Source organism: Mytilus californianus, unplaced genomic scaffold (assembly GCF_021869535.1).
Source record: "Mytilus californianus isolate M0D057914Y unplaced genomic scaffold, xbMytCali1.0.p SCAF_7, whole genome shotgun sequence".
Taxonomy (NCBI): Eukaryota; Metazoa; Mollusca; class Bivalvia; order Mytilida; family Mytilidae; genus Mytilus; species Mytilus californianus.
Genome location: NW_026262723.1, coordinates 60,835,365 through 60,907,453, shown reverse-complemented (window position 1 = coordinate 60,907,453; position 72,089 = coordinate 60,835,365). Strand labels below are relative to the sequence as shown.

At 32.2% G+C, this 72,089-nt stretch overlaps 3 protein-coding genes across 3 annotated transcripts; 2 read left to right on the top strand and 1 right to left on the bottom strand.

Moving 5' to 3' along the window:
- Positions 1 to 17,657: 17,657 nt before the first annotated feature.
- Positions 17,658 to 29,118, bottom strand: LOC127707575 (eukaryotic translation initiation factor 3 subunit D-like). Its single transcript, XM_052212172.1, has 14 exons — positions 28,951 to 29,118; positions 27,221 to 27,266; positions 26,578 to 26,717; positions 25,641 to 25,729; positions 24,960 to 25,026; positions 24,574 to 24,695; positions 23,499 to 23,631; positions 22,791 to 23,069; positions 22,002 to 22,084; positions 21,253 to 21,382; positions 20,502 to 20,644; positions 19,711 to 19,903; positions 19,260 to 19,391; positions 17,658 to 17,840 (listed from the first exon to the last, which is right to left on the bottom strand). The coding sequence occupies exons 1-13, from the start codon at positions 29,071 to 29,073 to the stop codon at positions 19,263 to 19,265; spliced, it is 1,677 nt and encodes a 558-aa protein (XP_052068132.1). The 5' UTR covers positions 29,074 to 29,118; the 3' UTR covers positions 17,658 to 17,840; positions 19,260 to 19,262.
- Positions 29,119 to 35,445: 6,327 nt separating this feature from the next.
- LOC127709167 (uncharacterized) lies at positions 35,446 to 51,041 on the top strand. The gene is made up of 5 exons (XM_052214523.1): positions 35,446 to 35,582; positions 39,765 to 39,858; positions 41,309 to 41,468; positions 42,593 to 42,745; positions 50,377 to 51,041. The coding sequence occupies exons 1-5, from the start codon at positions 35,452 to 35,454 to the stop codon at positions 50,541 to 50,543; spliced, it is 705 nt and encodes a 234-aa protein (XP_052070483.1). The 5' UTR covers positions 35,446 to 35,451; the 3' UTR covers positions 50,544 to 51,041.
- A 16,329-nt stretch (positions 51,042 to 67,370) lies between these two features.
- Positions 67,371 to 69,282, top strand: LOC127709166 (uncharacterized). Its single transcript, XM_052214522.1, has one exon. The coding sequence runs from the start codon at positions 67,385 to 67,387 to the stop codon at positions 69,065 to 69,067; it is 1,683 nt and encodes a 560-aa protein (XP_052070482.1). The 5' UTR covers positions 67,371 to 67,384; the 3' UTR covers positions 69,068 to 69,282.
- The last annotated feature ends 2,807 nt before the right edge of the window (positions 69,283 to 72,089 follow it).

Genomic DNA, 72,089 nt, shown 5'->3' with positions numbered 1-72,089 from the left:
ACCATCAATCAGTGAAAACGAATTACGAAACATCCGGGAAAACAAAAATCTTCTTAATCATTGACTATGAATGAAATCTTACATTTAGTGTATAAATCACATCACTATAACCATATTAATGTTTTCTTAGTTTTAAAAATAAATATTTGAAATAATATTCATACATGGAAAATAAGAACCGTAAATATCATTTGTATATGTATTAAATATATTTTTCCAAATTTTTTTACCAGATAAGTTACAAGATTAAACATTCGAAAAGTAAATACGACATATCTGATCTAAATAATACCAATAAACATGTTGCTGTGAGAATATGGTCAAGCAGACCATTGTATATATATATATATGTGAAATTCATTGCTTATTTGTAAATACACCTTACCGTTCCTATAGAATGGATAAATGTTTATTTAAAAATTGTATTTTGGCCTTTTATACAAGAGAAAAATATCAGTCGTTGTATTTTTTCTTAATTTGAAATAATTTAATTTTTGAGTTTAAGTGTGTAAATATAAATTATCGATACAGAAGCACACGTTTAGAAGTTACGATAACATGAGGATGGCGATGATGTGGGTTTTTATAAATATGAATGTATAAAACTCTCCTATAATTTTTATGAATTACATATATATCCAATTCATAATGATCGCAAAATAATAGCGGAAACTTCACCTTCGCCTACTATGTCATTATTTACGAAATAGTAAATTATCCCTTGGTATGTGAACAAATGCATTGGAAAAATAAAACAGAAACTAAAATCGTGCCAATTTCCACTAAAATTGTTATCAAAGTAATAATATGCAATACAGTATACTTGAATGGGCTGGCGACAGTCCAAATTGATAGAATGATACTCATCGTTAGGTAGAAAACGCCATTCTCAAAAGTAATAGAAAAGTGAGCTGTAACAGTTACTAACCCACTAAAACTCTAGTTTATTCATGATAAATAAACAATGTGTTCACATATAGCAGTATACTGCGAAACTAGCTTTAACGGTAATAGTATTGTTAAACGGGAATTAGCTGTATCAGAATTACTAATGGGTTCTTTTACAATCTTCACTAAGAACTACGACCAAAAATGTACTGCTAACCTTATACTTAGATTCTCAGGGGGTGGATAAGAAGGATTATCCCCTCGCATGGACTATATTTTAGTCATACTTTTACTAATTTCAAAGTCTTTACTGAAAACTATATATATATGCACGACGTTACCTTTTCTAATGTTTAAAAATAATCAAAACTTTAACATCTCAAAATCTTTCCTTACGTAATAATTCTTTATGTGATAGATATGAATATCACAAGCTCTACGCTTTAGCAATGACCCTTAATAAATTTATAATTTGGGATAATCTGCGTAAATAGGGTTTTGATGAATGAGTAGACATTCAGATGGTTATCAAATACATTCCGTTGATCGTTTTTTTAATTTTGCAAAAAAAAACAAAAAAAAACAATTCAACATAAATCGGTGGTGCTCATAAATGTCTTAATATTTTCAATGAAATACAAAGATACTCTTGTCGTAATTAATGTGAAAGTTGAAAAATGAAATAGCCTACTAGCCAGTGACAGCTATAAATCATAAATATCTTGGTTTTTTATTCGATTTGGTTTTAAGTTACACATTTAACACCAAAAGTTTTGAAATATATATATATATAAAGATATAATAATCTGATAATAAAAATTTGAAATTATGTCAAACTATTTATATAAATAGAAGAAAATGAGTTATATTATAGTTTACAGGGTATAAATTACTGATTGAAGTCCGCTTGTTCTATTCATTTCAAGCAGCTAGTAATTATAGCACGTGATTAATTTGTTCTTTTCTATTTTCAATGCAAGGTTGAGACCAAACATTGGAACCTAAGTCGCCATCAAACGCATACCAATTCAGACGAAAACAAAACGTGCTAATATCTTGATTGGGTGAAAAATGAACATTCAAAATGATTGATCATTCATTTTCTTCAGCTTGAAGTAGGAACATATTTTTCAACTTCTGATTCATTCGGGTTCTATTTTTCTCAATAATATGATGTACCTAGTTTAAATATCAGTATACGATTTCGGGTGGTCCTAAACGTCCATTAAACGTGTTAACGAAATTTTAGGTATGATATAACTAATGTGTCGTTTTAATTATAATTATAGGTTTACTTTAGAAAATATATTTATCATTTCGTAAGTAAATTAGACTTAAGGATATTACTTAGGTGTTCAATTTCATTTTTTCTTAATGTACTGTAGAAGAAAAATGAACCTATCACAACTATGCCATTATTCTGTTTTAAACGTCCTCGCAGCTTAATAGTAGTGAAATTTTATCTTTAACCATAATATAGTCGATATAATAAATGTGAAATCTTAAGATAGACTGAGATTTGTTTAAGTCTTTGATTAACTGCTGTGCATTTAGGCTTTGTTCGGTTTGTGCACGAACTGAACTAAGTCAACTATGAGGGGTGGACAGGGGGTAAGGGGACACATGAATGAGAAGTCGGGAAGCGACAGTCAGGGGGCCAGGCTTGAACGGGGGAGGGGGAAAGTATCTAGGGATATTCTGGGGGGAAAATTGACCGATTTTTGTCTGGGAGTAAGGGAGGTGGTAAGTTGGAGTAGGGGAGGGAATTGGAGTAGAGGGAGGGAAGCGGGAATCAGATTCCCTTCATTTATAGGTACTTTTTTTTCAATTCCTCTTCAAACAAATGCCGTTGGAACCAAACATGAATATTAGTAGGACTATAATTGATAGAGATATATGTGACGAAATTGTGGATGTCCGTAATCAAACTGAATAATTAGCGCATCTGAATGCCACGACTTCTATACAAGTTGGTCAAATTTGCCACAACTAATATACAAGTGCGTGAAATATGCCACCTTTATTCAAAATGGCAATGTCAGAAATGTATTTTTTTTACTATAATAGGGTACTATAAATGAAAATATTAACCTTTTTATTGAATCTATACAACTATTGCTTTTCAAGATATCACCTATTTGATCACTTTAGATTTGTCTATCATTTTAGTTCTATATTGTATGGGTTTTTATTTCCATGACAACTCGAAAACTCTTCTAAAATCTCCATATGCTTAACACGGGGTTAATGCCATTTAATCACACATGATTTATGTCGAGACGAGATCAAAATTTCCGAAATAACAATTGTTTGAATAGCTCATTTTCGCGAAGTAAAACCAATTTGAATATGCTTTATCATGTTGTGGTTTCATCTATGAAAAAAATGAAAATAACACTTTTGGTGCATCCGAAGCGATTTTCTATATAGGGCACCCGGTTGGATGATCAGGATCTAAAACATGTTGAATGTTTTAAAACCTTTGCAATAACTTACTGAGTGATCTGTAGGTGGCCTGTTGCAAGGCAAATTTTCTTCCCTTAGCCAACATGGCCTCATTTTAGGGTGGCTGTCCAAATTTCCCGTCATTTATCCCAGATGGCTTACATTGCAGAACTTATCTTTTGTATAATTGGTTAATTTGTTCTCGTCCTGAATATGCTTGCAATATTTGCCACTGGACATTAAGCAAGTAGTATCAATTAATCAATATTGTTTTGTTGTTTGTTTTGTTGTTTTTTTTATTGGTTTGGGGGGGGGGGTGGATTTCGCGTTTTCTATATAAGTCATATTTGGCTGAATATCAATCGAAAGTACGTCAATCAATCTTTAATCGTTAAAGAGGTGATAACATTCAATGGTTTAATTATCCATGTTATTTTTTTCTTATATAAAGTTTCATGTTCGGCTAAAATGAATGTGTGTGACGTTTTTCCTTTTTCTTACTGCTTTTGGTGTTTGTATCATTGTTCGCCCTTCTTGTGACCAAACGGTAGAAGGCTTTAGTTTTAGACTGAAGATCTCTTAGTTTGTGTCCTTTGTGGACATGTAAATCCGATCTTATGCTTGCATCTTGTTATAGATTTTAGAGCTAATGCTATTAATATTTCTAGCGAGGAGATAATAAATGCCTCTTTCTATATCAGCTTTGAAATAAAGATTTGGAAAAGTTCATGATTAGCTTCCGGAAACATCAAAGAGAAAGAACATGACACAGGGTTGATCACCACCATGAAGTGCTAATGGTAAACGTATTGTTGAACACTGTATATTGACCGTTAGATTTTTTTATTTGATTTTTTTCGGGGGAGGGGGCGTGGGTATTTTGTCGTTGGTTGCTGCTTTTATTGACGTATATCCAATATCTCCTTTTATTCATAATTATAATGTTTTCAGATGTGATATGCTTGTCAATTTAACTGCAATCTTTCAGAAATAATAATTAAGGCTCACAGGATTACAAAAAAGTAATGTGATCCTTAGATTTACCAAGGAAACACAAGTGATTTTTTAATCTATTTTGACAAATTATGATGTTTAAAGATTGACAAGAGACAACCTTACATATACCATGTCTTGTTTGTCACCAAATCAGCTATAGTAAATAACGAATACTGTCGACCATTTTATGTACAGCGAAGCGACAGTCTCCTATTATACAGTATTATTATTAGCATGATTTCGCACCTCTTTATGACAAGTTTTATGAATTATTTTTGATAGGTCAAGAAAGGTCACCATTGCAGTTTATTTAGGTACCAAGCACGACATTATTCTACTCGCCTTGTGTCAACAGTATGTACTGTTAGGTCAGTGGTACCCTCTCGTTAGTCAAATGGTCTTAGGAGCTATAAAGCTGTCAAATTACTATACCTGTTAACCATACGAACAACTATCTTACTACTGTTAACTTGTTTCAGATTTTATGTTAAAGGATTAAAATTAAAATGTTCCATAGTATATCAAATTGTTCACTGGAATTTTCAAAGATTTGGAATGTTGGTATGGTTACTTAAATCGTGATATGGATTTAAATTGTTATTTTCAAATGATGGCTACTAGTATGTGTAAAACTTAGAAAGGAATTAGGTAAATGTTTTAGAGTGAAAATTGAAAATTTAATTTTCATTAAATGGAACAACGATATTTGAATATCAAAGATGAACTGGATAATATCAATAACATAGTTATGGATGTGAAAATTAAAGAAGATAATTATATCTAAAAATGAGGTATCTCATAATGGGAAATTCGTTTATATTAATTTTCAGTCGGCATACTATCTCTATATGTCTGGAGAAATATTCTAGTGAATTGAAAAGCTTATTCATGATTGAATTGGGATTTGTTTGAAAAAATGTCAAACAGAAATCTGATATTTGTAGCTATGAACTTGTGAAACATAAAGACTCTCAACGGGAATAACGATTGTCAATGTTGTTTAATTTGGTTTAAAAAGATGTGAAATTTTGGCACGTAGCGCACTGACCTTACCTTCATACAAAAATTTTCTGAATACAATGAACATAAAAATAATAAAGAGAAAGAAATTATCACCTTGTTATGAGAGTATCTGAACATTTTTAACAGTATCAAATTAATTGCTTTTAATTTGAATTAGAAAAGAATGTTCAAATAAACTTCAAAAAATGTAAACCGTTATAAACAAATTAAGACTTCAAAATTAAATAGACGACCCCAAAAAAATATTAACGAAACCATTAATTAATCCGTCACCTACAAAGAATATACAAACGATTACTCAAGACCGTTTCAATTAGTTGCACTTATTTAACACCAGATTCGTGACTTTGATCTATAGATAACAATTTAATTTTTTCAAAAATTCAAAATTTAGAAAAATTCAAAGTAAAGTTTGTAACATTGAGTTGTGCACTATCATCCTTGAGAAATTATACAGACTCTTAAATGCTGACACCAGACATCCTTTGATCCAGACTTAAAAGATTGTTCTTTTTTCACCGAAGGGGGTGAAAACTGAAGATGTGATAGAAATCTAAATCAATAAGCAGATGTTTAACAGTAGATTAATTTGACATAAATTAGGCACACCTCTTCTGTTAGGCATATCTTAAATGCAAATGGTATTATCAAACGAATTAATTCAATTCGTCATTTAGAAGTGTTGTATACATTGTAGATGAATGGTCATTCAATTATATCACTGTTTATCAATATTTACTGGGACGCGATTGTCAACAACGAGGAGGTCTTTATTTCGTGATTTTTTTTACTTATGTTATGCATAAACTTCAACTATAGAAAAGGGTCCTAGTCTGAGAACACCATGTTTAAACAAATTAATAAAATTAAGCTGTAACAGTTTATCGGTCTCATTTAATGTTGTTCGAATTTTTATCAAAATCTTGTCAACAATCATTATAAAATAATTTGAATCTCAATACATGTATAAATATTAGGTGAATTACATTTTATTTTCTAAAAAAGTGTTGCAAACTTTTATAATTAGAAGGCAAATCTCTATCAAAAAAATTCTCGATTAACCCCCGAAATAACAGATGTAATCTTAAAATACTGAGCTATCAGCCATTTTTGTCCATTTTTCAGTACAATTATTCTCATCATAACATGTCACATCGTTAAAGTATTACATGTATGATTGTTTTCCTGTTAAACCTTTTCTACCAAATTGTAATTTGATAGAAAATAAACGTACAAAAGATTGAGTCCCTCACGATAATTCCATTCTATAAATGTTTAACAAGTGCTACATACGTAATATATAAACAAATCCTTTGTGTGAAAAACTAATACAAACATAGGAAAATAGTGATATAAAAATAAGAAGATGCGGTATAATTGCCACTGAGACAACTTTCGAAGTTAGAACTATATGTCACTGTACGGCCTTCAACAATGAACACAGCCCATACCACATAGAAATCTATATAAATGTACCGACGTGATAAATGTAAAAACAATTCAATCGAGAAACTATCCATTTTTTTTAAATATTAAAATCCCACGAGGTATAAAATACAAAACGACGAATATTGGTAAAGACTTTACCCGTATAACGCCTTTAGGAAGCAATAAACATTATCTTTGTTTAAAAAAACGTTTACTACACTACATTTCTAAAAATGAATTCCCATAATCTGCCATGACTTTTTGATTAGTTGTTATTGAATTTAAACTAGCTTTCTGTGACTGATAGAACTCTCAGATCGGTACTTTGTATCATTAAAATTGAAAATGGAAATGGGTCTTTTTGTTGAATTCATTTTTTTTATTGTGCTTTGTGTCGATATGATGAGTCAAGCCCTTCTCGACTGATTCTCACGAATTGTTATTCTGTTGTACTGGCCGTTATACCACTGTCCAAGGTAAGGGAAGGGTTGGGTGACTGCAATCATGTTTAACCTCCACCTTTCTGTTTGTGGCTAACCTAAGTCAAGCGTCTTTTATTCATTAGATGTCGTTTGTTGTTATATAGCAAACTTGTTTTTTTGTTTATTGTTTTGTACATTGTGGTTTTCTAGTTTTAATTGTTTTACATTTTATCATACCTGGGCCTTTTACAACTTTATATGCGGTATGGGTTTTGCTCATTATTGAAGGCCGTACCGCATTTTGTCTCTAGCTGATAGTGGTTTCATCAATTGCCACTTTTACCTTATCATCATACTAGTATTTGTTTACTATGTTATTTCATTTGTTATGATTGGTTCTGATTACAGAAGTTGATACGCCTTCCTATGGGAACAAACTGTGCTGCTCTCCTCGCCAACTGATTGTTTTAATCGAGTGAAACAGTCTTCGTAGACAGGCTTTTCAAGAAAGAAAAAAGCTAACACTATACCTTACCTTCTCGTCTCGCTATATTGATAATGTCATTTAATCGGATAATTAAAATTTGCCCAGATTATTACAATATTCCAGAGTGTGCGTTTCCTATCATGATGTCCTTGATAGATGATTTCTGCTTACAAGGAAGCTAATAAACCGAGGATTCCACGTGGTAAAGTTGAACTCATACCTTCGAAAATTTTAAGGACGCCATCACGAGTTTATTGACCGTTTTAGAATATCTGTTTCATAGATGTTCCGATTGTAACAACAAACCGGTCCTCTTTTCCTCGAATGTGACTTCACCGAGTGATATTTATCACCGAATTTGTACTTACATGAGCAGAATCAAAGCCGAGAGTTACTGTGGAACTGTCTACTCTAGGGGTGTGTGAATCAGATGTGGATACAAAAAAATCGAAAGATCTGTTACAGTATCTCTTTCATCTTGCAATTGTATAAAACATTTGACTTCTCGACCATTTATACGTGTAACCCATTCTAAACTTCAAAACAGATTAAAGGAACAAGTCTAACTTTGTTTCATCAAAAAGAATGGCCAACGTAGATACAAAGATCTTATTGTAGGTAGGGATAGCTCATACTTTGTAAACATAAACACTCCGACGCAAACACACAATTCTCTGAAACTGGCATCATCAAGATGCTTGATTTTTTTGTTGACATACCGGGGTATTTGTTACGATTGGAGGAGTGTTTCTCAACATAAAATCGGCATTCATGTGCATTAATTGTGCTCCTCTTTTTTATTCATATGAGACAGACTTCATACAGGAGCTTCTCATGAAGAATGAAAAGAAGCTAGCATTATCATTTAACTTCACGTTCCGCTATATAGATAATGCCACTCACTAAATAATCCCAAATTTGGTGACTATGTTGAAAACGTCTATTCCATCGAACTTGAAATAAAGGATATTACAGATACAGTTACGTTGTCTATTATCTTTACTTATATCTAGAAATTGACAGAAGGTCGGTTAAGAACTAAACTTTACGATAAAAAGGATGATTTCAGCTTCCCATTGTGAACTTTCCATTTATATGTAGCAACTTTCAAGCAGAGACTGCAGTTGTAGTATATCTCTTCAAGTTTATCCTTTATTCCAGAGCTTTATTTCCCCCCATCATGATTTCCTTGATAAATAGTTGCTGCTAACAAGGAAGCTATTGAACCAAGGGTTCCAAATGGTGAAGTTGAAGTCATCCATGCGAGGTTTTACAAACGCCATGACAAAGTTGGTTGAAAGTTATTGAATATCCGTCACAGATGACCACGGATATGTTCCACAATCCTATCCTCTTTTCCTCAATTGTGGCATCATCGAAGGAGACCTTTCACTAAATTGGTACTTGCATGAGAGCCAAGACGTGTGCCACTCATGGAACTGTTTACCCTTCCAGAGTTCACACCCGGATTTTGATGGAGTTCATATTGCCCAATCTTTTGTTTTGCATGTAGTGTTTTGTGGACTTGTTCGACTTTTCATTTTTTTGTTGCCATATTGTTGTCGGGTTTCCTTTGTGCTATGAGTTATGAATGTCCCCTCGGTATCTTCCAACTCTTTTCTTCACTTATGATCCAACAGAAAAGTACTTAAAAACTAAATCCTTATACAGTTATGAACTAGGGATATGGTGAATAAATTCACAGAAAGGTCTTATCGCACTCGACAGACCAGAAACGACAGGGACAGCTCTTATATTACTGCATGTCACACATCATTGCTGGTTTATGACGGCCCTTGTACCAATTTAAGAGGAACTATTTGTTAAATGTCAACAATGCTACACCAAGGCATTAAAGAACACACCAGCAGGGTAACATAAACAAATCAAGACTACAACAGACAAATGAGATAATTTTAACACGCGCTAGATCACAAGGAAGTTGAAAGGGAGGTACGTTACCCTACCCATACACATTATTCTGACTTCAGCCCATCAGTCTTTGCTTTTACTTCTAAATGCTTTGTGCTTTGTGGAAAAGCAGTAAATTCTAAATTAGTCTTGTTTGCAGCAATTGTGTAAGGAACCCACACAAAATTTAGACAACCATGTGATATATCAATATATTTGTTAAATTATTTTCAAGTTGTACTAATGGTTTCGGCGATGATTTAAAGAGTTTACATACTACTTATATATAATTAATAACTAGAGGCTCTAAAGAGCAAGTGTCGCTCACCTGCATCTTAAACTATTGCCACTTTTAGTAAAATTCATCATTAAATGGGAACAACTCTATTAAGAGTTAACTGACAATTTCAGTCATGTTGACATATTTGTAGATCTTATCCTGTGGACATTTTTTCCTTTCTAAATTCTATTAGTGTTCAAGATAATAGGCAAAAAATGCAGAAAAATGTAAAAATGTCATGAAAGTGCAATAACTCCAATAACGAGTCAACTGAAGATTTTGACCATGTCTTATTTGTAGATCTTGTCTTGCTGATCATTTGTGCTATTTAAAAAAAAAAATCATCATTAAAGGGCAATAACTCTAATAAAATGCTTCGCTGGGGCGCAGCTTGATACGACCGCAGAGGTCGAACCCTGAACAGTTGGGGCAAGTATGGACACAACATTCAAGCTTGATACAGCTCTGAATTTGGATTGTTATTAAATATTTGACACAGCATAGGTTTCTGACACAGAAAGAATGTGGTCTAAGAACTTGAATTTTTTTAATTTACCTATTATGGTCCAATGTCCAAAATCAAAATACATGGTTAGATTCAGCATATCAAAGAACCCCATATATTCAATTTTTGTTAAAATCAAACAAAGTTTAATTTTGGACCCCAACTTGGACAAACTTGAAAACTGGGCCCATAATCAAAAATCTAAACACATGTTTAGATTCAGCATATCAAAGAACCCCAAGAATTCAATTTTTGCTAAAATCAAACTAAGTTTAATTTTGGACCCTTTGGACCATAATGTAGACCAATTTAAAAAACGGGACTTAAAATTAAAAATCTAAATACACGGTTAGATTTGGAATATCAAAAAAACCCAATAATTCAATTTTTGATGAAATCAAACAAAGTTTAATTTTGGACCCTTTTGACCTCAATATGAACCAATTTGATAGCGGGGCCCACAAATAAAAAATCTAAATTCATGGTTAGATTCAGCATATCAAAGAACCCCATATATTCAATTTTTGTTGAAATCAAAAAAAGTATAATTTTGGACCCCAACTTGGACCAACTTGAAAACCGGGCCCATAATCAAAAATCTAAACACATGTTTAGATTCAGCATATCAAAGAACCCCAAGAATTCAATTTTTGTTAAAATCAAACTAAGTTTAATTTTGGACCCTTTGGACCTCAATGAAGACCAATTTAAAAAACGGGACCCAAATTAAAAATCTAAAAACACGGTTAGATTTGGCATATCAAAGAACCCCAATAATTCAATTTTCGATGAAATCAAACAAAGTTTAATTTTGGACCCTTTTGACCTCAATATGAACCAATTTGATAGCGGGGCCTACAAATAAAAAATCTAAATACATGGTTAGATTCAGCATATCAAAGAACCTCATATATTCAATTTTTGTTGAAATCAAACAAAGTTTAATTTTGGACCCCAATTTGGACCAACTTGAAAACTGGGCCCATAATCAAAAATCTAAATACATGTTTAGATTCAGCAAATCAAAGAACCCCAAGAATTCAATTTTTGTTAAAATCAAACTAAGTTTAATTTGGACCCTTTCGACCTCAATGTTGACCAATTTAAAAAACAGGACCCAAAATTAAAAACCTAAATACACGGTTAGATTTGGAATATCAAAGAACCCCAATAATTCAATTTTAGATGAAATCAAACAAAGTTTAATTTTGGACCCTTTTGACCTCAATATGAACCAATTAGATAACGGGGTCCACAAATAAAAAATCTAAATACATGGTTAGATTCAGCATATCAAAGAACCCCATATATTCAATTTTTGTTGAAATCAAACAAAGTTTAATTTTGGACCCCAATTTGGACCAACTTGAAAACTGGGCCAAAAATCAAAAATCTAAATACATGTTTAGATTCAGCATATCAAAGAACCTCATATATTCAATTTTGCTAAAATCAAACAAAGTTTAATTTTGGACCCTTTGGACATTAATGTAGACCAATTTGAAAACTGGACCCAAAATTAAAAATCTAAATACACTGTTAGATTCGGCATAACAAATAAATAAATGTGATCAAAGATTGTACAAATCTAATGCGCCATACTGTGCAATTAAAGATTACTTCTTGAAATTTTTCAATATTTGAAATTTGAAAAAAAAATAATATTTGAAGAATAATTCTTTTTAATTTCTGAAATCTGAAATGAGAAAAAATTGGCCCCCCACAATTTCTTTTTATCCCCCCCCCCCCCCCTTTTTCCCCCAAAAAAATTCTTTCCCTCAAGATATGGTCATAATCTCAATTCAAATTTCCAATGGAGTTGGCAACCATAATTACCCATTTAAATTTACCATAGTGCTAACTTAATCTATTTTATAATAGAATTAATAAAAATATAGTGTCAAATCTTTCATATGGATTTTTTTGTAAAAAAAAAAGATGAAAACATTTGCAGATATTTTTACTGGTCTTCCTTTATAAATATGCATTTCTTTAAACATAATTTAAAAGCAGTGTAAGGGAAGTAACCAAAACGTTGTATTTGGATTACCTCCCTTACACTGTTTTAGATTATCTTTATTGTTCATTAACCATTACTTTATACATAATTTAAAAGCAGTGTAAGGGAGATAATTTCAATGATGTATTTGATTTATCTCCCTTACACTGCTTTAAATTATGTTTTGTACTAAAGTATTTGTCCATTAACCAGGACAACCTTGTTTTTCCCCCTTTTTTGCCCCTAATTCCTAAACGGTTTGAGCCATAACCCCCTAAAGCAAATCCTAACCATCCCTTTGTGGTATGGAAACTTGTAGTATAATTTCAGAGAGATCCATACACCGTTCCACAGTTATTGTCTGGAAACTAGAAAATGCTCATTTTTGGCCCCTTTTTGGCCCCTAATTCCTTAACTGTTGGTACCATAACCCCCAAAATCAATCCCAACCTTCCTTTTGTGGTATTTAACCTTATGGTCAAATTTCAAAATGATCCATTCACTTAAACTAAAGTTAGAGTGCGAAAACCAATATGTATTCGGACGACGACGCCGGACGACGACGCCGACGCCGGACGACGACGACGACGACGCCAACGTCATACCAATATACGACCTCAAAATTTTTTTGCGGTCGTATAAAAAGTAATTGTCTGTCGATTTTGGTCTTGTTGACAGATTTGTAAATCTTGTTTTGCTGATCATTTTTCCTATATAAAGCTTCTGTCCATCTACTATAATTTTCGAGATAATAGAGAAAAAATTTTAAAATGGTAAAATTCGTCATTTAAGGGCAATAACTCCAATAAGAAGTCGTCTGACAGTTTTGATGTAAATGGACAAAAGTTAGTGCTCATCATTCTGAACATTTTTGCCCTGTCAGAATTTCTCTATTTATAGCAGTTTCCAAAAATTATAGGCAAAATTTGCATTTTATCCCTATGCTCTATTTTTAGCCATGTCAGCCATCTTGATTTCCAGATAATTAGCAACTGCAACCTTGAATCCTTGTCATGACATTGAAGAAATGTACATATTCAAGCATCCATGCTTTAAGTGTTTCTCGTTATTTATATAGATTAGACTGTTGGTTTTCCTGTTTGAATTGTTTTACACTAGTCATTTTGGGGCCCTTTATAGCTTGCTGTTCTGTGTAAGCCAAGGCTCCGTGTTGAAGGCCGTACTTTGACCTATAACTGTTAACTTTTTATACATTGTGACTTGGATGGAGAGTTGTCTCGTTGGCACTCATACCACATCTTCTTATTCATATTTAATGTAAATGGGGGTCTAAATTAAAATCCATAGAAGTATTTTATAATTTGTCAAAATGTAGGTTATATTATGCTTTTTTCAAAAATATAATCAAAAGTATGGATCACAGGGCTTTTTTTCACCCTACAGATTGTGCAAAATTGTCAGATTTTGCATAGATTATGCATGAAAAACCCAATTTTGTGTGATAAAAAGAAAACTACACTATAGAATTTTAAGATAGAATATGAGAAGATAGCAGCTATAATATTATGCTTTTAGATAAGAAAAAGGATAAAATGGGGCAATCTGACTCGTTTTCTTGCTACATTATAAAATAGGTAAATTAAAACACATTCTAATATAAAAGTTACTTTATCTGAGTTATCTCCCCTTATGTGGCGAAGTTGGAAAAAAATGAATCAAACAAAAAAATTGTTTTTTTGTAAAATAGAGCTATAAAATATGATAAAATACATAATTTTCTGTATTAACATGAAAAGTCTTGCACATGAATTACATACTACTCTCGAAATTTGCACATTTCAATAAAGATCCAGACTGATTGTTATCTGCTTTTTCAAAATCCAAGATGGAGGAAGACACCCCAGCTACCTTATGAGCACAAACTTGGAAGTAACTGCAATATGTGGAGAGCAACACTTACAGTCAAGTTACTGTAAACTATTATGTTAACTATGACTTTTAAATCTTCTTTCTCATTAATTTATAATAAAATGCTCCGCAGGGCGCAGCTTGATACGACCGCAGAGGTCGAACCCTGAACAGTTGGGGGAAGTATGGACACAACATTCAAGCTTGATACAGCTTTGGATTTGGATTGTGATTAAATATTTGACACAGCATAGGTTTCTAACACAGATTGAATGTGGTCTAAGAACTTAAAAATTTTAAATTGGACATTCACCTATTATGGTCCAATATCCAAAATCTAAATACATGGTTAGATTCAGCATATCAAAGAACCCCAAGAATTCAATTTTTGATGAAATCAAACAAAGTTTAATTTTGGACCCTTTTGACCTCAATGTGGACAAAGTTGATAACGGGGCCCAAAAATCAAAAATCTAAATACATGGTTAGATTCAGCATATCAAAGAACCCCATATATTCAATTTTTGTTGAAATCAAACAAAGTTTAATTTTGGACCCCGATTTGGACCAACTTGAAAACTGGGCCCATAATCAAAAATCTAAATACATGTTTAGATTCAGCATATCAAAGAACCCTAAGAATTCAATTTTTGTTAAAATCAAACTAAGTTTAATTTTGGACCCTTTGGACCTTAATGTAGACCAATTTGAAAACGGAACCAAAAATTAAGAATCTAAATACACGGTTAGATTCGGCATATCAAAGAACCCCAATAATTCAATTTTTGATGAAATCAAACAAAGTTTAATTTTGGACCCTTTTGACCTCAATGTGGACAAAGTTGATAACGGGGCCCAAAAATCAAAAATCTAAATACATGGTTAGATTCAGCATATCAAAGAACCCCATATATTCAATTTTTGTTGAAATCAAACAAAGTTTAATTTTGGACCCCGATTTGGACCAACTTGAAAACTGGGCCCATAATCAAAAATCTAAATACATGTTTAGATTCAGCATATCAAAGAACCCTAAGAATTCAATTTTTGTTAAAATCAAACTAAGTTTAATTTTGGACCCTTTGGACCTTAATGTAGACCAATTTGAAAACGGAACCAAAATTTAAGAATCTAAATACACAGTTAGATTCGGCATATCAAAGAACCCCAATAATTCAATTTTTGATGAAATCAAACAAAGTTTAATTTTGGACCCTTTGGACCTCAATGTGGACCAATTTAAAAACGGGGCCCAAAATCCAAAAACTAAATACACGGTTAGATTCAGCATATTAAAGAACCCCATGAAATCAAGAATAAAACCCCATTGAAATTGGTCAAGAAATAAGCAATTTATAGGAAGTATCTTCTTTTGCACAATCCTGTGCTATTAAATATTTCTTGCTATTGCGCAATACTGTACAATTGACAATTTCTTGCTATTGCGCAATATTGTGCTATTGGATATTTCTTGCTATTGCGCAATACTGTGCAATTGAAGATTTCTTGCTATTGCGCAATACTGTGCAATTGAAGATTTCTTGCTATTGTGCAATACTGTGCAATTGAAAATTTCTTGCTATTGCACAATACTTATTATATAATAATTTACACATCCTGTTTGGTGTGTATCTCCTACCATATCATTATTATTTGATTTTAAATATAAATCAGAAATAACCAACTTAAAATGGAAAATTTTAAAAGAAACAAAAAAGGAAAAAAAGAAAAAAAAGGAAAAAAAAATAAATCCCCCCCCCAAAATTTTTTGAACCCCCATTATGATTCATCACCCCCAAACTCAATCCCAGCCTTCCCTTTGTGGTATGGTACCTTGCAGTACAATTTCAGAGAGATCCATACACTTGAACACAAGTTATTGTCTAGAAACTAGAAAAAAATGTGTTTTTTGGCCCCTTTTTGGCCCCAAATTCCTAAAAGTTTAGGGCAATTACCCCCAAACTCAAACCCAGCTTTCCCTTTGTGATATGGAACCTTGTAGTACAATTTCAGAAAGATCCATACACTTACACACAAGTTATTGTCATGAAACTAGAAAAATGCTTGTTTTTTGCCCCTTTTTTGGCCCCTAATTCCTAAAATTTGGAGGCAATTACCCCCAAAATCAATCCCAGCATTCCTTTAGTGATATGGAACCTTGTGGTACAATGTCAGAGAGATCCATACACTAACACACAAGTTATGTCTGGAAGTTACAAAAATGCTTATTTTTGGCCCCTAATTCCTTTACTGTTATTACCATAACCCCCAAAATCAATCTCAACCTTCCTTTTGTGGTATTGAACCTTGTGGTAAAATTTCATAAAGATCCATTCACTTAAACTAAAGTTAGAGTGCGAAAACCAATGTGTCTTCGGACGACGCCGGACGACGACGCCAACGTCATACCAATATACGACCACAAAAATTTTTTTGCGGTCGTATAAAAATAACCCTGGTAGTTTAATCAAATATCCCTTTGATTTAAGACTACCATTTCCACAACTTTTTTGTCTTTCAAAGGAAGCTTTGGAAACTTTAACCAAGTTCCTGCTCTATGTAAATTAATCTCATTCATATAGAAAGTAAACATTCTCTATTAAGCTCACCTATGAAAAGTGAACATCTATCCCAATCTTCCAAATAAACTCATCATAGATGTACGACAGTTAGTTATGAATAGTTTGGTTTGACAAGTTTCATTATATTTTTTCATATAATTCTTTTGAAATTTATTTCTGTACGTTTAAGCTGATATTCAAATTTCTATGATTTTAGATTGAAAGAATATGTTTTCCTTAAACTTATTTCATAGCTTTACTACTTTTTTAATTAATTTCAAAAAATATTTCAATTAATCTAGAAGTATTATTTTTAAACAAGATGTGTGGTAGAAGTAAATATGATACTAACCTAACAACACAAAAATTGAAGAAATCTAGTCTCTTTTTCTGATTTCTTGTGTACAGGATTGAATAAATTATAATTCTTATGTGCTTTTTTAGATGATTGTCAAGTAATTTTAACATTACTTTTGGTACTTAGCACCTGTATCTCGTGAGTTTTTCGTAACTTCTTACAACTTTCCAGTATGCACTTGATATGTTCTGTTTTTTTTTAATGTCAAAATTGCTGGTAACCAAACATTACCAGTTTAACTCTCATGGAAACAAGTACTGTAAATTCAGAAATTATTGTGTGCATTTATTATTGCAATGGTTAAACAGTCGACATAAATGCTAGTTTAATTATTGCGATTTCAGGAAATGCAGCATATAAATAATGTCATCAAAATTTATAATGCAAGGTTTTATTTTTTTACAGCTATCTCTTAGAAATGTTTGCAATAATAAAAGCATTGCAGACATTTCTGAATTTACAGTAACTAAAGCTTATAATTCTGATTCTTTCAAGTGATCTTTATTTATCTAAAAAGATCTATAAATGGTCTTCATTTCATCTCAATGTACATAAAATATAATTCTTGAACAAATTATTTCATAAATCATTAATAATTTAGCACTTCAGTCAATCTGTCCACCTTCATCTCCATTTTCAGTAATTTAAAATCTATGTTTTCTTGTGACCTGAAAAATAGAATAAATAAAAATGTCTAGTACTAAAAAAACATTTAAAAACAAAATTCTAATACCATTCAAGATTTATGTTCCTCCTCCAGTCTCCCCATAACATCAAATTGATATATTGTAATGAAGGTAAATAATGACTATGATGTAGATTCTTCAGATAGTAAAGCTATGGCATAGTATTGGCAGCACAAGCATATTAAGAGGATTATGTTGCCATAATTTCAATGAGACTCACTTTTTAAGAAATACACGGTGATGTATGGAGTAACAACATTAAATAAAACAACACATAAAAAATATTTGGAGAAGGATTACTGAAATTGAAAATGAATCTAACTAATGAAACATAATCTTGTTTGTTATCTACTACTGGTTAATCAAATTTCATTACATAGTCCTAAGAAAGGTTTTTGTTGACAGGTCAGTTTTCTAGTTTGATATTCAAATGAGTACTCATAGTGTACAACAAGGAAACATTTAACATTTTTTATATGTTCAAACATTTATGTTTACATACTAAGAGGTAAGTCCAATTTCCCCTAAATTTATTTCGCACATGGACCATTTTTTCTAAAAGTCATTCAATCTTTACTAAAAGTTACTGAATCATAGATTCATATATTTACTATTAGGATTTAACAACATTTTTGCATATTTCTAACATGTGACCAAATTATAAATGCCTAAAGATGATTCAAAACAGCAATTATTAAAGAATTTGGGAAAATTCGAGTAATCTTCCAAAAAATGTATAAGGACATTCTTAACCATAAACTGTTGACACAGAGATATATCTCGCCTGTCTGCATAAAATTCAGAAAAAGACAATCTGATGGAAAGCAACATTGCTAATAAATTCAAAGCTGCTGGAACATGCACTAGTGGGCAGGCCTTGAAATGGTTGACAAACTTAGATGTACAGACAGTAATGTACCTTAATAGAAAATATAGTTGTCTATTGTAAGTAGTTCCTATCAAACTAACTTAAGCAGAAAACATTAAAAATTGGTAATTACTTGAGTCACTGGACCATGACCTAAGGGTGCCCAGTGCAGGGTCATGAAATAGTCATCAAACTGATAGTAATGCAACTTTATAGAAAATATCATTGATCTATCACAAGTAGTTCCTATCAAACTAACTTAAGCAAAAAAAATTAACAATTATTGCTGCTGACAATGTTGAAGGAAAAGCAACTTCTATGTCTCGCAGACGAGACAAAAACCAAAATTACAATGGAAGTTTTTCTGTATATTGTTGTTCAGATTCAAATTGATTCATATTGGTTTACAATGTCTTTCCATGCAAAATTTTACAAAAACGTGAAAATTTGCAAAATTGTCAATAAAAAATGATAATGTGCAAATACTGTTTTCTTTCTTTTAAAATGTCATTCAATAATACATAGGTGCCTACATTTTATTTATCTTTGTCATCACCACTATCATCATCATCACTATCATCGTCATCATCATCGTCGTCGTCATCATCGTTATCTTCATCTGATTCAAATGTATCATCAGGAATATCATAAATTCTAATGACAGGCTACAAAATGCAATAAAACATTACATTAATATAAAGATTATTACAGTCAACATTTTAACCATCATAGAAGTTTTTAAATAAACTATAAAAAGAAACATATACATTTTTATCAAATAACTTTGTTATGTGACATTATAAAATGTGTTTGTATAATTTAATTCAAGAATTAGGTTGTAGAAAGTTTATGGAAGTTAGACATTGAACATTCTGCCTTCAAATTCATGATTTTCAGTTATTATTGTACACAATTGACAAGCCTAATATTATGCATATATGGTACTATGAAGGCAAATAAACCTCTACATATGCTACTTCTTACCTTGTTGGGATCTTTCATAATGAGATATTTGCCTTGTTTCAGTTTCATACATGTGTCTATGATGCATCTTAAAATACCCCAGGCATTGTCCATATTCAGATTTATCTGGTTAGCAAATTCTGTAGGTTTAAATTGTTGGGTTCCTAAGATTATATGTTTTGATGTATCTCTGATGCTCAACCGAGAAACATATCTGAAAATGAAAACATTTAATAATCATCAAATAATAATTCAGCAAAAATAGACCATAACAAAAACAGAATATAATTGAGCATTTTAACTGCAGTCTTGTATTAAAATAAATAAACAAGTCTCCATGAATTTAACATGACTTTTTCAGAGAGACTGAACTTTGAATCGGAGAAGGTTTGCTCTGGATAATAGACTTTCTTTTCCTTGGATACAAATGCTGGTAGCAAAATTGAATAGGGATGTATAGAATTGAACTGAAAAAGTACCTACCATTTTCTTGGCCATGTAACATTAACTTTTTGGATCTAATCCTCCTTCCACACAAATATTGGGTGGAAGAAGGATTTTATTTTTGCATCATTAATTTATATCCACAACTGTGGATTCATTATTATTTGTGGGAAAATAATTTAATCCACAGTATATAGAATGAGATAGGTCAGGATTGTATTTTTCATTATTTTTTGTTTGTTTTTTTTCATTAATACTAACATAGGCATATATTTAAAAATGTTAGATAAAATATAAATTTATAGAAAAATGAGAAGCCTTTGATGAAAATTACAAAAAAATGTTTAATGAATAAATGTGAAACAAACCCAAATTTAATTTGGTCAGATCCAGCTAACATTGAACACACTGTCCACTTTGCTAATTTACAGCTGTTATTTTTCAGCTCAGTAGCCAATACAGCACCACGTTGTGTGTCCAGTTTACTTCTCCAATCTACACCTCCACAATACTGTAAATGATATAATCAATAGAATAGTAGATCTTTGATGATGTGCAGTATTCATTGTCTATAAATATTTTCAAATCTAAAGGTTTAATGAAGTTACCTTTTTAAAAGGATAAGTCATTTCTAAACTTAAAATGTATAGCTTGACAAATTTTTTTATACCTAATTAAAATGCTTGCTCTGGTCTTTTGTATGTTTAGCCAAATAACATGATACAGCAGGATTTTTTTTAATTCAGCGACACAACCACATTAATTACTTTCAAGTTCAGGTAATCTGTGGAATATTTTTTTGGGGGTTAGGCGAAAGTTACATGAGGTGAAAAGATAATAAATTTTTTAATAATCACTTCTTAAAGGAAACTGAAAACATCTTTGTCTTTGAGTACTTGAGTGAGTGCTCCTCCCAGAAAATGAAAACACATTGGCAAGAACCTAAATCTTCACTAGAAACAAGAAAACTATGTATTAATTTCCAGGAAAATTTCATACACTAGTCTTCATTTTAAAAGAAATTATATTTAGTCCAAAAATGAACAAAATCTGAATCTTTTCTTGAGACTTGATTTTTCAATTGAATCCAGAAACAAAAATCTGTACCAAGAAACTTACCCGAGAGTCCCATTCATTTAGAGTTTTTATGTTGCAGAATTGTACTTCTCCTGATGTACCTGTCATTACAGCATCGTGTTCACATCGACATATCAACTCTATATCATTTCCTAATTTATAACATCTATACCTAAAAATGACAATAATATAAAATTTATACATGAAAATGTGTCAGTACATAAATGACTGATTGATTGGAACAAGTACAAGCCTTGAGAGGGACCAGTTTCAGGTATATTGGCCCTTAACTACAATGTATTTCAACATTTTTAGATAGCAGAATTTAAATATACAGAACCTATACTTCAAACAACATTTGATATATCAATGCTTTCCTTCTACAGGTCATATATCCATGGTACAGCAAAATGTTGAGATTTTACAAAATCTTGACTCTTGACATACAATTGCAGAAGTAAAAGGTACTCATATTAATTAATTGATTGTGGGTGGCAGCATTTTCTTAGAATTTTGTAGGAATTACATGCATCAGTGTCATGAAAATTTTATATTTTGGGTGATTCGGGTCTAAATAAAATCACCTCTCATTCATTTTATTCGGGAACAGCCCTAAATTTACCTTTTATACCAGTTGTAAAATGAACAAAAGTTTTTCCTAGTGAAGAAAACAAATTATCATGTTATTTATATGAAAATATCCAGATTTAAATAATTGTAAATTTCTGTACTGATTTTTTTTTCTGAATCATCCCTTCAGCAAGCTTAATTTTGTTTTAGAGTTAACCTACCTATAACCTACTGATGCTACATTTGCATCTTCATCAGTCTGTATAAATGGATTTGCATTCTCAAATTCATACTTCTCCTCTCCCTGTTAAACAGAATAAATACAAAAATTTATCCATTGACACGTAAAACAGTTAATAAGGACCAATTAAGTTAATATTTTTAACTTTTTATCTTTTGTCCTGGAGGGAAATATATGGAAATTTAAAATTAAATGAATAATTAGGAAACACAAAAATGTTTAGTAGTATGCTCTACATTGTGTTTCCTTATTTTCATTTTTTTTTCTTCAAATTTTTCATATTCTGGATGGACTGCCAGTTTAACATCCAGTGGCAAATATATGCATATTCAAATCGAGAACATGTTAATGTATTACGAATATGAACACTGTTTTGTGCTTAACAAATACACTTGAGTGAGATTTTTAACGTGCTACTTCACAAGGTAACAATTCGCAAGAAAGTCATGTCACAAGAACAGACACGTTATTCACTCTAACCTAATTTCTCTATGCTCTTCCTCCTTAATGCTGCATGCTTAGCTAAGAAGCAGCAAATACCAAATTAAGTCATGGTTTTGATCCGGCAGGGGTTACCCACAACTACCCCCAATAAAAGCAAGCACACTGCCACATTACCATAGTGGCGGGGTGTTATCCTTTTCTTATTCTAATCCTTATTCTTTTACAAAAAACTTATCATATTTTCCTTATGTTTTATAAAGGAATCATGCTACACATTTCATGATATCTAACATCTGTTTAATTGAAACTATTTCTAGACACATACCTGTTTTAAGACTTGTTGAGAAAAGTTATGATTGATAAAGGTAGCTTCTAATGCAAGGTTTCTTGGTGTATTTATACTATTGCCTTCATCTTGTGGGGGTTCAGTAGCAGTCTCACTAACAGATAATAAGTCAAATTCTGAGTCATCTCTTTTGTCAAAGAAGAGTTTCTTTCCTACTCTTTGTACTATAATATCCCAAGAATATGTAGATCTGGTACAACACATGAGGGTCGCCAGGATAGCATCTGTAGCAAATACATTACCCTTGGTCTTTGCCAACTGAAATTAGATTATTCAAATTTGTACCAGCTATATATCAATATTGTTTTTAATCGTAAATATTTTTCAAAAACAAAGCATATAGATGTTTTTTCTAATGAATATGATTATTGACTACTACTCTTTACTTTGTGTATAATTCTAATCTTAACAAAAGTATATTTATCAAATATTCTGATCTGATCCTGTAGACTCAGTTGAGTTACCTAATAACATAATTTATAAACTTGAGTTAAGTTTCAGGCAGTTCAAATTTTTTTTCCTTTTCAAACCACGGACGGATCCAAGATTTTTGAAAAGGGGGGGGGGGCTTAACTCCATAAAATGGATTATATACTGTGATCATAAGGGGGCATACCCCTATATGCCCCCTGGATCCGCCACTGCAAACAATTATTTGTTTCTAATTTTTCTACTGCTTTATATTACCTGTCTTATGATTGGATCATCAGTAGTAGTAACTTTATGGAAGATACGATCAATTCGTTTCAATTTTTTCTCATTCTTAGTTGTGACTCTATCGTAAACTTTGTCATAATATTCCATTTTACCACACTTAACCCTGTAAATATAAATTTTAATGGATTAGCCTTTAACAGGATAAGATAACTATTCTCACATTCACACAATAAAGGAAGTTTAGATAAACTTTTTTTTTACATTTAAATCAAAGGGACATAATTCAATTAAAATTGAAGTATATAGCACACATATTTATGTTTATATAAAAGAACAGAGTTCCAATGTCCCCTGCATTGCACATATTTTATCTATCCAAGGTTCAAGGGCAATAACTAAAAAAAACACTTTTTTTTTGTTCTTTAAAATAATTTATAAATATCTTAGAGAAATGAAGGCTTCAGAGCGAATGCAATGTCATTTCCTTATAATTAATATTTCCAAGGATCAACACTTATTTTCGAAAGTGTCAAAGCCATTGCTGATATAAACCTATGATATAAGTTTTAAATTTCTGGCAGGAATTGTAGACATGAGAGCACTAACAATGCAATTTTCCATATAATCAATATTTCCAAGGAGCACAACTCTTTCAAAAATAATAGATCGGCACTGATTTTTGAACTCTTCAAAGACATTGGTGTTATATACCAATGATATAAGTTTCATAAAAAATCTGGCAAGAACTGTTCATGTGAGAGCGCTAACAAGACTGGACAGACCGACGCATGGACGGAAGCATGGTATTTCTATGCCTCCCCCCTGCAACACGTTGCGCAGGGGACAATAACACATTTAAAAAAAAAAATAAGTCAAGTGCTGTGACGAGGAAAGAATGGTCTTTAAAAATTTACAGTAATTCTAAAATATCTTTCATGTTCTATATGAAGGATCATATGACTTTAATAAGTAAAACCTAAAAAAATTAATATATACCAAAACTCAGGTCAGTATTTCCATCAAATGCAGATAAGTTAGAATTAGAGGGAAGCATGGATATATAAAACAAAACGCACCTTTCAACTGAAAAAATCAAAATACTTACAGATCTTCAGGTTCTTCCAATGTCGGCAAACTAAGCTTGGTAAGACGTGGAAAGTCCATGTCTTCCACAACAGCCCAATCATCTTTAACTTGGACAGATGCATCTCTGTGTCTTATTGGAGCCTTAAAATAATAATACAAGTCTTGTCACTAAAGAAGAAGGGTTTGATAATGAGTCGGTCACAAGGTCAGTATTTAAAATAATGCAAAATCAATAATATTTGAATAAATACTGCACAACTTTTGACTTAAATCTTAATGTTATAATAAAATATTATACAAATCCCAAATTAATAATTTTATAAATATGGAAATCATTGTTTCTTGCTTCAATAGTTAAATTTATTTTTTCTTAATTAAACTAAAACATTTTTCCATTTTCAATACCTTTTGTCGATTTTCTTGTTGTTTACCAAACTGTTTCTGCCATTTCCTCAACAGACGCTGACGATCCCTGTAAAAGTATCATTATGTCATCACTCAGTTTTATATGAGCATTTAAACGAAAAAGTCAGATTTGTGTTGAGGAAAGAATATAAAAATTTACAGATATCCTAAAACACATCACAAACTGAAACAAAGCTGCTGGCAAAGTATCTTATTTTCCTTGAATTGCTTAAATAAAATCTATCATATCATCTGCTTGCATTGGTAAAGGTCAGATAAAATGTAGATCACAGGATACTTTAAAAGTGTAAATAGTATTTACTTCTTTGATTTTCCAGTAATATGTGCTGCTTACTCTCTCTTACATCTGTCAGTGTCTAGAACTTACGGTGAAATTGTTCTTCCATATATGCCTTGATACATATACATGTGTATCAATCAATATAATTTTCCCCAATCTAATCCATTCTGTCCCAAGAAGAATTTAATTTTATTACAAAGGAAGCATTTTAGATGACACATCGCAGATAGCCAAAAGAAGGATTTTAGATGACACATCAGTAGATAGTCACAGGAAGGATTTAAGATGACACATCGGTAGATAGTCACAGGAAGGATTTTAGATGAAACATCGGCAAATACCCCTGTACAGTGAGGCTGTACTGTAAGTTATATATGTACCTTTCTCTACTTTTCTGTGTTTTAGATAACACCTGCATGCTAGCTTGAGCTTGCTGTTGCCTTCTTTCTCTTTCCTTTCTTTGTTTATTCTAAAACATGAATTTTCAAGATATCAAACTTTGTGCAACATATTTTAGGTGCTATCACTGTATTTAAATAAACTGTGATAATAGAGTAAGTTTTTTATTTTTGATTACTTCAAAATTCAAGACGATCTGGTTTGTGACATGACATATGAGATATGTGTTTAAATTTCATAAGAATATCTATTTGTAAGATTTCATAAAAAAATAAATGGAGAATGAGTCCATGGGACACAGATGATGCCCCTGCTTGCATATAATGTTATAAAGGGGCATAACTCGAGAAAGGTAAAAGTGACATCACCCAAATTTGAACTTGATCTGTGTTTTGTGGTCATAAGCATTGTGTATAAGTTTCATAACATTTGGTAGAGGCAAACTAAAGTTAGAGAACGGAAACCAATTTCAGGACGCATGTACGGCAGACGGACAAGGGTAACACTTAATGCCCCCTCCAGTGACAGCAGGGGCATAAAAAAATGTCTGAAGATCTAATATTATCACCATGATGCTATAACAATGACAGTCCACTTATACCATGATACTGATGTTTCATAATAATTCCATCATTTTTAATTGGCAGACAAAAATCACATAGTATTATTAAGCTGTTGATGTCTTAAAAAACACAAATCCTGACTACACCAAACTGTACATGACAATGTTATAACAATGTGAGTAAAATTTAATAAAACAGACTGCAAAATTGTCATATATGACTGTTTTATATGGAGGGTTTTTGTTTCAGCAATTTTCTTTTAACCTCATGAGTAAAGCCAAATTTTGTACACTGCAAAACAAATCTGCTTCATGATTTGTTTAGAACCTTGTTTCAATATGCTTTCATACCATACCTGTTGATAAACTCTTCTTCCTCTCTGGTACACTGGTTTCTGAACCTTTGCTGTATCAACAAGCTGGAAACTGTTCTCGTCTTCTTCATGGTAGTAAGCATACTGGCTTCCTAAACCTCCAAATGCAGAACTGTATTTTCCTGTGCAATACAAACATTCAGAACTGTAGTTAGATATAACACAAATCTGGAGTGTCTTGGAATACTTTAAAAAAAGACACCATTACTAATGTATAGACAAATAGAATGCTTCGCTGAGCGCAGCTGGATACGACCGCAGAGGTCCAACCCTTAACAGTTGGGGCAAAAATGGACACAATATTCGCGCTTGATACAGGTCTGAATTTGGATTGTAATTAAATATTTGACACATAATAGGTTTCTGACAGAATAACTGTAGTCAAAGAACTTAGAATTGGTTATATTCAATTTTTTGCTTTTGTGCAATACACTGTGCCTGTGTGAATTGACACCACAAAAACTAATACATTGTTGACGCTGCCACCGGAAACTCCATAAAGTCTTGCTTTTTGACTCCGTCAAGGGGAGACAAAAATTGTGAAAATCTGATATATACATAAAAACAAATAAACGATAAATACAATCATATAAAACATAACCTATCTACTTAGATAAAGTTATACCTAAATATCTTTTGTCTTGATAGGTTGCTCCAGTCCAATCAGAAACCTTTAAAAAAAAAGGTTATGAGTTTATATAACAATTCATATTATTCCAACTTGACACAGCAATAGACATAAATGCTATTTAGTGACATTACAGAAATTTTTGTAACCCACCTCCTTCCTAAATTGAAGATGCTGGATTTTTTTCTGCTAATACGTTGCTATCAAACCCTAAAATCAAATATTTTTAGTTTTGAAAATTTTTAACTTTTAAGTCAGACAAATTGGTGGAATTGCAGATATATTTAGCACAATTTTGCTATACCTGATCTTTAAAAATCAATAGTACTAACAGTCTTTCAGGTAGATTCACTGCCCAGTTCTCTGAAAAATTCCAACTTTAATCTGACAGTTCAAAAACAGTAGGAACAAATCTTTTTTGAATTGTAAAATTCCACCTGTATTTCCTGTAAAAATTTGTTGTAACTCATTAACAATTTGATCAGCGCGCCTGAAATTAATTACCAGCACAACAAATAATCTTACACAATGATTTCTGTGTGAAATTATAATATATGGTCATGATCTATGTACCTTGTATGCTAAATATGTGATTAGAATATTTTAAAAATGCTTTGAGTGTTTCATATTAGCTTTGTATTTTTTAAATGTGCATTGCACGATTTGCTTCCTCTGTATAAGATTGTTTTCAAGAATTTATCAGAGTTCGCGAAAACTTATTTTGACCCGTCGGTCATGGGACCGACAAAGCATGATTATTTGTCAGTCCTACAAAATCTGTCAATTTTATCATGAAATAAAATTAATAACATATTTTATCGAAAAATAACTTTATTAATATTAGTTTTATTCTTCGCACCCACAGGCAAAATTAACAATGAAGGACCAGTTCAGGTCTTCTGATTGTTCTTATTTAAAGTCATCTTCACTATCCATTTCATCATCTGAATCACTTTCTCGGCTGTTACAGTATTTGTTTGCTCCATTGTAGGGTTCAATCTCTGATTGTTTGCCAGGGATGGCTCTATGAACAAATTTAGAAGGCCACATGTAGATCGCCGCTTTGGTTTGTTTATAATAAATCAGTAAACCAGTACCGGAAATTGGCAGCGGGTACATCTGATAACCGATGTAAACAGTTATTGGAAACAGTTGCGGTACATCTAATAACCAATGTAAAAAAGTTCGAAAATATGCACTACAACGGCCGTTTTGTCATCGGCACCGGCACTAGCCTTCAAAATACTGGTCCGAGCCTCATTTTTACCGACAGGACCGACCATTTTCGCGACCTCTGATTTATTTTGTCTGTTCAAGAGATCAATGTTTTAGAACATATGTTGGCATGTTTCTTTAATAATATCTTGCCTACTTTAAGTTGATTTTATCTAATGATGATATCAAAGGTGTATATCAGAAAATAACCATGATTACTAAAGAATTTTAAAAACAAAAGGACATTTTTCCACGAATAATTCATTGCCACGTTTCCCCACAAATTTTATAGATAACTTTACACTTTATTAAAACTTGATTCGTAAGCGAGTACAAAAATTTATCTCCCATGATACATCCGATTGAATTTCCCTGTATTCTGTAGGTGCTCTTGACACTGTATCATACATCATGTAATTTAAAGACCCTGATATGATTTCGAATCTTTGGTTTAGTCCTCCCCTCCCCCTTTTTAAAGTAACAATATGTTGACCGTTTATTCGACCGTCTACCTTTCCAAGTCGATCACCCTTAGAAAAAGGCTGATAAGGCATGTCCTTAAATTGATCAGGAATAGCACAAGGTCCCCATCCATTGGGGTTATCTTGAATTTGTGGGGGATTAAAATGTGCCATTTTCTACCGGCAAACGTGATCGTCTCTATAGCCTCGTTTTCAGAATAAGCCCGTGACCGAAAAGATTCGTTGAAAAGTAAACAACAATGGTCTACAACCAAGATCTATATTTGTCACCATTTTATTTATAATCGACCAGTAGGATTATTGATCTCTGTAGCTCAACCTGGGAATATCATACTTATATATTATGTCCCAGGCTCATCATATAAAATAACAAAGGTTTCAAGGTTTAACTTAATAAGCTGGGGCATCATAATTTGATAAAACATTAAATTTTATATGTTGACCCAGGTTTAAGTCAACATTTTTCGTGTGTGTGTGGCTGTTTTTTTACGACGTCCGATAAGCTTATTTGATAGGAGGCATAGGAAGGGGTACACAGTGGCTTAAATTGTGCAGTATTTCATGCTTTATCATACTTTTCAGTGGCATTTCCTGTGAAATTTTGACTTTGTTTCAGATTAACTTTTTCGAACCTCAAATTAGTGCTCTTTACATAACTGATAATTGTGATTATTGATATCAGATTCTCCTTTAATTATTTGGCTTTTCAAGTTTGGTGGAGATATTTTTAACTTTGTTGTAGCTTAATTTATTATTATGATTTGGCAAAGTCGTAATTTCCTTCTTATTTTGATTGTACTTGCTCTTTTAAAGTTTCTCTGTAGGGCCAAGTGAGTCATGTTCCGTCGTCGTCGTCCGTCCGTCCGTCCGTTTGTCCGTTCGTCGTTAGCGTTAGCGCTGGGAACAGTATATCTAACGTCAATATATATGTTCCTGGTTAGCGTCATCGTCAATTTACTTTTACAAAAATAAAAAAAAATAAACTACTTTGCCAAATTTAACCAAACTTGGCCAATTCATATTTGGGGTATCTATATTTTTTTAAATGTGTCCGATGACCCTGCTCGCCAACCAACATGTCCAACACCGGCAACATGGGTAAAAATAGAACATATGGATAAAATGCAAGTGTTGTCTATATTAACTTGAAAACAAATGAAGATCGGTAGACCGTGCACTTAAAATAGCAAAATTGATCAGCAAGACAAGAATTACAAATAATTCATATGGTCAAAATCGACTCCCTAATGGAGTTATTGTCCTTTAAAAACGATTTTTACCAGTTTTTGTGTTCTTGTCTAATATCTTAAATATTATAATATAGATAGTTAGAAACTTTAAAAAGCAATTCTGATCAGCAAGACAAGAATTAAAAATAATTCATATATCCAAAATCGAATCCCTAATGGAGTTATTGACCTTTAATGACGATGTTTATCATTTTTTTTTTGTGCTTTTGCCTACCGGGTATTATCTTGAAAACTTTGATATACAGATAGACACTTCAAACAGCTAAACAGATGAACAAGGCTAGATCTACAAATAAGTCAACATGGTCGAAATCATCAGCCGCGACTCCTTATAGGATTCGAGTTAATGCTCTTTAATGTAGCACAATACAAAAGCAACTAAATTTTATCAAAATTTCATTTTCAGCTGTTTTTGTTACTTCTTAATATTCCAAAACCACAGAAGAAAAATTTATTTACATATCTTGCACTGTTACTGAGTTTTGATGATAATTAGTTTTATAAACAAATACAAGTGTCTGACTGATACAAGATAAGAACAATCATGTGGGCAGTACTTTGTGGTTAATCAATAGAATCATTTGATAGCTTTATGACCACTGACCAGCAATAAAAATAACAGTTATGAAAGAGAGGTGGATAAGGGGTTAATGGAAAAATAAAGATAATGAATTCCAAATAAAAATACATTTCTATATTGGAGCTGCCAGGAGAAAAAAAAAAAAACAATAATTTGGAGATATAGAGGGAATCAAAATATAAATATACAGATATTAAACAAATGTAATTGTACAACAATTAATGTTTCTGATGTGTATACTAAAATTTCGTAAGGAGAATGTTTAGATATGAATTCTTTTTAAAAGAAAATACAAATTAAATATTTCATTTTCAAACTGCCAAAATGAAAAATATCTACTTTGTGTAAAACACCATTTTGTCATTGTATACAATTATAATTCTAGAAATCCCCACGAAGGATCCTCTAGACTTACCAACTGATCATTTTGAGTCCACATGCATAACTTACTTTTTGTAACAATGAAAAAAACTAAATATATTATTTTATGTACTAAATGAATAAAATCCATATTGAAAAAAGTAAATGCAATGTGTAATTAAACTTCTGATATCATTAATAGTAAAGGTTTATCATGGTGGGAGGAGTTTTGACCATATCAGTAGCAATTGACTTACAGCAAGGTCATTAATGATATAACATCTCCCGCCAGATCTGATTTTTGATGCATAGGGTGTGCATTTTCTTTATATATTTAGAATTGCTGAAATGGAATGCTTTCTTACTGGTCAAAACCTAATTGATTTATGATTAAAGGCCAATCCTGAAGTATCCCCATGGTACATGTGTAAATTATATTGAAGTTAATGGGGTACAAGTAGGAAAATCCTTATTTATTCAATTGTGACACATTCATTTTTGTCATGAAAATGTAGTTTTAAATGAATTTAGCTCCTAGATGGGTGCCTCTATATGCCTGATTTTCACACATGTTGTTCCTTGACCAGTTATCTTCAAAAGGATGTCTCATATTTCCAAAACATCAATAGAACAAATTTTATACCCAATTAAATTTAGTGATCTCTTATGAATTGAGGTTGCAAACTTCATTGAAGGTTTGTGAGAGAATGAAATACAATAGGAAAAATCTGAGACACACTTTTGGAGGTCAAACTGTGTTATACAAGAATCTATAAAATATTTTGGGATGCTATGAATAACAAAGAAGCTAATTTCATTCAAGTGTGGACATCACAATATAGCAACTAATTACATAATAATTAATTATGTAATTATTATGTCATAATGAAATTATCACCATTTGTAAGATTAATCTTACTCCTTTCTTTTGGTACCTCATTTATAAAATTTAAAGCTGGATGAACGAAATTACATCAGTTTCAAGTTGTCTGATTGGGGGTGAACAAATCTTTGTATTGTGCTACCTTAATGACGGTAAACTAGACAATGTTTGGAGTGGAACAGGTAAAAAAATCTGCATTAACCATAAATGTAACTCTATAGGAGGCGCGTACATTGCCCCCCTAAATCCACCTCTTGAAATTGTCCGTCGACTTCCTTCTTCTACTTCTACTACCATTACGCGACCACCATCAATAAACTGCATGGTTATTTTACCTCTGTTGGATGTGCATGTAAAAGTTTTATTGTAAAAAAAAGGAGATTTGTACTATACATTCTCCCTATTGGAGTTAATTCCCTTTAATGACGATTTTTACCATTTTTTGTTTGTTTTTGTCTATTATCTTGAAGAATTAAATATGCATAATAATGCGCACGAAGATTTATAGTGTTGAGGAGAGGTGCAAAATGAACAGCATATTTATCAATACTAATAAAAAATGTTTTATAACTTGAACAAAGCATAAATTTCAAACTATCAATTCAGAGCGAATTATCAAACAATATTACAAATGAATTAAGAAATGTCACAAAAGTTTTCACGTGAAATATTCTTTTCAAGAGGGCAACATATAGTCTTCAGCAATAGACAGGTGTCTGAACAATGTAGCTTGCTCAAAATTTAAAATTAATATCAGATAAAAATTTCATTCTGGAGAAGTTTCATACGATTACGTAATGTTGATTGGTCGAGCCATTCCAGAAGTTAAATTTTATTTCCGTATAAAATGCAACATCTTTGATGCATTGAAAAACAAATGAATGGCTTGATTTAACTTATAATTTTATCGTGCGATGTAGCATAAACATGTAACTATATGGATTGAGTGATTCTTTTTGTAATTCTATAGGGTTGTAAAAGCGTTGAACGTGTGCACATTTTTGGTTGACTTTACAAACTACGCCCCGACTCCCTCAGGAAAAAATTACTTTATGCCACGATGGGTTTGGCTATTCTTTTTATTGGGCATGTAGCTCTTGAAGTAATCAGTACGAAATGTATCTATACATCATTGTCTTTCAAATTATGGGAGTTAAACGTCAGTTCTCAGATAACAGAATTTAAGAAACGTTTGTTATAAATCATGTTAGTACTGAAGCATTGACAATTCAGCTGTTGATATCATCCCGTGGGATTCCTTTTGTGGGCGGGTCGAGCAGCTGAGACATTCAGTACTCCATCCTTTTCATATGTTGATTATTAAAAAAAAAACATACCTTATCATATAATTTCGAAGAAAAAAAAAGACCTATAGTATACTTCTCTATTTAGTGGAGAGTTAAAATAGATTTGGTAAAAATCTGATGCAATTACGACTGTGGTTTTAATCGTACCTTTGAAATACTAATCATGATCTGATTCAGTAGTTATCCTATCCAGCGGAACATCCCTACCACTCAGTTTATAGGAAGGTCAAGCCCCCACCCACCCCCGGATGAATAAATACTTGTATACAAAGTCTAAATTGAAAAGAAAATTGATCTCATTATCTCATTTGTATCCTTTTTATCGATATCTGAGACTATTGTAACACTGTTTTATAGTAGTCTCAGATATCGATATAATCCAAATAGATGTAAATTGGACACCTGAAGTTGTGTTCGTTTATCATTACACTAACAGAATAGAAGATTTAAGATGGAATGGCGGACCAGTTTGAAATAAATGCATATTAATTTTTTATTAAGATATCTTTTTTTAAACTAAATCGGATATCTTATATAGTTTATAAGATGTCATAAATCATTTTAAAGATATCTTTTAAACACATACTTTAAGAGATATATTGCATAGTTTATAAGATATCTTTAAAAGGCGCATATAAGTTACTTATATACTTTATCAAAAAATCTTATTTACTTTATAAATTATCTTATTAACTTTATAAGATATCTTATAAGCTATACACGATATCTTATCAGTATAAGATATCTAGAATTTATCTTACCTCCTATTCATTTCTAGGAATATAATTGCTTAAAAGCAACCGCGTGGATACTGTATATTCCATATTGGGTTAGTAGGGTTCCATATTGGGTTAGTAGGAGGGGCTTATTTCAATACTCGGTTAGTAGTGGTGTTACGTCCCTTTATAAAAACAACACGGTGTTGAGGAAAAATCTTAAAGATTTCAACAGACGAAGAAATTGATGATGAACGATTAAATAAATTCATAAAACACATTTAAAGCTAACAAGTTATTATTGTTGACATTTGTTTTTGTATAGACCAATGGAAGTAGGTTCTTAATACTAACGGTATTAAAGACTTGATCACTTAATAGGCCACTAGTCTAAATACCACATGTTAAGATATTCGGTAAGATAAATTCGTTACATAGTGGCTAGTGACCTAATACGATATATATGGGGTCAGTAAATTCCATATGGGGATTCGAGCTTCGCTCCCACCCCATATGGAATTTACTGACCCCATATATATCGTATTAGGTCACTAGCTTCGCTCGAATCCCCATATGGAATTTACTGACCCCATATATATCGTATTAGGCCGTCACTAGCACACTATGTATAACTAATAATATCTATAAACTGTTTAATGAGCTATATTGTTCAATATATAAAATATATTATTTGATATACCAGTTATCTTATTTAATTTATAAGATATCTCAATTAGTTTATGATATATCTTATTTAGATTATACGATATCTTGAAAATGGAATAAATATAAAAACGGCTTGCCATCATAGATGCACGACAAAATTCACAACACATATATACTAGGTTTTGCTATGCTTTCAGTATTATAATACAACATTATCCTTGTTTGACAGGCCTTGTCTTTCTATTATACTCCATAATAAGTTTACCCTCTTGTTTTGTTTTTTTTTTTTTTTATAAAAAGCTGTTTCTTGCGTGTTCATTATCGTGTTCATAAATGCATATGGCGAGCCGTTTTTATATTTATTCTATCAGATATCCTTTTTACGTCATGAACAAACAGATACATGTGAAATACGTACAATCATAATTGTGGACACAGAAAAAAGATCAGAGATAAGACCCTTATAAGCCCTGTGTGAAGGTAAAAAAAAAATAAAATCATTGTTTAATAAATTTGCTTGATTAACCTTGAAGTTAAGACTAATAACGATTACGTGTATCGAGAGAACCCCCTAAATAAAACAATACTATGTTCTTGACGACTTCCGCGCGCGATGATCGATAGAAATAATATTTTATGATAGTGTATGTTAAAAATCACAAAATGGATGGCTGTGCTCTTCCATTCATCTATTCATTGTTGGTAAATACATGCACCTTTTTCTAAGCTACGTCCCTTGAATACAATCTTCTGTGATATTTGGCGCGAAATGGATGAAATCGCTAACTTAGATGAAAGTGACTGGCAAAAGCTGAAAGATCAATACAAATCTGTATTGAAAGCAAAATCTGAAAGATTAAATGACAAAAAGAAAAAAGATCTGATTCAGCTTGATGTATGGTAAGATAGTTATAGGACTTTCAAGGGTATATATTGCTTTGTGAGAAATGATATAAATGAAATATTTGCCACTGGATCATAATTGGATAACATGAAAATAAACAACAACAAAGATCAGTTTATATTTAACCATGATTTTCTTGGTTCATTTAACAAAAGATTACAGAGTAATTTAGCTTGAAAACATTTATAACAATAGGTTACATTTATATATATATATCTTTAAGGTTCATCATAACAAATGGACAAATATGCCATTATATGGCTGTAATAAATGTATTTACACTTTTGGTATTTAGCTATATTTCGCCTCCGAATGACCTTAGATCTACTCCGAACCACCTTTTGACGTCAGGCAACAATCACTTTTTAATTGTGACGTCAAATGTTTTGAATTATGATGTCAAAGTTTACGGGAACCTGTGTGATTTTACGTAATGGCGGACAAATTTGCATACAAGTGTAAATACGTGTGATATAAAAGTTAAATGCATTTTGTGTTTCAATAAGATAAAATCTTTTTTGGATTTTGATAGGCATTTTTTTCTGTTCCTGCAGAAGTTGTAAAAATAAACTAAGTTGGGTAAATCTTTGAGATGCTCCCTCTCAGGTAACAACTGTATTGATTGTCTTTGATTGGCATGGACAATAGATATCTACACAACAATAGGTGAGTTAAAGGGTGTAACTGAGTGGACAGTATCAAATGTAATTTAGGTGTTTTTAGCTCACCTGGCCCGAAGGGCCAAGTGAGCTTTTCTCATCACTTGGCGTCCGTCGTCCGTCGTCCGGTGTCTGCGTTAACTTTTTACATTTTGAACTTCTTCTAGAGAACCACTGAATGGAATGAAACCAAACATGGCATGAATGTTCCTAATGAGGTGCTGACCAAGTGTTGTTACTTTGTAGCGGATCCATCATCCAAGATGGCCGCCAGCAGGGGACTTAGTTTAACATAGGACCCTATGGGAAATACATACAAATGTCTTCTTTTAGAGAACCACTGAATGGAATGAAACCAAACATGGTATGAATGTTCCTTATGAGGTGCTGACCGAGTGTTGTTACTTTGAAGCCGATCCATAATCCAAGATGGCTGCCAGCGGGGGACTTAGTTTAACATGGGACCCTATGGGAAATACATACAAATGTCTTCTTTTAGAGAACCACTGAATGGAATGAAATCAAACATGGCATGAATAAAATTGAGAATGGAAATGGGGAATGAATGTTCCTTATGAGGTGCTGACCAAGTGTTGTTACTATGAAGCTGATCCATCATCCAAGATGGCAGCCAGCGGGGGACTTAGTTTAACATAGGACCCTATGGGAAATACATACAAATGTCTTCTTTTAGAGAACCACTGAATGGAATGAAACCAAACATGGCATGAATGTTCCTTATGAGGTGCTGACCAAGTGTTGTTACTATGAAGCCGATCCATAATCGAAGATGTCCGCCAGCGGAGGACTTGTTTTACATAGGACCCTATGAGAAATACGTACAAATGTTTTCTTTTAGAGAACCATTGAATGGAATGAAACCAAACATGGCATGCATGTTCCTTTTGAGGTGCTGACCAAGTGTTGTTACTTTGAAGCTGATCCTTCATCCATGATGGCTGCCAGATGGGGACAATGTTTAACAAAGTACCCTATGGACAATACATACAAATGTCTTCTTTTAGAGAACCACATACTGAATGGATTGAAACCAAACATGGCATGAATGTTCCTTATGAGGTGCTGACTAAGTTTTGTTACTTTGAAGCTGATCCTTCATCCATGATGGCCGCCAATGGTCGGACTTCCTTTAACATAAGACCCTATGGGAAATACATAAAAATGCTTCTTCTAGAGGTGCACTGAATGGAATGAAACCAAAACATGGCATAAATGTTTCTTATGAGGTGCTGATTAAGTGTTGCTACTTTGTTGCCGATTTACTGTTCAAGATGGCCACCAGGATTTTTTATTAAATTACAGGACCAATATTAAACCAAATTATTAGGGTATCTGTTATGATTTTAATCTATTTTTACATGATTTCCAAAACCAAAGTAGAATCAGGTGAGCGACACAGGCTCTTGAGAGCCTCTAGTTTTAATTTTACACCAACAGCAGGAACAAAAAAAAATGCCCATCAAAATCCAAAAAAGATTTTTTATCTTTCTGAAAAGTTCTGGAGGAACCTATTAACTAGTTACTTTGTTCTTCCTCTGGTTTAAAAGTTCCGGAACAAAGTGACTAGTTGAAAAGTTCCAACAGAACATATCAACTAGTTAGAAAGTTCCTTTTTGCCAAATTAGTCAAAACCGGAACTAACAAACTAGCCCAAAAGTTCCAACGGAACTTATCAACCAGGCGGAAAGTTCCATTTGAAGAATTGATGCAAAGTAAAAGCGCAACATATTATATTTGAACCTTTCAAAGGGAAACCGAGATACTGATTACAAAAGTCAAATGAAACTTATCAACTAGCCACAAAGTTCCTCTTTGGCAAATAAGTCAAAACCGGAACTAACAAACTAGCCCAAAAGTTCCAACGGAAGTTATCAACCAGTCAAAAAGTTCCATTTGTAGAATTGATGCAAAGAACCACATGAGGAGGGGGTAATCTTCCCTCTCTTGAGGGTACTATGAATACTAAATTTGCATGATAATGCAACTTATTCCTTTTATGTGAGCTATGAAATACAACTTAAATTTTGCATATTTGTCCCCAAAGAAACCCCTTTCAGTGCGTTGGGTATTCTTGTAAATTAATGATTTGCTCTTATATATACTGATACTCATTCTTCCCCTCTTTCTACAAAAAGGACGAAATATGGTATATTCGGAACGATGTAACTAGTTGTTCTGTTCCGCCAGAACTATTCAACTAGCTACATTGTTCCAGGACTTTTCAACTAGCTACTTTTTTCTGGAACTTTTCGACTGCACTCGGATTAAAACAACTAGTTGCAAAGTTCCATCGGAACGAAATAACTAGTTGAAAAGTTCCGCCGGTAAAAGTAACTAACAGAACATAGTGGCTGTTACATAAATACAGCCGTATTTGTCCATTTGTTATGATGAACCTTAAACAGAGACATATAATACATGATCTTGGCAATTAGGCAAAACATGATCTCATTGAAAAGGATAATGTATGATATAAAAAAAGTCCTAAAAAACACAAAAATATTAAAATATTACCTACAATTATACACATATAGCTTATCAAGAACTCATTTTAGATAAGATTTCCATATTTTCTAACATAAAATTGGTATTAAAAACAATAAAAGAAGTATTTAAAATACCCAACACCACCCTGCTTCCTATGAATCTTTGAATTTTTAAGATCTAAAAGTCAATATTTGACTTTCCTTGTTCATAAAATCTTTATTTTAAAAGATTCTAGAACACACCTGCGACATCCCAGGTCCGTGACTGAATTAAAGTACCTATGCCTTAATTTTAGCCTGGATTTTTAGTATTCGTATTGTCATCTGATAAAGTCATGCTGATTGTAAGGTGCACAGTTTTCTCTGCTTTCAAAATCTTTCTGTTTTAACCTGTCCTGGTTTTTTGAATTTTAACTAATTAACCAAAATTAATAGTGGTATTGAGGTGGAAGAAAACAGACTATTTTAAATATATGCTACTATAGTGTAACATGGATATAAAACAAGTGGAAGAATTCCAGGTTCTCCTGATAGAGGAGGGATTTACAGAAGGTAACAGGTAACATGCAGAAGCAACATGTGACATTGGTATTGGTATCGGATTCGACCCGGAACTTGTTAAATATTAATGGTAATATTAATTATGTGGAAAACAAAAGGGCCTGGTATGGTGTAATTTTTAAACAGAACCATTGTCCTATATTAGCTATTTATAAAGTTGAATTCTTTGATTCGTCGTTTTTACATCATGCCGGCTAACAAATTAGACCTTGTTATTTTAGTAGTATAGATGTGTTTCAAACCCAGAAAATTGTCAATATCTGAACACAGTTTTAAAAATTAGAAAGCTGTATAGTTAATGTAACTCAAAAGATTATATGGTCACTAAATGGATTGCCAATCGCAAGTACTATATATGTGTCTGCTTAAAGAAATAGACAAATTGTTTTTTTCACTGGCATGACTGGTTAAATGTGGGGAACATGAATAGTAACATTATATACACTTTAAGGTTTCAGGAAGAACTGCCAAAGAACATACAAGGGCGTAAAGAAAAACATATCACACATGAGGAATTGTGTAAATTAATGAAATGGAAATTGACGGTGAGTCTCTCTGCATTATTATCAAAGGTTACAAACATTACAAAAATGAACAATTGGTTAATGCAGTTATCAAGGTATAATTCGATGACAATTATTAAATTGACTTTGTAAATGAATGGAGACATTAAAAAATACCAAATACACTGAGAAGGCTGTTGAATTTGGACAGATATATTAACTTATTTCAGAGTTTGTGAGTAAACAACCCTCATTATTATCATGATCAGTGGACTAACAAAAAGTATATAGAGTCAAAGAAAATCACTTAAGGTCAAGGAACAGTAAATGGGCTTTGTCACAATTTTGCTCAAATTTTGCATACAACCTTGGCTCGTTGGACTTGAACTGAAAATTGAAAAAAATAATGCATTTATTTCTTTTATTATCTGAAATATTACTGATTGAATTCTTTCAAAATAGGTTGACATTTGTATAGAAATCAAATAAAATCGGCGACAAACCTTCTTAAATTTGTCCGAGAATCATCAAACCTCTAATTTCTAATACACAGATTATTCTTAAAAAACTATATACTGTTGATACATTAATTTCCGTCTGAATGATATAAAATGATAATATGGTCACCAACTTCGTTTTTTGTCTGATAATCAATCTTTTACCTAGTTGGTAGTGAAAAACTTAAAAATTTAACATTTTACGGCCTGCAATGCAATGACGTTATGATTATTTCGACGTTTTGTGGTATTTTTTCACATAGAAAACCACTTTAAATGATGTTTACCGTAAAGTCGAAGTCAGTGAGCCTATCAATATTTTACATCATTAAAAACAGAAATTTATGTATCGACAACATATCTTTGTATTAGAAATTAGAGATTTGATGATATTAAGACAAATTTAAGAAGATTTTCTGCCGATTTTATGTTCTTTCTACTCAAATGTCAACCTATTTTGAAAGAATTCAATTAGTAATCTATTTCAGATGATAAAAAAGAGAAATGCATTATTTTTTCAATTTTCAGCTATAGTTTAATGAGTTGTATGTAAAATTTTACCAAATTCTGTGACATAACCCATTTACTGTAACTTGACCTTAATTAAAAAATATTTGTACATGGTAAATGTATTACAAGTGACAATTATACAGCCTCATCATTAAAACAAAAGCATATATTTAACAAATGCTTGGAGAGACAAAAACTAGCACAAAGTACTTTATTATCTGAAAAAAAACATGTCTCCTGCCAATTTCATATCAGCAGTGGTACTACTGAATAGATTTTTTACAGCAATATGATGGACAGAGCTAGAAAATATGACTTAGTACAATTGCCATTGTTAAGTGCACAAATTCCAGTACAGAAAAGAAGAAAACTGAAATATTTTAGTGGTGTTTCAAGTTGTAAATAAACCCATTTATATTAATTACATTCTTTTTGTTGGTTACCGGTACTAACATTGTTTATTTAGTGTATTTTACTTGCTTTAGAGAGGAAAATTTCGACCACGTCTTGAACAAATGGTGCAAGAAAACTCTGAAGAAGATGTAATGAAAGCAAGCAAGAAAGCCTTTAGTTTATTACCTAATGTTTCTGAAGCTATCAAGGCTTTATCAGTTTTAAAGGCTATTGGTCCAGCAACTGCTTCAGGTTTGTATATAAATTGTTGCTGAATCACTGACATGTTTTATAATGTATATTTCTAATGATTGATAGATTTAGAAATTACCTAGAAAACTAAGATTCCAACTTCCCCAGGCAAAGTTGACCTTTAAAGGAGCAGTAGCTGTCAAATTCGTGTTCACCGATTTGACTCAATTCTCATATTTGATTTATATGCATGGACACAACATGATGGACACGATAATATGTATCAACATTCTGTGTGTATTTTTGTCTAGACGTCATCTAATTAACCAGCGATATGACCTCCGAAGACTGCTGACGGTCATATAACCCCATATAAACATAGATATAGATATAAATAGATAACGACCACTTACAATTGGATTTTTTAGGTCTGTTTGATTTCATATTGTACATTAAAAAATATGTTTATCATCGTTTTTACCTGTATAAGAATGATTTGTTGTGGATCAAATCAGTCAACTAAATGGATTATCCTCGTTTCACTTTCAATGTTGGCATTCTTTTCCTTTTAATAGCTGAATACATGTGTAACTCATCTTTAGCTAAGGGATTAAATTGTAGGTCACATGAATACAAATTCAATGAGGTCGAATTATTCACTTGCAAGTGAATAATTCATCGGCGATGTTTCATTATTGAACCAAATTGGCTGCTAAAAGTGAATTATTATTTAACTATTTCACTTTCATTAATGATTGAACAAAAATAAAATTTTATGTTTTTTTATATCTCGTAGCTAATGCCTCTTTAAAGCTGAATCTGGCTATTCTTTTTAGGTCCCTCAAAATCATATACCTCATAGCTATCAAGTGATGAGAAGCATTAGAAATTTAGGTGAAAACAATTGGCTCTTGAAACATGGTGTTTTTTTTTAGGAGAGACTGCAAATTGTTAATTGAGATTATTTACTCAATTAGTAATACAAAAGCTGTTTGATCTTTTAAGGATTAAGAAATCATTGTATCTGTCTAAAATCAAGCTGTCGCTGAAAAAAATCAGATATGACATTTGAATGATCTACTTTGTGATATACATTTTTACATGCATATTGTAGATTAAGAGCTAGTTGCTAAACACCTTCCAGTAACTGTTTTTTAATAAGTAGTCTATGTATTTTTTTTCAGCTGTTTTAGCAGCAGGTGCCCCTAAACATGCAGCATTCATGGCAGATGAGAGTATGCTAGCTCTGCCAGGACTTAAACCTCTTGCATATACACCTGCCTTCTATACCAAGTATATGGACCAAGTGAAGGGCATTGTTAAACAGTTAAACAAAGGTATGGACATACTTGTATTTATTACTTTACCAAAGTTTCCCAAAACATGTTTCCCAGGATTACATGGAACTCCTGAGTTATTTCCTACCAAAAGCTTGCATTGTAGTGGAATATATAAATATGATCCATAAAATTTCATATTTGAATAGACACAGTTTATAGGGTACTGGTTTTGGGAGGTCAGATAATGCAATGAGCAGTTGCTATAAAGAAAAAATACTTACATTGCAAAAATAAGGAGAATATTCAATAGAAAACCATAAGTCTATTTTAAACACACACAACACCATAGCCAAAAAGAAAGAGACACATGGACAGATAGACATGAATGATAATGTGTCATATTCACAAATACTGTTACCTCAACACATTTGATCCATATTTCCATTACCAGAAATACTCTTTTACTATATGCTGATTTCTCACATCATTGAAATGTTTTATGGGCTAACTAGATCCCTGCATCTTTGAACTGATAAAGTAATTGTGACTGCTTGACATTTTTCAAACACCCAACATTATCCAACCCTGCCTAAAGAAATATATTAATTTTATCATTTAAAAACAGTTATCGAATCAGTCATAAGGAAGTTATCCTCATTAGAATATTCATCCCTTAGCTCAACATACTGACATAGATTTTATGCCCAACAAACGTACAAATGACATCAAATAACGTCACATAAAACCAAACACTTTGACGGAAAGGTAATGATTGGAATCAAGCGTATTGATAAATAACTTTGTGATAAATAAAGGCAACAGTAGTATACTGCTGTTCGAAATTCATAAATCGATTGAGAAAAAAACAAATCCGGGTTACAAACTAAAACTGAGGGAAACACATCAAATATAAGAGAACTACGACACAACATTAAAATGTAACACACACAGAAACGAACTATAATATAACAATGGCCATTTTCCTGACTTGGTACAGGACATTTTAAGAAAAAAATGGTGGGTTGAACCTGGTTTTGTGGCTAGCCAAACCTCACACTTTTATGGCAATATTAGATATAACACTAAAATGACACCATTACATGACATGAATATAGTTCAACATTACGGACAGAGAATTACGCAAATAAACAATACAATATAGTACATTTGGACAACGAAACAACAGAAACATTGAAGTGAACAAACAACAAACGACAATGCAACACACAGAGAAACAAACTATATGATAACAGTTGCCATTTTCCTGACTTGGTACAGGACATTTTTAAGAAAAAAATGGGTAGAACCTGGTATTGTGGCTAGCCAAACCTCCCGCTTTTATGGCAATGTTAAATATAACATTGAAATGACAACATTACATAACATATCATCCAGAAAATGGTGAGTTGGTAAAAATAGAATCAAAGAAACCAAATTACTTCCTGTTTGTGGATGTTGCCATAGAACTTCCCTCAGAGTAAATACTCTCCTCTATCATATTTGCAGAGATGTCATTTTCAAGAAAACTTAGGCAATAGTCAATAAACTAAGGCAAAAGTTTTCAATCAGGGATGTGATATACAATAATTTTCATTTCCTGGTGACAGAAATATAGATTCCACCACTGCATCAAGTGTGTTAAGATATTTCTCCACTCGAGACAGTTAAATTTTAATATTTAAAGCAAGGCTTGGCAAGCTTTTTAAATAATTAAAAGTTAACTATTGAAAGTGGAGAAATTTTGTAATACATGAGTTAGAGTAGTTGAATCTGTTTATCTAATGATTTTTAGACGATATCTAAAAAAGTTTATCTTTCCTTTTCAAAGATTTGCAGAAAGTTGAGTTCTTGATATCTGAAGTCATCAGGCATGGTCGTTTTTAAAGGCAGTGCTTTAATGCCTTTCTGGTTGCCGTGTTAATCTTTCTTTCCGCGATATCCAACTTATCTACGTGGGGGGTCATTAGGCTCCAAGTAGATCCGGAAAATGTTGATTCTCTCCTCTTCTTATTGTGATATAAAATGTTTTTTGTTTCATTTCATTTACATTGAGAAATAGAGAAACGATCATTGTGTTTTGTTAGTTTTAAAAACTTTTGATATATTTGTATTTTACATTATAAGCAGTCAACCGATTGACAAACTAGAATTATTTGAATTCCGTGTGGAAAGAGGTCGGGTTAATTTCAAGTGTTATCTGCAATCTAGATGTTTATAAATCATTTCAGTCGTTGATATAATAATTAAAGGTCGACTAAACATGAATTATATAATACAATTTAAAGCTCATTTCTGTTTATGCACGCGAACCCGTCTTACGTTATTGTTATTTCGCAGTTATATAAAGTAGCAAATTATCGTTCCTGAATAGGTGGCGCGGTGGTAGCCGATCCTGTTCTTCAACTTCCGGTTTCTGCACTGTGCAACTATTACAGTTGCATTTTTAATTAACGATGCCAAGTACTTGTTGTTGTGTACCTGGATGTCATTTAAGAGGAGGACATGCATTTCCAAATGACTTAAAAAGAAGGAAAAGTTGGATCAACGCCATTTGGACGAGTACACGATGAAATCGTGGAGTCCATCTCAATCAGCTGTTGTTTGCAAGGCACATTTTACTGAAAAAGACTACGTGCAGGAAACTATTCATGGTAAAGCTCTATTTTCTTTTTAAAATATATAGTTATATATGTAAACGCCATGCGAATAAACCAAAGTCTGTTTACAACCGCAATTATCGTTTTAGAATATAAAGGGGTGGTTAATTCAAGACGTCATAATTTTTTGGATTACGATTCAATGTGATCTGTTTGAGAATTTTTTGGTGCTTGCTACAATTATAATGATTTCTTACAAGAGGTATATCATACTGAGAATTATTTTAGCAGTAATTATGCTAATGTAGTAATGACAGGAATACATAAGCTATGCATCATAGACTTTCTTGAAAAATATCAATGACAATGTTAACAGGAACAAAACAATGACATGCTCTCATCTATATTATAGTTATTTAGGTACAAACAATGTATGTTTGTTGCATTCGTCTCTCATTGTTTGTCCTTTGGATTTACATAACATACATTTTGATGTACATTGAATCAGGCTAACATAGTTTTATCCAGATTGTAATGAATACATCTAGTTAATATTTTGCCAGGTAGTACAAAGTATGCATTGCTAATGGAAGTTCATTTAATTATCAAAAAACTAATGTTTTATAACCTTTTTCAGGGCGCAAACCCACCATACAGAGACTTAAGTCTGCTGCCATTCCCAGCCTATTTTCCTGGACCAAGCAAGAGACTGAATCGTCCGCAAAAAGAAAAATGAGGGCAGTTTCCTGTGAAAACAAAAGAACTAAACTTGATGAATATTGTAATAGAAATCTAGAGGAAAGTTTTGATTGTAAAGTTGGTTTTCCTGAAGAAGTCATTCATACTGCAGACAGGATTTATGACTGTCCACCACCAACTACCGAGCTAATGTTGAGCTTCACAGATGGAATTACGCAAACACCATCAATGCCTATATTTTCAGCAGAGAATTTTGAAATGAAGACACGTGACACAGCCATGCATTTTTATACCGGTTTAGAGTTGTATACTAAATTTTTATTTGTTTTGACCACACTTGGTCCAGCAGCACATTGTTTGAGATACATATATTTTCAAATTGATAGGGTGTCATTTGAAAATCAGTTTTTTTATGACTTTGATGAAATTGAGGCATTATACAACCAACTTTGGACTGTCTAGATTCTAGATTGAAACTTGTGTTAAGAATATTGTGTAAACATGGATTGTTTTTATGTCTAAACAGTGGCGTGAGGCTAACACTTGGCCATTTAGTGGTTTAGTCAGGTATTTTTCGCCATCCAACTTCAAATTAAAGTTTCCTACAACTTGGATTATTATTGACAGCACAGAATATCCCGTGATAAAACCTAAAGCTCCTAGAGCTCAGGCAACCTTTTCATCATATAAAAACAGAAACACTGAAAATACTTCGACACCTGTTGGTTTAGTCAACTATGTCTCTAATGCATATGTTGGTTGTACCAGTGACTGTGAAATAGTTGAAAGATGTAGAATAGTTCAATTATGTGATCCAGGTGACAGTGTGATGGCAGACAAAGGTTTAAATGTGCAAGATTTGTTTGCTCACTTTTTTCAAAAAAAGAAACAGAATTAGTTCCAAAACTCTTATACGGGATAGAAAAGTCTCCAATTAACACATGCACATATATAGAGCTAATTATTGGACTTGGCAAAACATACAAAATTCTAATAAATCCTATGAATGGAACTGAAACAAAACTTTCATCTGAAATAACAATTAGTTGTTTTATGTTGTGTAATTTTAGAACTTGTATTGTGCCAAAGGATGCAGAAATAAAAGTGACGCAATGAAGTTTGTTCTGATATATATATATAAATATTATTTACAATTACATGCACATGTAAATTGTAATGCATATAAAAATAAGGAGATGTGGTATGATATTCAGTGAGTTTATCGAACCAAAGTGCATAAGAAATTGGTTAAGCAGTTACAGGTGTTACTGTCACCGTACAATCTCCAGCAATTAGAAAAACTTGTACCGTGTAAAAAATTTCAGAGATCTTACAACTAAGTTTGACTTTGGTGAATTGTTTATATCTGTTGATGTAAATATAAAAAAGAAGATGTGGTATGATTGCCAATGAGACAACTCTCCACAAGAGACCAAATGACACAGAAATTAACAGCTATACATGTAGGTCACAGTACGACCTTCAACAATGAGCAAAGCACATACCACACAGTGAGCTATAAAAGGCCCCGAAATGACAATGTAAAACAATTCAAACAAGAAAACTAATGGCCTAATTTATGTACAAAAAATGAACAAATATGCAACACATAAACAAACGACAACCACTGAATTACAGGCTCCTGACTTGGGACAGGCACATACATGTACATACAGAATGTGGCGGGGTTAAACATGTTAGCGGAATCCCAACCCACCCCCTAACCTGGAACAGTGGTGTAACAGTACAATATAAGAACGAACTATAAAAATCAGTTGAAAGAGGCTTAACTCATCAGATGGATAAATACAAATACAAGTGGACATGGCCGGGTAGTTGTACATCCAAACAACAAAAAGACACTAAGTACAGATCTGAGACTACTCGCATTTACTGACAGCTAGTTCAAAGCCACTAACAACTGATAAAGAAATCTTGCATCTAAGACTAAATTATCAATCCGTAAGCTCCCTTTAGAATTTTATAAATTTTAGATTTTACATTTCTGAGTTATGGGGTTTTATTCATTAAAAAGGGGGGGATTTTCCAGTTTTTGGACAACTCAAAAATGCTTTAAGCAGTTCGCATGAAACTTTGGTGAATTATTTATAGCTATTGATGTAATCTCCCTATTGATTTTCATAAATTTCAAATACGACATTGAGAAGAAATTGAACTTTATTTGTTTATAGTCTGGCAACAGATTTATTAAGTATGGCGCAACAGCACAGTGTATTGCACAACAGCAAGAAATCTTTAATTGAATATAAATTCAATTCATATAACTGATTTCAAGTTCTTTGACTACATTTATTCAGAAACTATAATATGTCAAATATTTAATTACAATCCAAATTCAGACCTGTATCAAGCTTGAATATTGTGTCCATTTTTGCCCCAACTGTTCAGGGTTGGACCTCTGCGGGTGTATCCAGCTGCGTTCAGCGAATCAGTTTATTTCTTAATTAAGAACTCCTTTTTGTAGCAGAAAGCTCGACATAGGGATAGTGATCGGACGGCGGCGTTAGCTAACTTTTTAAAAGCTTTATATTTTAGAAGGTGGAAGGTCTGAATGATTCATACTTTGTATATGGATGCCTCATGTTACGAAGTTTCCGTCAGTCACATGTCCAATGTCCTTGACCTCATTTTCATGGTTCAGTGACTACTTGAAAAAAAAGTTAAGATTTTTTGTAATGTTAAATTCTCTATTATTATAAGTAATAGGATAAATATATTTGGTATGTGCGTACCTTGCAAGGTCCTCATGCCCGTCAGACAGTTTTCACTTGACCTCGACCTCATTTCATGGATCAGTGAACAAGTTAAAGTTTTGGTGGTCAAGTCCATATCTCAAATACTATAAGCAATAGGTCTAGTATATGCAGTGTATGGAAAGACTGTCCAACTGGCAGGTGTTATCTGACCTTGACCTCATTTTCATGGTTCAGTGGTTATAGTTAAGTTTTTGTGTTTTGGTCTGTTTTTCTTATACTGTATGCAATAGGTCTACTATATTTTTGTATGGAATGATTGTAAGGTGTACATGTCTAGCTGGCAGGTGTCATCTGACCTTGACCTCATTTTCATGGTTCAGTGGTCAAAGTTAAGCTTTTGAGTTTTGGTCTTTTTTTCTAATACTATATGCAATAGTTCAACTATATTTGGTGTATGGAAATATTTTATGATCTATTTGTCAGTCACGCAGGTTTTTTTTTACCTTGACCTCATTTTCAAGGTTCATTGCTCAGTTTTAAGTTTTTGTGTTTTGGTCTGTTTTTCTTAAACTATAAGCAATAGGTCAACTATATTTGTTGTATGGAAGAATTGTTAGCTGTACATGCCTGCCTAGCATGGTTCATCTGACCTTGACCTCATTTTCTTGGTTCATTGGTCAATGTTTAGTTTACTTGGTTAATGTTAAGTTTATGTGACAGTTGTAATAAAGCTTTATATTTAGGACTATCAACATAATATCAATGATTAGTAAAGAAGGCGAGACATTTCAGCATGTGCACTCTTGTTTCATTCATAAATTACTTTATACTTGGAAATATAATTTTGCTTGGAGTTATAGTTTCTAAAAAAAAGTATTGTCATTGAAAGAGTTGACATGTTGCAATGTACATTTATTCTACATAGTTCTATGGTACCAAATCAAAAGTTTATATAAAAGAAAGAAGTCAAAGGTTTCCCATTATAGTTTAGTTACATACATTTTTTTTGTACCTGAGGTCATTGAATATAGATCATTATATAAATAAGGAGATGTGTTATCATTGCCAATGAAACAACTATCATCCATACATTGTACTTACCAGTAACAAACCACATTTGCAAAGTTGAATAAAATACAGTTGATAACATTTACTTATTACTAAAAAGAAAATGCGAAACTAATTTAAACAGTATTTGACTATAAACATAGATAAAAAAGGTACAAACTGGATATAATGCACTAGTTCATAAACAAGTGAGAACAATCACCTTCATATAGTGCTCAGAATATGACTTTCATAAAACTTGTTCAATATCATTAGAGAACTCTAAATCTTAAATACTGAAAGTCACCTCTGATAAGTACAATGTACTATGCAAGATAATGATATAACTGGACTAAAAATACACACAACCTGTAATTAACTGCCTTTACAGTGCTTTCACGCTCATGACGTCACAATAGGAAATTCAGAAGAAACCAAGAAAATTGAATTTCGACCAATAATTTGCTGAGAACAAAGTTTTCTCTAGAGAAGAGAAATATTTTTCTCACACCGATCGAGATATGTGAAAAAAGCATAAAAATTAGAGAAAACAAAGATACTAATATTTATCATATAAATAATTTTCTGTATTATTATTTTTTACATGTTCATCTTTAAAACTTTTCAGAGGCTGCAGTGAAGTGGACCCCACATGATGTAGAGATAGCCTTGTGGACCTATTATACTTTGAAAACTTTAGAACCAGACATGCTGAAATCTGCTATTAAAAGAAAAGCCGATACAGAAGAAAAAAGTCCAGTCAACCCAAGAAGAAGAAAAAAAGAATCTGACTGATAGATAACGTCCATGTTTTTTTTGGATTGCTGTGACCAGTAACAGTCATGCAAATGATTAGATTTGAAGACAGTCAGACACATGTACTATAATTTGTAATCAAATTGTTGAAATTGGCCAGGAGCCTTGTTGTATTCATTTATGTTAGTTAGAAGGCAAAATCAATGCTGCAGTGAGGAATGACCAAGCTTTATAGTAAGTTAGAATCACACTGACAGATAGTCAGATTTACAAATATATTTCCTTGTTTGTGTTATATATCTAACATTCAGATATAATGAGAATTATTCTCTTAACACTGCTCCAGTTATATCATCTAATGGATTTAAAATCAGCTACATGTACCGGTATACAATCTGTTTCAATTTTACCGGGTATATTTATTTGCATGATATTGGCATTTGAAAGCATAAGATTTGTCAAATAAATCTTGCTCAACTAATTTGGTGAATTTATGTTGGTTTTGCTTTGCATCAGACATTAAAGACTTATATCTTTTCTGGTTTTATTTTAATGTTTGTTACTCTCACATTGATGTTTACCTTCAGATCACCTATAGGTATGTAAGCTTCACAAAACTTGCTTTTAACCTGATACAAGATGCTGTGTACAACTTTCTTATTCATGTTATTTATCTAAATTCAATTAAGTTCCAAAATTTTTATTTTTATCATCAGAGGCTCAAATGCTAAGTTATTGAAAAAATTTCTAAAAATGCTTTGTTTTTCAGAAAAACTAAAAACAAATACTCACCTGATGCTATACAAACTGTTCTCCTGGTATAAACCACCCATCAATGTAGACATTAAACCAATACTTGTACCAATTATCCAAGTATAACCAAAACTTGTACCAAATATCCAAGTATAACCAATACTTGTACCAAATATCCAAGTATTATATAAACACTCTGAATATGCACGCCATAAAAGGCTATAATAAATACCAAAGACTTTGTAAAGTGGATAGTCGCACGACAACGCCGATGCTGAAGCTATTTGTTACTATATAATAATATATGGAAAATTGTATAGTCCAAAATGTAAATAAAACAAAAAAGAAATTCATTAATTTCCCAAATTCTGAGAAACGATCATACGTTCTGATAAATCGTCTTTCACATAGTCATTCTTTGAAGTGTCCGACTTCCAACGTCCATGACATTTAAAAAGTCTATCTGGAACACCAAACCTTGCAGCGGCCTTAGCACCACAAGATCGTAAACTATGTAATCCGTATGATTTTATATCGGGAACAAATGGAGAAATGGCATCAATGAAAATTTCCCTCATCTTTGTATAGCTTAAAGGCTTTTTGTTGAATGAAAAACAAATTTTCCTTTCACTTGTGACAAATTCCTGAATAAATACAAATTTGAATCAGATTGAATGCCACTCCATTGCATATATAATTCCAAATTTGGACTAGACGCAAAGTTGTGCCGTTCTTTAAAATAATCAACCAGTTTCCATCTCTGTAAATATTTGTTTTTTCGATAAAAATTGAAATGTGTGACGACTTGCAAATAATATCATAATAACGCAAATTCAACAATTCTGATACACGCATAAAAACTTGGATATCCCAATATACACGCACAAAATTGTACCACAGAAATATAAAGCTATAAATAAGATTTTGTCTGTAAAATATCGTATCGACATCCGAAATGTGGTTGTCATTTCGCCCACTTTTTCCATTGCAAAAATCCAAAGTAGTATTTCTTCACTATGTTGTCCTATTTACTATATGCTAACACATTAGGAATAAAGCCTAATTGACTGTCAAGATCATTTGGTAACTCTGCAATATCGTTTCTGAACACCTGGAAAACATATTCAATAACATAATTTTAAATAAATATGTGGTTCCTTCCAAGTTTTCACATAGTTCATCTATATACCATAGTAATACATAATAGACCAATAAAATTTAAAAATACAATATGCAATAAAAATGTCACCAATACATGAAAACTACCACCAAGTTAATACTAATTGTTAATTTAATGTCTCCCTAAACTCTATTCTAAGAGCCAACACCTTAAATGGTAAATCAATATACCAAAAACCGAGTTATTCCCTCTACCAGGTAAAAAGTTAGCTTTGTTAGTAGGTAGGTAATGTAAACCCATCACCTGGTCAATAAATCTATCTCCTTTGGGACATAAAAACGGCCAGTAATATGCCGATCTCCACAAAGGTAAAATAACAGTACCATATGCCTTGCACTGCTGCATGTATACATAAGGACTTTCAATAATAGGCAAACTGGGGGAACATACTACCCATTTATAACTTGCCAATTGACAGTGAACGCATCAATACCCATTGAGTGTACATTCCAATACCTGGAGTAAAATACAGGTAATCGATGGTTATGATCACTAGCAAACCAATCAATTTCATGAGGACCCCAACAGGGAATCCAAATATTCAAAAATATGTACTGCATTACGGCAGTCATCAGTATTTATGATACGACTTATATAGTCTGCAATTTCATTCTGTGTCCTAGGTATCCATTCAACCTTAAAGAACACTTTGTGCTTCAAACAAGTCACAAAAATACCATATGCAATATCTTGCAAATAAGGCTTCATACTGCCCTTTAATATATGAACAATAATAGAAACAACGTTTTGGTTATCCGTATTTATCTCTCATAAAATCTATCAAAGAATGCAATACACATTTAACAGCCGTAAGTTCTTTTAAAGTAGAACTGTGGAGTACATCGTTTTCATGCCACATGCCATGAGCAATATTCTAAGGACTTTCTACTGAACATCCACCATATCCAGTGCCACTAGCATCACTATAAACAATAGTGTGAAACAAAAAAATGGATACAAAATGTTTAGAATTAACACATTTAAGATTTTCCAGCCAGAATATAAGCTGCTCTTTACTTCGAACCGAAAGTCCAACATTAGATTTCGAAGAATAAGCTGACTTAACATCAATACTAAGGTATTCAGTCATAATATAAGCCACATTCTAATGACATACGACATGGATATAATCTGACCAACGGAAGCTACAGTTCTCACATAAACTTAACCTAAATATTCTGAAAATAGTTTAACTTGCATTATGGTATCAAACAGTTTTGTCAGTCTCTTAACTGGTATGCTTAGGATAGCTTTGTCTGTACATGTATCAATGAACTAATATTAAATATTTCAATGTTTTACTGGGAGACCAAATCGACAAAACCACTTGAACAATAATGTCTTGTTTAACTTATGTGGCAATATCTGTACACGTGCTAATATCAGAATGGGTGCCAAATCCATCACCTATACATGAGAATTGGTTTACCTTCACCTCTTAATTTCTAAATTAGTGGTCAGGTAACTTTAGTCAATATATATTTCAGGCAGAACTTTATCCAAAAGGGAGAACAAGAATAAAATATTTTGTACTTTCATCATATGTCCAGTAAACCCCAAGATAATCAGAATGCGACTCGTATATGTCTATATGGTGATAAGCTGAATGTCAAACTTAAAACAATAACAATCTGTTTATTAGATTGCATAGTTACAATGATATCTCCAAATTTCACAAAGGTGTCTTCCATAGATGTAAATTGACATGACATATATCTAAAATTAAACTTTTTATTACCATTGTTTTGGACAGAGATAGCAAGTGAATTTACAGCCAATGGTTTATCATCAGTAGCTTCAATAATAAATCCTCTAATCAAAAGATCTTGAGACTTCAATAGCTTATAAAAACAAAATCACTGTGTGTAATAGCAGAACGATTGTTTTGTAAACAAACGGAACGCCGTGTAGTATAAAAATTTGTAAGGGTTCCGCGGAACCCAGTGTCTCGCCTACTTTTTCTGTTAATTGCAGGCTCAACAAAAATGAGGAAGTAAATCAATAAAAATATTCCACTTGATACTATCTTTTGATTGTAAGAAGCTTCTGTCCAAGTTTGGTAAAAATCAAGGATAGTTTATGAATCTAATAAATGTTTAAAAACTTTAACTGCAGACTGAATGTAATGTTAACTGGAAGAAAACAAAATTTCCTTCTAGATACTAGCATTTGATCATAAACAAGCTTCTGTCCAAGTTTGGTACAAATCAAAATAGTATAAGAAAGTTATTATTGCGAACCCAATGAAAGTTTTCCACAGTGCCATCTCTATCTTGACCAGGTATTTAAACTTTTGCAAGTTCACCTGTCCTATTGAATAAATAAAATAGCTATTGTTCTCTGTGTAGTTTATTCTCTGGGACCTTTAAATTTCTTCTAAGAGAAATCTATCATTCATTGATTAAATTACCTGAGTAAAAAAAAATTCTTATATATAGACAAAAATACTTTTTTTATACTCATTAATTGCGTGTGATGATGTATTTGTTCAATATTAATAATATATTTTCATTCAGTTTAATATGAACATTGATTCAATCATAAAAAGTTGATTTCTAACAAAAGTTTTATCAATGTTCCTATTGAAATTTGATTTTTTTTTTGTTTAGTTATAGAATACATTTAAGAAGATCTTAATTTCAAACATCATTATTTTCAAGTTCTTATTCATGTCAAACAAATTTTTTTTTAAAAGGAACAATGTTGAAAGTTTTGTCAGAAATCAACTTTTTATGATTGAATCAATGTTTATATTAAACTGAATGAAAATATATTATTAATATTGAATAACTACATCATCACACACAGTTAATGAGTATAAAAACAGTATTTTTGTCTATATATAAGAAATTTTTTTTACTCAGGTAATTTAATCAATGAATGATAGATTTCTCTTAGAAGAAATTTAAAGGTCCCAGAGAATAAACTACACAGAGAACAATAGCTATTGTATTTATTCAATAGGACAGGTGAACTTGCAAAAGTTTAAATACCTGGACAAGATAGAGATGGCACTGTGGAAAACTTTCATTGGGTTCGCAATAAAATTTTAAAAACTTTAACCACAGAGTGAATGTGTTGTTTCCTGGCAGAAAATCTAAGTCCATTTAAAAGTAAAATACGGAAAAAATAGATTTATTTTTTTACAAAATTCTTTCTAGATACTAGCTTTTGATCATAAAAAAGCTTCTGTCCAAGTTTGGTACAAATCCAAAATAGTATAAGAAAGTTATTAAAATTTTAAAAACTTTAACCAAAGAGTGAATGTGTTGTTTCCTGGCAGAAAATCTAAGTCCATTTAAAAGTAAAATAAGGAAAAAATGGATTTATTTTTTTACAAAATTTACTTCTGGATACTATCTTATGATCATAAACAAGCTTCTGTCCAAGTTTGGTACAAACCCAGGATAGTTTAAGAAAGTTATTAAAATTTTAAAAACTTTAACCACAGAGTGAATGTAATATTTCCCGGCAGAAAAACTAAGTCCATTTATAAGAAAAATACGGAAAAAATGGAATTTTATTTTTACAAAATTTACTTCTAGATACTATCTTATGATCATAAACAAGCTTCTGTCCAAGTTTGGTAGAAATCCAGGGAGGTAATCCAAATACAACGTTTTGATTACTTCCCTTACACTGCTTTTAAATTATGTTAAAAGAAATGCATATTTATAAAGGAAGACCAGTAAAAATATCTGCAAATGTTGCATCTTTTTTTTTTTACAAAAAAATCCATATGAAAGATTTGACACCATATTTTAAATTCTATTATAAAATAGATTAAGTTAGCACTATTGTAAATTTAAATGGGTAATTATGGTTGCAAAATTTGAATTGATATTATGACCATATCTTGAGGGAAAGATTTTTTTGGGGGAAAAAGGGGGGGGGGGGGGGGGTAAAAAAGAAATTGTGGGGGGGGGGGGCAATTTTTTCTCATTTCAGATTTCAGAAATTAAAAAAAATTATTCTTCAAATATTATTTTTTTTTCAAATTTCAAATATTGAAAAATTTCAAGAAGTAATCTTTAATTGCACAGTATGGCACATTAGATTTGTAAGGTCTTTGACCACATTTATTTATTTGTTATCCGGAATCTAACCATGTATTTAGATTTTTTATGTTTGGGCCCCACTATAAAATTGGTTCATATTGAGGTCAAAAGGGTCCAAAATTAAACTTTGTTTGATTTCATCAAAAATTGAATTATTGGGGTTCTTTGATATGCCAAATCTAACCATGTATTTAGATTTTTAATTTTGGGTCCCGTTTTTTAAATTGGTCTACATTAAGGTCCAAAGGGTCCAAAATTAAACTTATTTTGCTTTTAACAAAAATTGAATTCTTGGGGTTCTTTGATATGCTGAATCTAAACATGTGTTTAGATTGGTGAATCTAAACATGTGTTTAGATTTTTGATTATGGGCCCAGTTTTCAAGTTGGTCCAAGTTGGGGTCCAAATTTAAACTTTGTTTGATTTCAACAAAAATTGAATATATGGGGTTCTTTGATATGCTGAATCTAACCATGTATTTTGATTTTTGGGCCCCGTTATCAAGTTGGTCCACATTGAGGTCAAAAGGGTCCAAAATTAAACTTTGTTTGATTTCATCAAAAATTGAATTCTTTGGATTCTTTGATATGCTGAATATAACCATGTATTTAGATTTTGGATATTGGACCATAATAGGTAAATTAAAAATTTTTAAGTTCTTAGACCACATTCATTCTGTCTCAGAAACCTATGATGTGTCAAATATTTAATCACAATCCAAATTTAGAGCTGTATCAAGCTTGAATGTTGTGTCCATACTTGCCCCAACTGTTCAGGGTTCGACATCTGCGGTAGTATCAAGCTGCGCCCAGCGGAGCATTTTATTATAGTTTGTTCTTATGTTGTACTGCTACACCAGATTAGGGGAGGGTTGGCACCTTCAAACTAGATTAACCCCACCACATTCTCTATGTGCTGGTCCCAAGTCAGGAGCCTGTAATTCAGTGGTTGTCATTTGTTGCTGTATATGATATTTGTTTTTCGTTCATTATTTGGTACATTAATCAGGCATATAGTTTTTTCTTTTGAATTGTTTTACATTTGTCATTTTTGGGCCTTTTATAGCTGACTATGCAGTATGGATTTTGCTCATTGTTGAAGGCCATAAAGTGACCTATAGTTGTTAATTCCACTGTCATTTGGTCTCTTGTGGAGAGTTGTCTCATTGGCAATCATACCTCATCTCATTATTTTTATATTAAGTAAAAACTTTTATTTTGGAACATTTGATACAATATTTCAGAATGTAGTTTCCAGCTTTGATAATAATGTCAATAGCATTTGAAAATCATTTGACTAATGGCAATGTGATATCTTGCCATTTCTTTGTGTGTTTATTTATTCAGTTTTTGTCTCGCCTTGACGGAGTCAAAAAGCGAGACATAGGTATGCTGTTTCTGGCGTTGGCAGCGGCAGTGTCAACAATGTATTAATTTGTGATTAGGTCTAGTTCATGGTGAACCACTAGTAGTAAGGCAATGATATTTGGTATGCAGTTATATTAGCATTGGCACATCTTATTACCATAGAGATTATTTGGCCCCGCCCCCTCAGTCAAGGTCTATTGACTTTGAAACTTTGCTTAGTTTACATGTATTAGTTTGTGATTAGGTCAGTTTATGGGGAACCACTAGTGATAGGTCAATGATATTTGGTATGCAGTTGTACAAGCATTGGCATATCTCATTTCCATGGAGATTGTTTGGCCCCGCGCCCTCATTCATGGTCTATTGCCATTGAAACTTTTGCTTAGTTATTGATTCAGCCATGCTGGATCTATGCGATCACTCTGGTTTTGGAGATGATGCAGAATACTAAGTTGAAGACATATTATGAAACTAATTATGTGTTTTTATGACTTGCAGAAACTTTCTACGCAGTTTTAATCATCAACTGCCAACTTTTGACATGTTATTTGCCCTTAAATTAAGAAAAGATTGGTCGAACAACCCTTTTATTTTAGATATTCACTTGCAAATAGTTCCTTTGTAAATCAAAATTTATAATGATTTACTATTTATGAACTAATTTGAAAAAGTATTTGTACATCAATTGGATCAGTTGATAAGAATTTTGAAAGTATCATATTAGTATCTTGTGCTTGTGTAAATTATTGTTCAATGCAATGTAGGTCAACATGTGTATTAATATATCTAAGTTGATTCCCACACTTTTTTGAAATGGTATTACTCCAATTCTTTCCATATTCAAAGTTATAGTCAGTATGATTATCAACTGTCAAGATTTTCAAATAATTACAATCAAAGGTGTAAGTATTAATTGGAATGGACCCCAGGCTTAATTGACCACAGTTAATATCTCGTGACCTGTTACATAATTGAATAGACACAATTTATTACACACCTAACTCCATACTATGGCGCGGAATCATGGTCATAAATATCGAATATTTCAGTATATGCTAACTTGATTTTAGGGTATCCTAAAATGATTTTAGTATATACTAAAATCAATTAAGTATATGCTAAAATCAATTTAGGGTATGCTAAAATGTAATCTAGTTTATACTAAAATCATTTTAGGATATACTAAAATCGATATTTATGATCCTGATTCCGCGCCATAGAATACACACATTCTTGACCTCAGTAGTAAACCTACAAATGAATTATTTATTTTAATCTACACTACACTAAAAAATATTCTGTTAATTTTACTAGCTAGCTGAATGATTAATCATATGTGTTTTTTTTTCAAATAAAAGACAAACAATTAAAATGAATATGTATAAAAAGTGCAAGCAAATTTTATTTCACTTGTAAAATGAGTGTCATTATCATCTGACATAAGTCAATAATCAAGTTCTAATTAATTAGTTACAATTATCAGAAATTTTGTTGAAATAATATACAAAATTGCATAACTCTTACTTGAGCATTTCCTGCAATAAAATTTATTTGTTTGTTCTACATTTATATCCCATTATATTGCTATCTAACAGTAATTGGAAATATCTCATCATTAGGTATTCGTACATTTAAATTTGAATACAGGAAATGTATTTTTCTTCATGAAGAATGACACAAATTTAGATAAAAAATAGTTATTATGTTTTTAATTTTTGTTGTTGAGAAAGTGCATTTCTAAGGCCTGTTTCTGGAAATATTAAGCCAGTTATAATCAATATATTACTTATTTGACGATTTCCCTTTCCATTCTTGTCCATTCCCTACCTTTGGGCAATAACATAGTCGTTTTTACAGTCAGAAATTTTACAGTAAGATTGGAAATGAAAAGAAAAAAAATATTGAAAAACGTATGGTCAGAAAGAATATCAGACTAGCTATAAATATGGCTGGATCACAACATCGACGATGCTTTGATCATGTATTAGTTTGTGATTAGGTCAGTTTAAGGGGAATCGTTAGTGGTAGGTCAATGATAATTGGTATGCAGTTGTATTAGTATTAGCACATCTCATTTCCATGGAGAATATTTGGTCACCCCAGCGGCCCCAGGGCAGAGGCCCCTGAAGCTCACGCGTTATCGTGAAAAAAATACCATTTCTGAGAACAAAACTTTACTACATAAAAGAGATGATTTCAGCTTCCCAGTTGTGAACTTTCCATTTCTATGTAGCAAAATTCCAGTAGAACCTGCATATGGAGTATATATCTCCCAGTTGATACGATATTTCAGAACTTGCATTTCCCATCATGATTTCCTTGAATGAGGTAGCTACTCACAAGGAAGCTATTAAACCAAGAGTTACAAGTGGTGAAGTTGAACATCCCTTCGAAAATTTTAAGATCGCTATCACGAGTTGGTGGACTGTTTCAAAGATTACGACGGACATGTTCGATTGTTGTCACCACAATTTCGTCCTCTTTTCCTCGAATTTGACCTACCGAATTAGACTTATTTTTTTTACTTACATGAGCAACACGACGGGTGTCACATGTGGAACAGGATATTCTTACCCTTCTGGAGCACCTGAGATCAGCCCCGGTTTTAGGTGGGGTTCGTATTGCCTAGTTTTTAGTTTTTTTCTATGTTGTCTTTTATGTACTGTTGTTTGTCTTTTCGTTGTTTTTTCGTCTTTTCAAATGGCGTTATCAGTTTGTTTTCAACTGATGAGATTGAATATCCCTGTGGTATCTTTCCCCTCTCTTTTAAAGTTTGATTTGGGTTTTTTTCATGCTGATTTCATTGTGTTGATTTGGAATCTAATGATCCTTTGTTTTAGAGAAAAATGTCCAAAACCAGTTACTTTAGAATATGTTTAAAAGGAATGTTGGGTAAACCAATCAATCGACAAAAAAATCAAAACTTTATAAAAATAGAAAAAAAAACAAGTTCTATTATTTATTTTAACTTCATATAATTTTCACACCTTTTTACGGGGAAATTTCGTTAATGGACGCATGAAATAATTAATTTTCATAGATGGTCAGGTGTAACATAAAATTGCAAAACACACATATTGTATTCCAGCAGATACTAAATTGCTTTAAACAATAGTAATCTGAGAGAATATTCACAGTAGATTCAAAGTTTGACAGAAAATGAACAAATATATAATATGATACCATTTGATTAAAAAGTAAATTTCGTCACTTTGATCTTCAATTTCATGTCATCGAAGAAAGCATTACAATTGCTCATATGCTTTGAATAGTTCCTTTAATTTATTTGGATCAAAATATTTTCCTCTCCAGAATTCATGTGTACGCCCGGGCGTTTTGACGTAAACGTAGCTACGCGCCTGAACTTGATACAGTTCTGAATTTGGATTGTGGTTAAATGTTTGACACAGCATACGTTTCTGACACAAAATGAGTGTGGTCAATGAACTGAAATATTTGAAATTGGACTTTTACCTATTATGGTCCAATATCCAAAATACAAGGTTAGATTCAGCGTAATTTAATTTTTTTATTCACGGACAATTTTAGCTAAGTTTTTGAAAAGGCTTCATAAAGGAATTTAGTTTAAGCTGTAATTGGTAGGAGACATTTTAGTAAATTCAATTATAACTTTTTGGTGTTTGAATATTGCTACAAGTGGGGTACAGATTTTAAGAGTATTAGGGCACGGGGGGGGGGGGGGGGTATTCATTTTTCTTGACATTGTTAAACTGTTAATATTTAGAAATTAATATTGATAATATAGAAATTTTAGATATGAATGATGTAGTGGAATTTAAATGCAGAATAAAATTATAAGATATATCGTTGTAACGGAGGTAACTCTAAATAAGAAAAAAATCAAACAAATGAAATTGATCAAATATAATGAATTCATCATAGCAGAAATCCATATTATTCAATTTTTGTTGAAATAAAACAAAATTTAATTTTTAGATCTTTTGGATCCTGATGTGGACATGTTGGACCAATTTGAAAAATATGCCCAAAATTCAAAATCTAAGTACATTATTAGATTCAGAATATTGAAATCAAAGTTTGATTTTGCACCCTATTTGGACCCGCTTGAAAACACAGCCCAAAATAAAAGTTCTTAATTCACGGTAAGATTAAGCATATCAAAGAACCCCAATATTTCAAGGTTATTTTAACCCCATTGAAATTGGTTAGAAATAAGCAGTTCAAACAAAGTTTAAAAATTGCTTGTTTTTTACCCTTTTTGTTGGCCCCCTAATTCCTAAGGCGGCGGATACGGCCATAATCCTCAAATTGAATCAAAGCTTCCTTTTGTGGTATAGAACCTTGTGGCACAATTTCATAGAAATCCATACTCTTATACTCAAGTTATTGTCAGCAGAGACATATATGCAAATTGGTCTAGTTATTTCAAGGCAGGAATGCAATTTACTAGTACAAATTTTTATTTAGAGCTCTTTTCCTAATGCTTGTAATTTAAAGGTTTGGTTGACTTGCTTGCTTTGTTTGTATAAATGTTTGATGCAGATGTCAATCTTAATTATAATGCTTGAGCAAACATTTATTGTTCTTCCTCTTGATCTTGCTCATATATTTTTATTGTCGAGCCTGCGACTTTTGTCGCAGAAAGCTCGACATAGGATAGTAATCCGGCGGCGGCGTTAGCTAGCTTCTAACTAAAAAGCTTAATATTTCAGAAGGTAGAAGACATGGATGCTGCATACTTTGTATATGTATGCCTTATGGAATGAAGTTTCCGTATGTCATATGTCCATTGTCCTTGACCTCATTTTCATGGTTTAGTGACTACTTGAAAAAAAAAGTTAAGATTGTTTGTAATGTTTATTTCTTTCTTATTATGAGTAAAAGGTAATAGGATAACTATATTTGGTATGTGCGTACCTTGCAAGGTCCTTATGCCTGTCAGACAGTTTTCACTTGACCTCAACCTCATTTCATGGATCAGTGAACAAGGTTAAGTTTTAGTGGTCAAGTCCATATCTCAGATACTATAAGCAATAGGTCTGCTATATTAGGTAAATGAAATGATTGTATGGTGTACATGTCCAACTGACAGATATCATATGACTTTGACCTCATTTTCACGGTTCATTGCTCTCTATATAGATATTCAAAGATGTGGTATGAGTGCCAATGAGACAACTCTCCATCCCTCTAAGTTAAGTTTTTAACCGGATTTTCGAAGGAAAAATCGGTTATTGATTTGGGGATGTATGACGGGCGGGCGGGCGGGCGGCTGCCAAACAGTGTCCGTTCATTAACATAAAAACACTTTGACGAAATCTTTTCAAATTTAGATATGTTGTTTCCTGTGACTAAATGAAGGTCAACTTCAATTTCACGATTTTAGCTTTTCTTGTTGTTGAGTTATAGCCCTTTTCCAGTAGCCAAAAGTGGTACTTATTATGTGATTGAGTTATTTCCCTTTGAGCAGAAATGATTAATTATATAAGTAAAGTTTGATTACACTTACAGATTTTTAAAAGGCTTTGTATTAATGATAAATGACACTTCGGATTTTTTTTTCCTTTGTAAATAGTTTGAAGAATTTTGTGGTAGGTTTGTTTGTTATTCTATATTAACTAATTTTCTGAATGCTATATATATATATATTATATTTGCCTTCGGGTTTATATGATCCGTTCATCCTATTTTGACTTTTCAAAATTCAAGAGTCAATCCCAAATTGAGGTAAATTATATGGCCTTCCAAATACCGTTTCGATTCCTAACATCACTGAAGAGACATTAATTGTCGAAATCCGGATATGGTGTACAAATTTTTGCACCACATGTTTGCGGTATACCATCTTATCCGCAAGTTTATTGTTATCTGTTTGGAAATAAATTATTTATAAGATCTATTTTGTTACATCTTGTGATCCGTTTATTTGGCAATCGCCAATGGCAGTCAGCAGGGTTTAAGAACATCAGTTGTTCGACCTGCTAGTCAAATGCGTTTTGTTAAAATATACTTTTTCACTCATTTGGTCTTTTGGAAAATGTTGTTTGTGCTGTATTTAGACCCCTCTACAAAGAAATTTGTTTTGCATGCACACGTATAAAAATTGCGGTTTTTATCCAACGCAATCATAGGTTTGAACGTTGTTTTCAATTTAGACTTGTTTATATTTTTTCGTTTGGGCTTGTATTATATTTGCCTTCGGGTTTATATGATCCGTTCATCCTATTTTGACTTTTCAAAATTCAAGAGTCAATCCCAAATTGAGGTAAATTATATGGCCTTCCAAATACCGTTTCGATTCCTAACATCACTGAAGAGACATTAATTGTCGAAATCCGGATATGGTGTACAAATTTTTGCACCTCATGTTTGCGGTATACCATCTTATCCGCAAGTTTATTGTTATCTGTTTGGAAATAAATTATTTATAAGATCTATTTTGTTACATCTTGTGATCCGTTTATTTGGCAATCGCCAATGGCAGTCAGCAGGGTTTAAGAACATCAGTTGTTCGACCTGCTAGTCAAATGCGTTTTGTTAAAATATACTTTTTCACTCATTTGGTCTTTTGGAAAATGTTGTTTGTGCTGTATTTAGACCCCTCTACAAAGAAATTTGTTTTGCATGCACACGTATAAAAATTGCGGTTTTTATCCAACGCAATCATATGTTTGAACGTTGTTTTCAATTTAGACTTGTTTATATTTTTTCGTTTGGGTTTGTATTATATTTGCCTTCGGGTTTATATGATCCGTTCATCCTATTTTGACTTTTCAAAATTCAAGAGTCAATCCCAAATTGAGGTAAATTATATGGCCTTCCAAATACCGTTTCGATTCCTAACATCACTGAAGAGATATTAATTGTCGAAATCCGGATATGGTGTACAAATTTTTGCACCTCATGTTTGCGGTATACCATCTTATCCGCAAGTTTATTGTTATCTGTTTGGAAATAAATTATTTATAAGATCTATTTTGTTACATCTTGTGATCCGTTTATTTGGCAATCGCCAATGGCAGTCAGCAGGGTTTAAGAACATCAGTTGCTCGACCTGCTAGTCAAATGCGTTTTGTTAAAATATACTTTTTCACTCATTTGGTCTTTTGGAAAATGTTGTTTGTGCTGTATTTAGACCCCTCTACAAAGAAATTTGTTTTGCATGCACACGTATAAAAATTGCGGTTTTTATCCAACGCAATCATAGGTTTGAACGTTGTTTTCAATTTAGACTTGTATATATATATATATATATATTGATGAAGTGAACTCCTTTAAAAACTAAGCTTATATTGTCTATCAATAAACATATATTTAGATTTCTTATTTTGGGCCTAGTTTTCAAGTTGGTCCAAATCGGGGCCCAAAATTAAACTGTGTTTGATTTCAACATAAATGGAATATATATAGGGTTATTTGAAATGCTGAATCTAAACCTGTATTTATTTTCATTATTTTAAAATTAGATAATACCACATTGAGGTCCAAAGGGTCCTAAATTAAAATTTTGTTTAATTTCATCAAAAATTGAATTCTTGGGGTTTTTTGATATGCTGATTCTAACAATATTTTAGTGGTTAAATCATATCTAATTTTATTGATTATAATTTGAAAATAGATATAACATTATATCTAATTTTAGAGAACTATTTGTATATCATTTATTCAGTTTGAGTTATTTCCCTTTGAACAGAAAATTGATAAGTATATGGATAAAATTAAACTGTTTCATTTCATCATAAATTAAATATATATAGCGTTTTTTTCAAATGCTGAATCTTAACCTGTATTTAAATATTGGATTTTTGGGCCCAGTTTTCAAGTTGGTCCAAATTAGGGTCCAAAATTAAACTTTGTTTGATTTCAACAAAAATTGAATTTATGGCGTTCTTTGAAATGCTGAATCTAACCATGTATTAAGAGATTTTGGATTTTGGGCTCCTTTATAAAATTGGTCCACATTGAGGTCCAAAGGGTCATAAATTAAACGTTTGTTTGATTTCATCAAAAATTGAAATCTTGGGGTTCTTTGATTTGCTGATTCTAACAATGTACTTAGATTTTGGATATTGGACCATAATAGGTAAATGTCCAATTTCAAATTTTTAGTTCTTTGACCACATTCATTTTGTGTCACAAACCTATGCTGTGTCAAATATTCAATCACAATCCAAATTCAGAGCTGTTTTAAACTTAAATGTAGTGTCCATACTTGCTCAACTGTTCAGGGTTCGACCTCTGCAGGAAATCCGGTTTGCTGTCACTCTGACAGCCTCTTGTTGTGTTTTGGTCTGTTTTTTTAAAACTATAAATAATAGGTCAACTATATGTATATGGAATGATTGTAAGGTGTATATGTCTGTCTGGCAGGTATCATATGACCTTGATCTCATTATCATGGTTCATCGGTGAATGTTACGTTTTCCTGTTTTAGATTGTTTCTTAGATACTGTATGGAATAGGTCAACTATATTTGAACCATGGAATGATTGTAAGATGTGCATGTCTGTCTGACAGGGTTCATCTGACATTGACCTCATTTTCATGGTTCATTGGTCAATATTACGTTTTCCTGTTTAAGTTTGTTTGTTAGATACTATATGCAATAGGTCAACTATATTTGATCCATGTAATGATTGTAAGATGTACATGTTTAACTGGCAGGTTTCATCTGACCTTGACCTCATTGTCATGGTTCATTGGTCAATATTGAGTTTTGATGGTTTGGTTTTTTTCTTGTATACTAGAAGCAATAGATGAACTATATTCAGTGTATGGAATGATTGTAAGGTGAACATGTATTTCTGGCTTTGTTTATCTGACCTTGACCTCATTTTCTTGGATCATGTTAAGTTTATGTGATACTTTTAGTAAAATTTTATATTTAGGACTATCAACATAAAATCAATGGTCAGTAAAGCAGGCGAGACTTTTCAGTGTGTGCACTCTTTGTCTGTTATCAGTATCGTTCCATAAATCTTAACACTTAGTTTTGTTTGTCTGTTTGTGCAGCACCATCGTCCGATTAGTAATAGATTTGCTGTATTTTTTATAGACTCTTATAGATTTATGAGTTTCGAACAGCGGTATACAACTGTTGCCTTTATTTATATATATAATATATATAACAAAAAGAGATTGCAACTTTTCAGTTGATATCGTTTAACGGCTAGCATTAAAACGCGTACCTGTCCATCTATCTGTACTACAGGTGTAACAGGTAACACAGATTAATTTACTACTATGTATGATTCAAAATTCATTATATTGACAACATTCTGTTGTACACGATTGTAAAAAAAACCAATTATTTCGTATTGATTGACGGTAATAGTATGTGCTGTCGACGTACCTGGTCTTAGTCCGTTCCGATTCCTAATTTTGTCTGTTTATTAACCAGACTGAATATCGGTATACTAATATTCAATGATTAAATGTAAGAAGTAACAATATAAAGTCGGGTACATATCATGTTCTTAAAATAACCTTAATGTGTATTATATGTTTATATTTTTGTGTATTTCTAATCGACACAACAAAATGTCTTCCCATAGAAGCAGTTATATTTTCACACCTGAAGCGTTTGATGTACCATATATATCGCTACCTGATAGACTGAAGGAATTGGCGGCAGTACATCCTGAAAGAGAGGCAATGATATGCTGGTCAACGGACGGACAAAGAAGATCGATAACATATTCGGAACTTTACACCCGATCTGAATTATTTGCCAAAGGCTTAGCAACATTTGGATTTGAGAGAAATAGCGTTATTGCTGTGACCAATACAAACTGTACAGAATGGCTTATTTGCACATTTGGGTCACAAATGGTAGGACTTATACCTTTACATTTCTCATTGGCTAATTTCAGTGCTGGAGATATTGTCACTCTCTTAAACGGAATTGGTAGATGCACTGCAATAGTAATGGAGCCATCAAACATAGAGGTCTGCAATGACTTCATTGACAACTTTAACAAAACGGCTGAATTCTTGATAAGCACTAAAGTACCAACATTACGAAACATTTTCTTCATGAATTCAACCGATGAAAAGTTTATGACGACTCAGGATATCTGCAACATCGGATCAATGTCAGAGTTCACTTTGCCTCAAATTTCAGCGGACGACATATGTGGCGTTTTTCTAACTTCTGGCAGTACTGGGATCGCGAAAGCAGTTTCCCATACACATTTTAAAATGATGCATGCAGGATATAGCTGGGGGAAAAATCTTGAAATTCAGCCAGGGGAAAAGTTCTACAACAACATGCCATTTAGTTGGCAAGGTAGTTATCCATCAGTTTTTCTGGCAATGAAGGCTACACGTGTCACTGTTACTGACATAATGGCTATGAAATCTGTGACTGAAATAACAGACTTTACTGTGCGTGTGTTGAAAGAGGAAATCTGTACATCTGCTTTCTTCATTTCACCAGTTATATCTGAATTGATAAAAAGAGAAACGCAGAATCTGGACATTTTCCCACTGCGGGTTATTAATACAGCAGGTCTTCCAGTGGACGCTCATTGCGCCAATGTAATAGGAAAAGTTGCAAATAAATTTGGAGTGGTATACGGATGTACGGAGATTGGATTTATCTCTGTGTTATTGGTTGATAAAACTGAGGACTACGACCATTATGCTTGTGGATACCCGGTTAGTGGAACAGAAATCAAAGTCGTTAATGATGATGGAGGTATTGTTCCGATAGGAATTACAGGGGAAATATGTATCCGTCAAAGAGACCGTTTCCTCGGTTATTTGAATGCTAGGGAGAAAAATGACTTTTGCTGTGAACCGACTGGTTGGTACAAATCAGATGATATCGGATTCATAAAGCAGGATCGTAGTCTTGTTGTTACTGGCAGGAAATCAGACATTATGATACTTGGAGGCGTATTGGTGTCACCTTCCTTTCTTGAAGGTATACTGAAAAAACACCTTTGTGTAGCTAATGCATATATCTATCCTGTACGTGACACTCAAATGTTTCAGAAAGCATGTGCCGCGATACTTGTTAGGAAGGGCAAAACTGTGAGAGAAGATGAACTAAAGGACTTTTTAATTAAACAAAAAAGGACATACTCGGACAGTTTTTTGGGCAATCGGTTTATTCCTGAAATATTCTTGTTTTTCGACACATTTCCAAGTACTCATAGCGGAAAATTAGATAGAAAACGATTAAGGGAAGAAATTCAAAGACGGATGTCTGCTCCTTGATTGAAATGTTAAATATATATATCATGGAATATTTTATCTTAATCAGATACGTGATACTAAAATATAATTATGACTAAGCTATTTTTTATACGTAAACAAAAAGGTATGTCAGCTACTACACAGATAAGGATAGGAAACAATTTGAATTGAAATTAGACTTATGTAAAAAAAATGTTTCCATCTTATATTCAATATTGATTAAATATTGAATCCTGTACTTAGTATTACTATTTACATGCTCATAATTGTTAATCCGGAAAAATACTTTTTAAAAATAAAATTGTGCAAAGTTGGATCTATAGATGCAAACATTCAACGACGAAAAAACTTTTTGCCACCTGATGATGACGAATGGCGGCCTAATATCCAGCGGCAAATTGATATGTATATTCAGGACGAGAACATGTTAATGTAATATGAATATAAACCATGCTTTGTACTAGACCTACACGCTGAGCCGGATTTTTAACGTGCTAGTTCACAAGGTAGCAGTCTGCAGGAAGACATGTCACCTTACGCGGACACATTATTCTGGTGCCAAGCCAACCAGTCTTTGGTCTTACTCCTTTATGCCGCGTGCTTAGCGGAGAAGCAGCAAATACCAATTTTAAAGTCTTTGGTTTGACCCGACCGGGGTTCGAACCCGAGACTCCCGCACTCGAAGCGAATACGCTACCACGAGACCACCGAGGCGGTGTTTGCCATCTTATAGTATATAAAGATGAATACTATATATATCTGCTCAAAGCTTGACAGTGAGTGAACTTCTAATTTTTATGCAGCAACATTTCAGCAGCACTTTAATATGGAATTCTTATATATATCTTCAAGTTGATACAGTATTTCATGTGTTTTATGGACCATATATGATTAATTGACGTGAAATTAAAATCCCCTCCCCTTTTCCAAAAAAAACCCACTGAAAAAACCCAGAAATTATTCTATTAAAGCAAATAAGCTTAAATCCAAAAAACACGTCAATATGCTCACTGAATTATCTGATATCTATTTTATGACGTTAAAATATGTCGTTGTATTGCTAAATTGCATGTTGAATGGATTGTTTCAAAATTATATTATTGAAACAAAGCATAAATTTACGTCAAATCATTTGGCATATAACGAGCTCAGTAGTGTTTTTGGTACTGACATGATTTATAACTTATTTCCTAAAAAAGTATAATGAATGAGAAATTAAGTGATTACTTAGAAATGAAGGTTCCAACTCTCTCATACAAAGTTTGCTGCAGCCGAATCTGGCTATTCTTTTGATCTTTTTTTGTCATATGGCTCCTGACTATGGCATGGTATTGGTTGCAAAAATTTGATATTTTCTTTTAAATGCAATATTTTTTTATATAATTGGTATATTTCTTCATTTAAATGCAATATTTTTTATTTAATTGGTATATTTCTTCATTTAGATGCAATATTTTTTTATTTGAATGGTATATTTTTTCATTTAAATGCAATATTTTTTATTCAAATGGTATAATTTGTCATTCAAATGGTATAATTTGTCATTCAATTGCAATATTTTTTATTCAATTGGTATAACTTGTCATTTAAATGCAATATTTTTTATTCAATTGGTATATTTCTTCATTTAAATGCAATACTTTTTTATTTGAATGGTATATTTTTTCATTTAAATGCAATATTTTTTATTTAAATGGTATAATTTGTCATTCAAATGCAATATTTTTTATTCAAATGATATACTTTGTCATTCAAATGCAATATTTTTTATTCAATTGGTATATTTCTTCATGTAAATGCAAATTTTTTTTATTTGAATAGTATATTTTTTTCATTTAAATGCAGTATTTTTTATTCAAATGGTATAATTTGTCATTCAAATGCAATATTTTTTATTCAATTGGTATAGTAGTTTTTTTATCTATATGCAATAATTGCATTATGGGAAATTCTTTGACGTCTTAAGGTCAAATTTGCAACAACGTTTCTGATTGGTCGGTAATTGTTTGGATTTCCCCCTTTCTTTCTAAACATGAGTGACCAAGAATTAAAACAACGCGTCGGAATATCGCCCTTCTAACTAAATTTGGCGTTCTTGCGAGTTCGTGCACTGGCTGTTAATGCCAATAATGGCCAGGTCGAGCAAAAAATGCGAGTGACAAGTAATAATAATTATTTTGACACACAACCTGTTCATGGATAGAAACAGATGCCTGCATGCATGGCAAAAACACCTCCAATGAAAACGCTTTCTGAAGAAACTCCCCGACAGACCACACATTGAAATAAAAAAAAATGCATAGCTAGCCCCCCTCCCCTCTAAGTCCAGATACATGTAATCATGACGTTCTCTGATGCTATATCATTTTTTCTTTTCTTGATCCTCGAGCTCAGAGACGTTGCAGGAAGGCAAACATAAAAAAGAGTAAAAAGCCTTCCAGAACGTTATAATTATTTGGACTAAGCCCCATCTTTTTTGCTTCATGTAGAAAAAAATCACCTAATTACGACAGCAGAACCAGAGACCCAGAAGAAGAGACCTAAGCTGTGATACTCCGGAACTAATTCTTTAATAAAGACAATTCGGGATAAATTGGAACCAGTTACTAACCCATGTTACAACAATAGTCCTATGACATAGGACGTACACTGTATAAGGCGTGAACTTCACATTTTGGACTATCTATAATATGTGCTCTCATGTCTTATGCCGCAAATCATTTTACATTTAGGATTCGTTGCTGAGCTTTTTTTTACTGTTCACATCTCCGAATCCCTTAAATAGAATTTGTTTTTCAAGCCCCACAGTAGTTCAATAATAAATATACCTATGTCTTTGCATAAATAATCATGCAGGGCATATTTCAAAACATATTTTTTCTTCAGGACTTTTAAACGATTTACTTTTCAATACTGCATTGGGAGGGGGAGGGGGTATACAAGTTTATTTTGTGACACAGTATATAATATAATTAGATACAAATCTCTATGTATCCAACAAATTATAGGATTATGCGTTTAGCAATTATCTAGACCCGTACAA

Bases quoted from the DNA above. Each gene is read 5' to 3' on its own strand.
- LOC127709167 (XM_052214523.1), top strand. From the start codon at position 35,452: ATGGATGAAATCGCTAACTTAGATGAAAGTGACTGGCAAAAGCTGAAA. The intron at 39,859-41,308 runs GTGAGTCTCTCT...TACTTGCTTTAG, and splicing joins TAATGAAATGGAAATTGACG to AGAGGAAAATTTCGACCACG. The intron at 41,469-42,592 runs GTTTGTATATAA...ATTTTTTTTCAG, and splicing joins TGGTCCAGCAACTGCTTCAG to CTGTTTTAGCAGCAGGTGCC.
- LOC127709166 (XM_052214522.1), top strand. From the start codon at position 67,385: ATGTCTTCCCATAGAAGCAGTTATATTTTCACACCTGAAGCGTTTGAT.
- LOC127707575 (XM_052212172.1), bottom strand. From the start codon at position 29,073: ATGGCACATTTTAATCCCCCACAAATTCAAGATAACCCCAATGGATGG. The intron at 26,718-27,220 runs GTATAACTTTAT...TGTATTGCACAG, and splicing joins TCAAGACAAAAGATATTTAG to GAAAATACAGTTCTGCATTT. The intron at 22,085-22,790 runs GTATGTGTCTAG...TCTGTTTAACAG, and splicing joins CTCAACAAGTCTTAAAACAG to GGAGAGGAGAAGTATGAATT.